Raw genomic sequence first — 72,089 nt, 5'->3', positions numbered from 1 at the left:
AAAATACACAAATATGTATGATAAATGACAAGTATTCTCAGCAATAATTATTAGTTAATCAAAGCCCAACGAAATACTACTCTTTAAATAACAAATGTGCTTTGATAAGCAGTCTTTTAACCTCCTCAAAATATAGTTGGCTGTCCAAATGTCAACACAACATTAAATTCAAGTTTAACAACTTTCTCATGAAATAAACACTGATAAAATTTTTGAATTATGATCAAAGCGCATAAATGCAACAATTAACAATCTTTTTCATTTCAGATCAACGGTACTATTTTAAGGCTGCTCTTTAAGTAAGGCAAATTATTTAAGGAAATGACTGCAGATTGATTTACAAATGCACTGGAAGTGGAGTATTTCTTAAACTATAAAACTGAACTTTAAACACTATAACACCACACATTAGAAATCAATTACAGCTATTTTTACAGCTTCCGAATAAGTCTTCCCACACTAAATTAGGAAACTCGGAATTAAATTCACTAAGACAGTATTCTTGTCCAGGTTTGGGAATTGAGGTAATCACGGGTGTAAGATAGAATTTTTAGCAACACCACGATTATTATTAAAATCAACCAAATTTCACAAATATTTGGTCAATTTACAGAGTGCCAAATATAAACAAGATGCACTCATCGGAGTACTGTTGGCTTCGCCCTGTTATAGATCTTCTATGGATCGGAATTATATTTTTATGGGGCCAAAAACCATGCCATGATAACAGTATCACCAAATGCAGCATCCGAGGCCCATAAATACTGCTCTTAAGCTTCTCTGGCCTCAAAACTCCAAGAGTATGAGCCACAATGATCCGCTACTGCTAGGGAGATGTTAACCACAGCACTGCTCAGACCGGACTCCTTACCCGTCACAGAGGACGAGTTGCCACTTGCGCGCCAACCACACCGTTTGCACCCCGCCAGGCTACTTCCGTATCTGCGGGGCTTCCCACATCTTTTACATTCAACCCCACGTCCCCTAACTATGGACGAAGTCATTTACAATAAATTACATAAAATCATTCCATTATTTATTTAGAAGCACAAGCACAGATTAAACAACATTGTTCAAGAAGTTCACATAACTGAAATGTGTATACATAGTCGAAGAATTTCCATGACAGATAGAACTCTCTACATAAGCAATACTACAAATTGACATAGAAATATGGGTACAGATACAAAATAGGTCGAAAATACACACTGTAACAACGAAACTTTGCTGTTAGACACTACCGCACTATCTGTAAGTCAGTAGAGATATTTGGTAGGCCACACTTCATTAGTTCAAGCTTCTTTGGTCACTGAACGGAATTACAGTTCATGTATCTGCAATCAACTGATAATGAATCCTCAAATGAAAGTATTGTTACTTGCTTAATCTGTGAGACTGATTTTCTTTGCAAGATGTGGCAACCCTGCAGGCTTGCGTAGGCACAATATCTTTGACCTTGGTCTATAAGTTCCTTCTAGTCCAAGCTGCACATGCTGCAACGGTATGCCATTTCTTTTTGCGTTAAATTGGGTGAAAACCCGACGACAACTTAAGGCAAGCTTCAGAATGCTTTTGAAGAGGGGTTTATGTCAAGAGCTCAAGTTCCTCGTTGGCATAAAATGTTTAGTGAAGGCAGAACGAATGTTGAAGATGGAGACCGCAGTGAACGACCATCAACCTCACGGACGGATGTCAACTTGGCCATGGTGCGTGAACTCGTACGACTATCCGTGAAAATGATTGCAGAAGAACTGAACATCAATCGAGAAACGGTTCATCTAATAACTGAAGATCTTGGTATGAGAAAGATTTGTGCAAAAATGGTCCCCAAAAATCTCACGCCACAACGGCGAGAAACACGGAAAAATGTGGCAGCTGATCTGTTAGAGCAAACGGAAATTAATCCAGAATTGTTGAGCCGTGTTATCACTGGTGATGAATGTTGGTTTTTTCAGTATGATCCAAAGACAAAATGCAAAAGTTCGCAATGGTGCTCAAAGGGATCATCCAGACGAAAAAAAGCTCGCATGTCAAAGTCAAAAGTGAGATGCATGCTTGTGTGCTTCTTTGATTCCAAGGGAATTGTTCATAAAGAGTGGGTGCCTCCTGGACAAACAATTAACCAATATTACTACAAAGAAATTTTAGAAAGACTTCGTAAAAGAGTTCTTCGTGTCCGCGCCAACATTGCTGGTAACTGGATTCTGCATCACAATAATGCGCCATCCCATACTGCTCTGTCAGTACAGCAATTTTTAACCTCAAAACAAATTTCAGTACTACCACAGCCACCTTATTCACCAGATATCGCTCCGAGCGACTTTTTTCTATTTCCAAGAGTCAAAGCGGCGATCAAGGGACACCATTTTTAAACAACACAAGATGTCCAAACAGCTGTGACGAGGGTCTTGGAGGATATCTACATCTACATATAGATATCCTCTACATCTACATCTACATGATTACTCTGCAATTCACATTTAAGTGCTTGGCAGAGGGTTCATCGAACCACAATCATATTATCTCTCTACCATTCCGCTCCCGAACAGCGCGCGGGAAAAACGAACACCTAAACCTTTCTGTTCGAGCTCTGATTTCTCTTATTTTATTTTGATGATCATTCCTACCTATGTAGGTTGGGCTCAACAAAATATTTTCGCATACGGAAGAGAAAGTTGGTGACTGAAATTTCGTAAATAGATCTCGCCGCGACGAAAAATGTCTTTGCTTTAATGACTTTCATCCCAACTCGCGTATCATATCTGCCACACTCTCTTCCCTATTACGTGATAACACAAAACGAGCTGCCCTTTTTTGCACCGTTTCGATGTCCTCCGTCAATCCCACCTAGTAAGGATCCCACACCGCGCAGCAATATTCTAACAGAGGACGAACGAGTGTAGTGTAAGCTGTCTCTTTAGTGGACTTGTTGCATCTTCTAAGTGTCCTGCCAATGAAACGCAATCTTTGGCTCGCCTTCCCCACAATATTATCTACGTTGTTCGTAATTTTAACACCCAGGTACTTAGTTGAATTGACAGCCTTTAGAATTGTACTATTTAGCGAGTAATCGAATTCCAAAGGATTTCTTTTGGAACTCATGTGGATCACCTCACACTTTTCGTTATTTAGCGTCAACTGCCACCTGCCACACCATACAGCAATCTATTCTAAATCGCTTTGCAACTGATACTGGTCTTCGGATGACCTTACTAGACGGTAAATTACAGCATCATCTGCGAACAACCTAAGAGAACTGCTCAGATTGGCACCCAGGTCATTTATATAGATCAGGAACAGTAGAGGTCCCAGGACGCTTCCCTGGGAAACACCTGATATCACTTCAGTTTTACTCGATGATTTGCCATCTATTACTACGAACTACGACCAGAAGACGAGTTCCAGAAATGTTACCATCAATGGCAGAAGTGCTGGAGAAAGTGTGTGCAATCAGAAGGGAACTACTTTGAAGGAGACAACACTAAACTTGACTAAAACGGTAAGCAAGATTTTTTTCACATCAGTCTCATTATTGTCGCACCTCGTATAAGCTTCAAAATGGTTCAAATGCCCCTTAGCACTATGGGACTAAACTTCTGAGGTCATCAGTCCTCTAGAACTGAGAACTACTTAAACCTAACTAACCTAAGGACATCACACACATCCATGCCCGAGGCAGCATTCGAACCTGCGATAGTAGCGGTCTCGCGGTTCCAGACTGTAGCGCCTAGAACCGCTCGGCCACTCCGGCCGGCGCACCTCGTATAAGCCTAGGAACTGATGACCTCAGCAGTTTGGTCCCACAGGAACTTACCACCATCACCACCAGAAAACCGCATTTAAGGACCGAAAACCAGCTCGTCATCATCGACCGTCGTCAGGCGTGGAAGTAACGCAGAGCCTGTGTCACTCAGCGCCGCCACCAGCTCGGAGTCGTCGCTGTCATCGCAGTCGTCGTAAAAGTCCCCGTCGTAATGGAATTCGTCGCCTAGGAGGTGCCACAGTGACGCCGCCGATGTAGTTATCACCATCACTACCACCGGGCACCATCAGCAGGCAGCCACCTGTAATGCGAATCATCGCCTGGGATGTGTTGTGGTAACACTGTCACCATCGTCCCGCGACACAGCCTCCAGAAACACCGTGACCGGGGCGGGAGCCGGGGACCTCGCCTTTCGACGCCAGACAGCCGCTGCCGGGGATGGTCGCTCAGAGGCAGCACTGGCCTGTCTCGCTGTCGCCCCCGCCACGCTCTCCAGCCGCGATAACAACAGAGGCCTGTTGCGCAAGGTTCCAGCCGCCGCGGTACGCTCCAGCAAGACTGTAGCGCCGCTGCCGACGCAGTGGATTTACGGCAGCGTAGATCTGAGAGTTACCGAACTATCAGTTTAATAAGCCACTGCCGCAAAATACTAACACGAATTCTTTACTGCTAGAAGCCGACCTCGGGGAAGATCAGTTTGGATTCCGTAGAAATGTTGGAACACGTGAGGCAATCATGCCCTACGACTTATCTTAGAAAATAGATTAAGGAAAGGCAAACCTACGTTTCCAGCATTTGTAAGGTTAGAGAAAGCTTTTGATAATGTTGACTGGAATACTCTCTTTCAAATTCTGAAGGTGGCAGGGGTCAAATACAGGGAGCGAAAGGCTATTTACAATTTGTACAGTAACCAGATGGCAGTTATAAAAGTCGAGGGGCATGAAACGGAAGCACTGGTTGGGAAGGGAGTGACACAGGGTTGTAGCATCTCCCCGATGTTATTCAATCTGTATATTGAGCAAGCAGTATAGGAAACAAAAGAAAAATTTGGAATAGTAATTAAAGTCCATGGAGAAGAAATAAAAACTTTGAGGTTCGCCGATGCCATCGTAATTCTGTCGGAGACAGCAAAGGACCAGGAAGAGCAGTTGAACGGAATGGACAGGGTCTTGAAGGGAGGATATAATGTGAACATCAACAAAAGCAAAAGGAGAATAATGGAATGTAGTCGAATTAAGTCGGGTGATGCTGCGGGAATTAGGTTAGGAAATGAGACGCTTAAAGTAGTAAATGAGTTTTGCTGTTTGGGGAGCAAAATAACTGATGATGCTCGAAGTAGAGAGGATGTAAAATGTAGACTAGAAATGCCAAGAAAAGCGTTTCTGAAGAAGAGAAATTTGTTAACATCGAGTATAGATTTAAGTGTCAGGAAGTCGTTTCTGAAAGTATTTGTATGGAGTGTAGCCACGTATGGAAGTGAAACATGGACAATAAGTAGTTTGGACAAGAAGAGAATAGAAGCTTTCGAAATGTGGTGCTACAGTAGAATGCTAAAGATTAGATGGGTAGATCACATAACTGATGAGGAGGTATTGAACAGAATTGAGGAGAAAAGGAGTTTGTGGCACAACTTGACTAGAAGAAGGGATCGGTTGGAAGGGCATATTCTGAGGCGTCAAGCGATCACAAATTTAGTATTGGAGGCCAGCGCGAAGAGTAAAAACCGTAGAGGGAGACCAAGAGATGAATACACTAAGCAGATTCAGAAGGATGTAGGCTGCAGTAGCTACTGGGAGATGAAGAAGCTTGCACAGGATAGAGTAGCATGGAGAGCTGCATCAAACCAGTCTCTGGACTGAAGACCACAACAACAACAACAGCTAGTCACGAGCAGCGGGCGCACGTGTGAGCGTCTGCTGGCCAACTTAGTCGCCACGGAGAATATTACGAGTGTAAGCACAAGTCGCCCAGAGGGCCAACAACCGATGTACTGCAGCTGATCAATAAATGTTATTCTGTCATGAAGAACCATGCATGGACACACCCCCACCATCCTCTTCCTCCTGCCCAGCAGAGAACCCATGTACGAATCCGGCGACGGGAATGGAGTCCCGTGCCTGCTAACATATACTTACGAGATTAAAGTTGATTGTCGAGCTACCATCAACACTATATGGGTGTGAACCATGGTAGCAAAGAAGAAGCAGAAAATTCATATCCAGAGTACTAAGATGAGATTTCACAGAAGTGTAAACTGGGGCTGAAGGACTACAGAATTAGTAACGTTGACACCAGAAATGAACTAAACGTACCAACAGACAAGAAAATAAATGTAGGTTATACTCTAACCCTATATCATTGACGTAAATTGGAATTTTGGAACATATACTGTGTTCGAAAGCAATCCTTCAAAGAGAGCGATCTACTGACACATAACCAGCGTGGGTTTGAAAAAGGGCATTCTTGTGAAACACGACTAACTCTTTATTCACACGAAGTAAAAAGTGCTGTACTCAGGGGACATCAAGTTGATTCCACATTTCTAGATCTCCAGAAGGTTTCTTAAATCATCCCACAAAATCGATTTCTAATCAAAGTGCGCATATATGGAGTACCATCTCAGTTGTGCGACTGATTCGTGATTTTGCTGCCAGAAAGGTCACAGTTCGTAGTAACTGATAAGAAGTCAACGAGTGAAACACAAGTGATATCTAGCGTTCCCCAAAAACGTGTCACAGGCCCTCCATCTGATGATGCTGTCATTAGCCATCTAGTAAAGTCACCACAAGATCAAAACGAATTGCAAAATTCGCACGAGATATCTGCGTTGCGTGAAAAGAGACAAATGACCCTAAATAATAAAAAGGGAGTACCATACCAAGAAATATCCATCAAACTTTGGTTACATAAGTTTTAAATTTAAATGTTGTCAGTTTAACTGAATACCTAGGGATAACAATATGAACAGCTTGAATTTGAACCATCACAAACAGAATGTTATGGAGAAGTCAAACCAAAGACTGCTTTTTACTAGCAAAGCACTTGGAACAGGGATGGGCAAGAATTTTGCAGGTGTGCAGTGCACATGAACGCATGCGAAGTTCTGTCACCTAGATACACACTTCCTCCACTAGCACACCATAACGAAGAGGAGAAAGATTGGGAAACTGCAGATGCATGACAATCAGATGCCAGTGCAGTAGTGCAAGGAACACTGAAGAGCTTTCAAGCGGCTTGGTAACAACATAGATCACGAACCAAAAAAAAAAATCTGTATTATTTAATTATTTTTGGTGCGCTGAAGGCATAAAAATATTTTTATCTAGTACAAACTGTGGACATACAGACAGAATTTTACCTTTCAGGTTCCCACGAAATCGTGACTTAATTAGTTTCATACTCGAAAAATGCCTTTCACGCACATATGTTGATCGGGGAATTCTATCATGTTTGCAACTTCATTATAGAGACATGGAAACTCTTCCCAAAGAAAACAACGTAGAAAACGTGGGTTGTTTTAACGTAAAAGAATTTGTCTCTTAAATGGGAATTGCACCACAGATCGATCACTTCCATCTGCACATGGACAGGAGTGCTTTCAACTGAAACGACGTGAAAAACAGCTCAGTAAGAGATTTCAGATTGGCAAATTTCTTAAAAAATTTTAGACAAATATATCTGTAATTATTTCAACACTTCACTGAATTCTTCAAAATTCGCGTTTTCTTTCATGCCAGTGTACTCAGGGAAATGGACTTCTTCTCTTTTTTTGCCAGGTCTGCAAGTCATTGCAATGTTCTAATTTCCTTCCTGGTTTCCTTTTTCCTTCATAAATACAACAATAGCCGGTCTAAAATCGAAAAATCGTTCCAGGCATAGTCCTTGCCTTAAACGTTCTTTGCAGTAATATACACACACCAAAAAAAGTTTTGCATCGCCTCGGTTCCGAGAGTTCCGGAACCTGTACAGAAAATTGGAATAGAGATCAACTTGAACATTATGTCTGCTCTTTTATTGCTCATGAAAACCACACGTTGCACGTTGTACCACCATACAGCGAGACCTTCAGAAGTGGTGGTCAAAATTGCTGTACACACTGGTACCTCTAGTACCCAGTAGCAGTCCTCTTGCATTGATGCATGCGTGTATTCATCGTGGCATACTATCCACACATTCATCAAGGCACTGTTGGTCCAGATTGTCCCACTTCTCAACGGAAATTCGGCGTAGACCGCTCACAGTGGTTGGTGGGTCACGTCGTCCATAAACAGCCCTTTTCAAACTATCTCAGGCATGCTCGATAGGGTTCATGTCTGGATAACATGCTGGTCACTCTATTCGTGCGATATCGTTATCCTGAAGGAACTCATTCACAAGATGTGCACGATGGGGGGGGGGGGCGCGAATTGTCGTCCATGAAGACGAATGCCTCGCCAATATGCTGCCGATATGGTTGCGCTATCGGTCGGCGAATGGAATTCACGTATCGTACAGCCGTTAAGGTGCCTTCCTTGACCACCAGCGGCGTACGTCGGCCCCACATAATACCACCCCAAAACAGCAGGGTACCTCCACCTTGCTGCACTCGCTGGACAGTGTGTCTAAGGTGTTCAGCCTGACCGGATTGCCACCAAGCACGTCTGGTTGAAGCCATATGCGACACTCATCGGTGATGCCAATCCTGAGAGGTCCATTCGGCACGTTGTTGGGCCCATCTGTACCGCGGTGCATGGTGTCGTGGTTGCAAAGGCGGACCTCGCCATGGACGTCGGAAGTGAAATTGCGCATAATGCAGCCTATTGCGCACAGTTTGAGTCGTAACACAACACAACTTCCTGTGGCTGCACGAAAAGCATTATTCAACATGGCGTTGCCGTCAGGGTTGCTCCGAGTCATAATCCGTAGATAGCGGTCATCCACTGCAGTAGTAGTCCTTGGGCGGCTTGAAGGGAGGCTTGCCATCGCCAGTTCCTGTCTCTCTGTGTCTCCTCCAAGTCATAACAACATCGCTTTGGTTCACTCCGTGACGCCTGGCCACTTACCTTGTTGAGAGCCCTTCCTGGCACAAAGTGACAAATTCGGACGCGATCGAACCGCGGTATTGACGGTCTAGGCACGGTTGAACTACAGAGAACACGACCCGTGTACCTCCTTCCTGGTGGAATGACAGGAACTGATCGGCTCATGCATGGTTGTTTACATCTTTGGGAGGGTTTAGTAACGTCTCTGAACAGTCAAAGGGACTGTGTCTGTGACACAATATCCACAGTCAACGTCTGTCTCCAGGAGTTCTGGGAACCGGAGTGAGGCAAAACTATATATATATATATATATATATACAGGGTGATTCAAAAAGAATACCACAACTTTAAAAATGTGTATTTAATGAAAGAAACATAATATAACCTTCTGTTATACATCATTACAAAGAGTATTTAAAAATGTTTTTTTTTACTCAAAAACAAGTTCAGAGATATTCAATATGGCCCCCTCCAGACACACGAGCAATATCAACCCAATACTCCAACTCGTTCCACACTCTCTGTAGCATATCAGGCGTAACAGTTTGGATAGCTGCTGTTATTTCTCGTTTCAAATCATCAATGGTGGCTGGGAGAGGTGGCCAAAACACCATATCCTTAACATACCCCCATAAGAAAAAATCGCAGGGGGTAAGATCAGGGCTTCTTGGAGGCCAGTGATGAAGTGCTCTGTCACAGGCTGCCTGGCGGCCGATCCATCGCCTCGGGTAGTTGACGTTCAGGTAGTTACGGACAGATAAGTGCCAATGTGGTGGCGCTCCATCCTGCTGAAATATGAATTGTTGTGCTTCTTGTTCGAGCTGAGGGAACAGCCAATTCTCTAACATCTCCGGATACTGTAGTCCAGTTACAGTAGCACCTTCGAAGAAAAAGGGACCAAAAACTTTATTGGCTGAAATGGCACAGAAAACGTTCACCTTAGGCGAGTCACGTTCATACTGAGTTGTTTCCCGCGGATTCTCAGTGCCCCATATACAGACATTGTGACGGTTGACTTTCCCGTTAGTGTGGAAAGTTGCTTCATCACTAAACACAATCTTTTAAACGAAAGATTCATCTGTTTCCATTTGAGCAAGGATAAAATCACAGAAATCGATTCTTTTAATCTTATCAGCTGCAGACAGTGCTTGAACCAATTTCAGACGATAAGGTTTCATAACTAACCTTTTTCGTAGGACTCTCCATACAGTTGATTGTGGAATTTGCAGTTCTCTGCTAGCTCTGCGAGTCGATTTTCCTGGGCTACGAACAAATGCTTGCTGGATGCGTGCTACATTTTCATCACTCGTTCTCGGCCGTCCAGAACTTTTCCCTTTGCACAAACACCCATTCTCTGTAAACTGTTTATACCAACGTTTAATACACGACCTATCAGGAGGTTTAACACCATACTTCGTTCGAAATGCATGCTGAACAACTGTCGTCGATTCACTTCTACCGTACTCAATAACACAAAAAGCTTTCGGTTGAGCGGTCGCCATCTTAGCATCAACTGACGCTGACACCTAGTCAACAGCGCCTCAAGCGAACAAATGTACAACTAAATGAAACTTTATAGCTCCCTTAATTCGCCGACAGATAGTGCTTAGCTCTGCCTTTTGTCGTTGCAGAGTTTTAAATTCCTAAAGTTGTGGTATTCTTTTTGAATCACCATATATATATATATATATATATATATATATAAGGCGAAAACGGCCAATAATTTCTTCCGTGCAGGTGCACATCAGACTCGAACTCTTACGTGAATCGGCGAAATGCCGCGAGTAATGGTGATAGTAAGGGCTTGGCCAGGCACTACATCAGTAGTGTGTGGATAAGTTGAGCCCAACGGGTGGCGTGTTAGGCTAATCCGTGCATTTGTAATACTTACTGTCTCCAGATGGCTTAATGGTCAGAGCATCTGATTACTAAGGAGGAGGCCAAGGTTCGAATCCTGGCCTGGCACAAATTTTCAAATTGCCGCATTGATTTGAACCAATGTCCACCTGCAGACAATGTCCGCATTTCCTCTGTGGCTAAATGAAATGTCGCGCTGTTCCGAGAAGGACCGAGCAAAGTCGTGACGTGCCGAGACAGGCACGTGTGCAGCACATTGTGAAGGTGTGCAGCTTTGCACCTCGTGGTCGACCCTGACTTACAAAACGCAGCAAATTTATTTAAGAGTCTGTCTACACGACGCTTGTCCATCCTCTTCTGGAGTATTGTTGCGCAGGACGGGATCCTTTATTTACTTTGAGTGCTTGTTTCTAGAAGATAACTGCATAAGACAACAGGAAGTGCAATAACACCCAAAAAAAAAAAAAAATCCTCTTCTTTAGGCCAACACAATTAGACTCTTCTAAACGCAGAGTACGTCGCATTTATCTTCCTGATTAGTTTATTTGCATGTTGACGTTACTTTTTCTTATTATTTATGTGAACACCAAAGAATTTCACATACACTGTTTCACTTAGTGTATGACCTATAATGTCTGCCTTTGATATTAACAGGGCAGTTTTGCTGGTTTCTAATTACTCACTTGATCCTTTTTTAGATTAAAACTGGTTATTGTGAACTATTTGTAGGACTGTACAGATATCAGCGTGGCTGTGTCCGGTGCTTCTGTCACCAACAAACATTACTGTTTTGACCCGTTTTTAATATCATTGGAAAATCATTCGTGTAATTTACAAACAGAGGTGAACTGAATGTAAAGCTTCGATACCTCCAACCCCCATTTCCTGTTTAATTTTTATTCATGAGGCATAAACTGTCGGTTTAGCCCTTTCCTCCCTGTTACGAAAGTGAGACTCTACCCATGTAAATTCAAAAACGTTTTAATTTGTCTTGTAGAACTTACTGGTCCACAAAATCCATTGATTAGGCAAAGTCACAGAATATTCCAACATGATAGTTTTTTTTCTTCAGGTCCACTAGGAGTACTTTTCCGAGTTCGTGTATGAATTTTCTGTGGAGAAACCTCTAACAAAGCCAAACTCATATGTGTGATAACTTGTTCTGCCCAGTTGGATGCGTCAGTATTCTGTCACAGACATTTGTTAAGCAACTTTTGAAAAGAATAGAAGAAGGGAAACAGGTCTGTAATCATGGTGCTTTGCTTATCTAGCAATGCAACTTTATACTCGACTGATTTAAAAATCTGAACACGAACTAAATAATATAGTCCTTTAAATCTTTGGAATAAAGTGTTTACATGTTTTTCGGTGATTGAGCATTTCTGAAGTAGTTGCGTTCTTCGATGAACTAGCTGGGCTGATATACAATGGGGTGACAAATGTCACGGGACCCCTCCCCTCCTAATATCGTATTCGATCTCCTTTTGCCTGGGGTAGTGCAGCAACTCGACGTGGCGTGGACTCAACAAGTCATTGGAAGTCCCGTGCGGAAATATTGAGCCATGCTGCCTCTAAAGCGGTTCATAACTGCGGAAGCTTTGTCGGTGCAGGACTTTGTGATCGAACTGACCTCTCGATAATGTCCCATAAATGTTCGAAGGGATTCAAATTGGGTGGTCTGGGTGGCCAAATCATTCGCTCGAATTGTCCAGCATGTTCCCCAAACCAAAGAACTGCTGCCCAAAGACGTAGCACACTGTCATCCATGAAAATTTCGTCGTTGTTTGGAAACATGATGCCCGTGAATGGCTGCAAATGGTCTCCAAGTAGCCGAACTTACAGTCAATGATCGGTTCAGTTGAACCAAAGACCTCGTCCATTACATGTTAACACAGCCCACACACTTATGGAGCCACCACCAGCTATCACAGTACCTTAATCACAAGTTTGGTCCATGGCTTCATGGGGTGTGCCCCACACTCGAACTCTACCATCAGCTCTTACCAACTGAAATCGGGACTCATCTGACCAGTCCATGGTTTTCAGTCGTCTCGGGTCTAACCAACATGTCGCGAGCCGAGGAGACAAGCTGCAGGCAATGTCGTGCTGTCAGCAAAGGCACTCACATTGGTCGTCAACGCTAGATTTTCCAGCAATATCTTAATTGATACATTCGTAGTATGCCCCACATTGATTTCTGTGGTTATTTCACGCAGTGTTGCTTGTCTGTTAGCACTGACATCTCTGCCTAAATGCCGCTGCTGTCGGTCGTTAAGTGAAGGCCGTCGGCCACTGTGTCGTCAGCGATGAGAGGTAATGTCTGAAATTTGGTACTGTCGGCACAGTCTTGACACTGTGGATCGCGAAATATTGAGTTCCCTAACGCATTCCGAAATGGAATGTCCCATGTGTCTAGCTCCAACAACCACTCCACATTCAAAGTGTGTTAATTCCCGTTCTGTGGCCACAATCACATCGGAAGCCTTTTCCCATGAATCACCTGAGTTCTAACGACAGCTCCTCCAACGCACTGCCTTTTTATACTTCGTGTACGCGATACTACCGCCATCTATATATGTCTATATCACTATTCTATGGATTCCGTACATTTTTACAATGACAGTGTTGGAGATAACGGTAAACTTTTTAGCACAAAAAACAATTACAAACTTTAACCTCTTTTGCTTCCATTGGATACTGGATCATATCCACGTAAAGCGCAACGAAAATGCTCACCAGTTTGCCTAAACTTGGAGCAGCTCAATAATTTCCCTTCCGCACTGTGAGTATTAGATGGTTGCCACTAAGACAAAGACAAAATTGACTGTAATGAGAACACCAATTTCAAATGAACTTAGTACTAGGCTGTCCAGCTCTGTATATCACATGACCCTCGTTTTCTTCAAGTTGACCTCAAGCGGAACGTAATTGTCATTGTGAAAGGTTAAGAGCAGTTCACATGTATGCCGGCAGAAGTAAGCACCTGCTAAGGCTAATACGTTATACTATTTGAAGTGGACGTACTGCAATTTTTACTGTAGTGTGTGTAGTACAATGCACAAAGAGAAACTGTTGTACAGAGCTTTAGAAATTATTGGTTACGCAGCACTCCTGGCAGGTTTAAGTTCGTTGAACATGTAAACCTGCAAAGGCGTTGGTAACTTCAGTAGACTTCACAGAAAAATAAATAAGTAAACATAATAATAACGTTAATTAACTCGTGTACTTTTCAGCTGTTTTATTCATCCGTTTTCCAAACTTAAGATTTAAACTTTGAATTAGGCTTCGTTAAATTTGATTACATTAGCGACGTGAGAGTTTATTAATTTTAACTTTTCAGCATGTTGTTTCAGGAACACAATACAGTTAATTAAATCTCGACATATATTCCTTTAATCTAGCTACTGCCGCGTCTCCCCACCGCGCACTTTTTGATTTTATGTGCAGGTTATGTTGCGTAACATTTTAATTAACTGTATATTGCTAATTGTTGCGAGCACAAAAGATAACATGCGATTCTCACTATTAGTTTCTGTAGTTGAAAAACTTTGTGCACCTCGACCTATTATGTGGGGATACACACAGCACTAAAAGATTTCCTGCTGTCAACGTGTGACGTTTAATTTGCAACTATTTTCATATAACCCTGATCTGGCCTATTGGAAATGGAACACGGTATAATTACTGTAACTAATTATGAAATTAAATATGTCCTTCTCTACTTTCATCTCTGAAATTCACTGAAAATTACTCTTATTTACACGTACAGAAGTTACAGTATGCTATGCTCGCTAAACATAAAAGTTGCATTGAATTTTTTAACATATGAACACTGTTGACTACCACGACTAACACGAGAGCATGAAACAAAAACTGAAATTTGATTTTAATATTATTATTAGCCAGAACAGGTTTCAGCACAGCAGTCTTTGATATCACACAAGTAAAGTTTTAGCACTCTGATTTACGTAAATTATTTACGTCACTGGGACTGTAGTAGCGGTTGTCCATGTCCACCTGAAAATGACATAATAAAATCCATAATTCTCCTCTGAGGTCTCTGGGAAGCTGAAAGAAATAATTCCCGCTTAATTGTGGGAAAACTGCTTTCATTCAATTATAATTTGAATTTGCCGCAGCAGTGGCTCCCGTGATCGCGGCGCAGCTCTGCTTCATGAAAAATTCTAAATATGCTGAAAACGGCTAAAAATGTGCAATGAAATACTGGGCAAGCCAGCAATAAATTATTACAAGTATTTTTAACAATTTCTGTATTAAAAATTAACATAAATTCTAAGTACACACCTTTTTTATACCTCAGCCTCCAATGGCATCTTTCTCGAACAAAGAACAAAAGAAAGCTAACCAATCATTCAAGCGAGCGTAACAGGCTCTTACAACTTAAACAACTACAAGAAGACAGAGAGAGTAGCATTTAAGCCTCCAATATTAATAATCAATTGACTACGCTAATAACTATCATAGTTAATTTTTTCAATTATCATTGCCTGCTTCGATTTCCACACTCGCCGACCAAAGACGTTATTTGCAAAATATAGATACATAAATATTGCACAAACACAAAAATGAAAAATGATTATTCCCTTTTTTACAGACTCTGCATAATAGACAATATAATAATAAATCCCGTGGAGGCCCAGGAAAAGAATAGGCCTCCGGTACGTTCTGCCAGTCGTAAAAGGCGACGAAAAGAACAAACCACTAATAGGGCTAACCCCTCTTTTAGTGTGATTAGTTGGTTCAGGACAGAACTAAAGAAGCCTCGGACAAGCGCCGTCATGGTCGGGGACGACGCTTGAACCCTATGCCCGCCCACAATGGTAACGACACTGCTAGCCAACTGGAAAATGATTCAAATCCAAATAGAGGTGTTTTGCAGGATATGCTTCCTGCAACCACCCTAGAAGGAAAACAAAGACAGAGAATGAGATGGTCAGATGAAGTTAATCGACACCTCATGTTCTGTTATTACCAAGCACCAAACCTAGGAACCAACACAACTGGATACAAATCACAAGTATACACAACATTTATTACCAGATACCCAGAATTAAAATTTTTAACAGAACAACGACTAGCTGATCAGATCCGTGTAATAATCAAAAATAACAGGATACCCCAGTCAGAATTAGAAAACATCAAACAACAAGTACAACTAATACTGGAACAAAATAATGTGCAATCAGAAGAAGAAGAAAGTTCAGTAATGGACTCAAACATCCCAGAGCAAACAAACAAAGAACAACACGCATCAATTAAACAATCAGAGGAAAACGAAATCTGAAGACAGCCACCAGAACAAGCACAAATAGAACACGAAGTGACACACATGTTAGATATAGAAAAAAAATTTCAGCTGACATATATAGAATACAAAAACACAAATACAGATATTAGACCATTCTTGCATAGACCGCCAAATAACCAGCAAGTCGAAACAACAATAAAAACTATCAACACAATCATACACAACAAAAGAAATGAAAACACAACTATGGAAGAGTTACAACTACTGGTTTATATAGGAGCACTCACTACACTAAATATACACACTAGGCAGAGATCAGAACCAACCAACACACAGAAGAAACCCACAAAACCAGCATGGCAACACAGGCTACAGATCAGAATAGAAAAACTGAGAAAAGACATCAGACAGCTAACACAATTTATAAGAAATGAAACGTGAGAAAAAAAACGAAAAAGGTTAGGTAAAACCTCACAACAAGAAGTGATAGAGCAATTAGATGAAAAGAAGCAGAAATTACAAGCATTGGCCAAACGACTTAGAAGATACAAAAAAAGTGAAAATAGAAGGAAACAAAACCAAACATTCAACACAAACCAAAAGAAATTTTACCAGACAATAGATAACACACACATTAAAATAGACAATCCACCAAACATAACAGACATGGAACACGTCTGGAGCAACATATGGTCAAACCCTGTACAACATAACGGGCATGCACGGTGGATACAAGCAGAAACAGATACATACAAGATGATACCACAAATGCCTGAAGTGATAATTTTGCAACATGAAGTCACCCAAGCAATCAATTCTACTCACAATTGGAAAGCCCCTGGAAAAGATAAAATAGCAAATTTCTGGCTAAAGAAATTCACCTCAACACATTCACATCTAACTAAATTATTTAACAGTTACATTGCAGACCCATACACATTCCCTGATACACGTACACATGGAATAACTTATCTGAAACCTAAAGATCAAGCAGACACAGCAAACCCAGCTAAATATCGCCCCATAACATGACTACCAACAATATACAAAATATTGACTTTAGTCATTACACAGAAATTAATGACACATACAACACAGAACAAAATTATAAATGAAGAACAAAAAGGCTGTTGCAAAGGACCACGAGGATGTAAAGAGCAACTGATAATAGATGCAGAGGTGACATATCAAGCTAAAACTAAACAAAGGTCACTACACTATGCATACATTGATTAGCAAAAAGCTTTTGATAGTGTACCCCACTCATGGTTACTACAAATATTGGAAATATACAAAGTAGATCCTAAATTGATACAGTTCCTAAACATAGTAATGAAAAATTGGAAAACCACACTTAATATCCAAACAAATTCAAATAATATCACATCACAGCCAATACAGATTAAGCGTGGAATATACCAAGGAGACTCATTAAGTCCTTTCTGGTTCTGCCTTGCTCTGAACCCACTATCCAACATGCTAAATAATACAAATTATGGATACAATATTACTGGAACATACCCACACAAAATCACACATCTGCTATACATGGATGATCTAAAACTACTGGCAGCAACAAATCAACAACTCAACCAATTACTAAAGATAACAGATTTCTCGAAAGCACAACAGCAAACAACTAACCGGCAGCGGCTAAGCTAGATTTCTATTTCTAAATAAATATTCAAACTGCTGCATACCACATGGTGCAATATACTAATGCCTAATGATAAATCGTCTTTAAACAGTGAGGTCGAGAGGGTAACTATTCCTCTGAAATGATAGTCCAAGCAACGATTTTAGAATGAAGTATGCATTCAAAAAGACAGAGTAAAGCTTTGCGTGATCTTCCACATAACATTGGTCTGAACGATACTATGCTTAACAAATTCAACAATGATTTGAAAAGGATAGAATGTTAACACACAAAAATATCGAACAGCTTAATGCATGACTCAGGGAAGTGGGGTAGTCTTTCTCTCAGCTCTGAGCATGTTAACTAGCTGACAATAATTATTCTAAAAAAATAACTTCAGTGCTGCAGACTTACCTTAAACTTCTTCTCTTCAAAAAATAATAACATGATTCAAAATTTATATTCTTTTCGCCTTCCAATATATACATCATATTTATCCTTACTGTCCTTTACAATACATCTTTATCCCAAACAGATACAATTACAAGTCGACGCAGCACTACTGAATTCGTCCCATACCTACCACAGCTCAACTAAGAATGTATCAGAGTGTCCAGAGGCAAAGGCTGTGCCACAACAAGGCCAAAAATTGTTCAACAGTAGTGTAATTTTCTCTCTGTCTGACGTGCACGTCGGTAACTTACAAAAATCAAAATGATATGTCCTCCTTACAGTTGTTGGTGTTGTTGTTGTCTTCACTTTGGAGGCTGGTTTGTCGCAGCTGTCTATACTAGTCTATCCTGAGAAAGCCTCTTCATATCTGCATAACTAGATCAACCTACAGCCACTTGAACTTGCTTACTGTGTTCAAAATTTTGTATCCCTCTAGAATTTAACCCTTCCCCCCCGCCACCCGCCCCCCCCCCCCTCCTCCCTCCCATACGCTTCCCACCGTTGCCAAATAGACATCCCTCAGGATGTGTTCTCTCAATCGATCCCTTCTTTTAGTCATGTCGATCAATAAATTACGTTTATCCCCAGTTCGATTCTGTACCTCTTTATATGTTATTTGATATAGTCATCTAATCTTCTACTCTTCAGCGTTTCAAAAGATTCTACACTTTGTCCGGGGAGAAATGGTCAGCGTTCAAGGATATTACAGGAACGGTCATTTGACGCAAAAGGTTCATATGGAAATATGCCCTATTCCGAATGATCGTTCTTTCTTCGGCTAGTTGTGCACGCGTATGTGCCTTACCCACCCAACCTCTAAGATGCTTTATTCTGGCCCAACGCACCTTCCTGTTTTCAACCTCTTTGCTCGGGATGTCTTTTTGCCGTTACAGTAGCTCGTTGAACTCTCAATTGTCCATGATGTGTTATGAGTGAAGTAGTGCGAGGGACTGAGAACATATTGGAGAGAAGTTTCGGTAACCGGTGTTGTTACACACGCTGGCTAAAATGCCACACATCTACACTAATGAAGTATATGCAGATGTGGTGTATGTTTACGGGGCTTGCGATGGTAGTGCTCCTGCTGCAGTCGAAGAATACTGTCGGTGCTTTCCGACCCGTCGAGTTCTTGCTCGTAGAGTGTTTACCAGAGTTACCAGCAAACTATGTCAAACAGAACGTATTTTTCCAAGTTCCCGTTGTTCTTCTGAACGTGTAGTTCAACAACCTGTGCGGGAAAACGTTGATGAAATTGTGCAATTTATTCCCACTACCAGCACACGGCGACTTTCTGCACGTATCAGTGTCCAGTACGAACAGTTGGATGGCGAAAATTACATGAGGGAAACTTGTACCCCTTTCAGCAACAGCGTAAAGCCACGTTTACACGGAATAGGATCGACAATACACGCAAGAATTATCGATGGTCGCAGGGAGATGTAAATACTACAGTGGAAACCAATTTCCAAATTCGTTTTTCGACAATGTTTAATGCGGTATGATCGGTGACATGTTGATGGGTCCAGTCATTTTAGAACAGTGAATTATAGGATAGAGTTACTTGCAATTTTTAGGAAATTCGTTCCCTGAACACGTTGAGGACGTAATGCGTGATAGAAGATCACATGAACATTCTCTCATCTGCACGAAAGTTTACCGACATGTCAGCTCCGGGAAAAGGCCACAGCTGTGCTATGCAAATGGGGCTTTCTTTCCGCTCTGGGAGCCATTAACAGGCAGTGTGGCTGGTGTGCGTGTTTACCTGTCAGCCTGTCCGCGGGGTCTCACAGGACAAACAGAAACGCTCCAATGGCGGACAACAAAACGTCCAGTGTCATGGGACAAGGACACAGAGTGTCTGCCGGAAACCACGTTCAATACACGCACGAAACGTAAATTGCACCCTCCTCGTCCTTTTGAATATTTCCAATAACAACACTTCTTACATAGTGTAAAGAAACAAAACGTAAGAGAGTTCTCGTAAAATATTCCGTATTTACTACGGTGTTCTGGCAAATCCCATTATTTTAGGTAAAATCTAGAACTGTGATATGTTACTACAAAGTTAATTTTTTCTAAGACTTCATCCAATCGAAGTGAGTCCTAACATGAAGGGCTTATTTCAATAGTGGTACGAGTCCATTTTTGTTCATTCTGAGATATAGTCCTAAAGTTAAATGAGAGCTGAAAAATCTGCAGTTGAATGTTTCTGGTATCTCAACTGCAGATTTTTCAGCTCTCATTTAACTTTAGGATTCTATATCTCAGAATGAACAAAAATGGACTTGTACCACTATTGAAATAAGCCCTTCATATGTAATGGAAAATTTACATCGGTTTTAGTTTAAAAGAAAAACTAATACTTCCTGGGAAGTCCTCTCATATCCTACACTTTTGGGTGGTATTCCACGAGATCCTAACGTAAGCCACAACAAGCCATGCTTCTTTCGGTCATAAAGTTCTGGGAAATCATGTAGACGATTGAAAGCTTTCTGCCATTTCTTGTGAACTGCAGTATACTGCCTAATCTCATGAAGTGAAACTGAATTTGCTCAGGAATTACGATTACTGGGATAATTGAGCCGAACCATCACTAAAGACAAGATAACTTGTGTACGTGTGCTGAAGGAACCTTGTGTCAAGAGATGTCTGCGGGGGAGGGGGGGGGGGGGGAATACACTAAAGCAGTATTAATGTGAGACGAAAGAAGACCATTAGGCGTCCCACAACTCTGACTTAACTCTGTGGAGTAAGCTATTCTAAATATTAGTTACTAAAATTAAGAGAAAGAAAAATATGTTTGCTTATGTATATAATTGACTCCAAGTGGTCAATTACGAGCGCTAAATGGACGAAGCCAAACCAGTAGAAATTCATTTGCAGGAAAATTAGTGTTTAAGAGAATGATTTTTTTATTGTTAGTATAGAGAAACTACTAGTGAAAGTTTGGGTGAGAGGAAGGTACCAGACCACGAGGAAAAAACTTCAGTTTAAAACAAATTTCACAAACCTTTATTTTAAATTTTGTTTTAAAAACTTCACAAGTAGTAGCAAAGTAAATAAACCACTAATCATTTACACAAACTGAACCAGTTTGACCAAAACCAAACTAAAGTCCGTGGTCCTCTGAAGGCTCAGTGGTACCGACCAGTCGCCGTGTCCTTTTAGCAGCCAGGCGTCACTGGATGCGGATGTGGAGGATCATGTGATCAGCACCCCTTCCTGCTGGTCGTTGTTATCTTTTGTTACCACTGCCGCTACCTTTTAGTCGAGTCGATACCTCGAAGTAGCTCCTCGACTGGCCTCATAAGAGCTGACTACTTCGCGCTTGTCAACAGCGTTCGGCAGACCTAGCTTGTCACCCGTCCAACTGCTAGCCAAGCCTAACAGCACGCAACTTCGGTGATCTGGCGGGGACCGATGTTAACACGGGGGAAAGACCGTTGTCAACCTGATCCAGTTGTCTGGAAAACCTGAAAGCACAAACCATAACAGAAAAGACGTTAATCTGAGTTCTTGCATAATATTAGTTTTAAGAATTTCATCACAGCTGTTCGGAAGCCAGTTTAGCGTTTGCCTACTTTCATTGTCACAACTGTTAGATAATAGAACTAAACAGAGAAGAGATTACACTGTAAAAGGGTCACAATATACAACTTATTAATGCAAGCGAACATGGACCAAAATGGTTCAAATGGCTCTGAGCACTATGGGTCTTAACATATGAGGTCATCAGTCCCCTAGAACTTAGAACTACTTAAACCTAACTAACCTAAGGACATCACACACATCCATGCCCGAGGCAGGATTCGAACCTGCGACCGTAGCAGTTGCGCGGATCCGGACTAAAGCGCCTAGAACCGCTTGGCCACAACGGCCGGCGAACGTGGATCAAAACCATCCTCACACTAAACTGATCAGGTAAAAACAGAGTAATTTTTCAAGCACAAAAGTGATTTCATTTATGGGAACTCATCTAATCAGGATGTGACTGACGATCAGAAGACTAGTTCAGAATATTAGATTATTCAAACCATTCTAGTTCAGTAACAGAAATTTTAAAAGCATTTAGTCAATGAAACTAATAAAGAACTAACTGCTATCTGAGCACACCGAATTCTTTTAGCCAAATACAACAGGTAGCACAAAATCTGGTGACTGTACATTAGTTCAGTAGCAGAAATGTTAAAATCCCTTACAGTAAACCAACAAAACATAGTTTTTATAAAGCGCAACAGGTAGCGTAAAAGCGGTGACTTTACGATAGTTCAGTAGAGGATATGTTAAAAACATTTACAATAAATTAGTAAAATTAACTGATAGCTGAGCAAACACAACTGTTTTATAAAGCCTAAATCAAAATTGAGAGCTTAAAACAAAAGTAAGATAACCCAGTAAAAAATCTTCAAATAAGTGCATCTAGTAGAATCTGACTCGGCTAAAGCATTAACCATTAAGTATACTGTAACACGAAAATGCATCGAATACATGAATGCTCACCTTTATGAGTACAGCCGAATGATTTCTCGAACTGGCTTCGATTAGCTCGCAAAACCTGTGGCCATATTCAACGACCAACACGCTGCAGCTTGTAAATGTCAAATCGCTGCACACAGAGCCGGGAACGCCATGTATCGCCTGCACACCACAGAACTGCAGAAACGCCTTAACAAATCTGTATTTGCAATTCGAGTGTTAGCAGACATAGGTGACATAAAAATGAAAAAGGTTGCATACTTTGCCTACTTTCATTCCATAATGTCATATGATATATTATTCTGGGGTAACTCTTCAAGTTAAACAAAAGTTTTCAGAGTCCGAAAGCGTGTAATACATATTATTTTTGGAGTAAATTCACGGACGTCCTGTAGAAACCTCTTCAAAGAACTGGGTATACTAACTACTGCCTCTCAGTATATTTACTCCTTAATGAAATTTGTCCTAAATAATATATCTCTTTTTCCAACAAACACCTCAGTTCATACATACAATACCAGGAACAAAAATGGTCTGCACAAGGACTTAAAAGCACTTACTTTAGTTCAAAACGGGATCCGCTACTCAGGAACATTCATCTTCAATAATTTGCCAGCAAACATAAAAAATTTAGTTACAAATAAAGATCAGTTTAAAAGGAGCCTGAACGACTTACTAGTGGCCAACTCCTTCTACTCCATCGACGAATTTTTTAATAGAAACAAATGATGTATTTGACATACTCATACAATTAGTATTGTTATTTCAGCTAAAAAAATTATGTATTGTATATACTGTAAGTAGGCTGTTTAGGTTATTTTATTGGTAACGCTACCTCTGTATAAAAATCACTGGCTGTGCTGTGTGCAGTCTGTGGCTAGTTTGCATTGTTGTCTGCCATTGTAGTGTTGAGCAGCGGCAGCTGGATGTTAACAGCGCGTAGCGTTGCGCAGTTGGAGGTGAGCCGCCAGCAGTGGTGGATGTGGGGAGAGAGATGGCGGAGTTTTGTAATTTGTCATGAACTGCTATATATATATATTATGACTATTAAAGTAAATACATTGTTTGTTCTCTATTAATATCTTTCATTTGCTAACTATCCCTATCAGTAGTTAGTGCCTTCCGTAGTTTGAATCTTTTATTTAGCTGGTAGTAGTGGCGCTCGCTGTATTGCAGTAGTTCGAGTAATGAAGATTTTTGTGAGGTAAGTGATTTCTGAAAGGTATAGTTTAATGTTAGTCAGGGCCATTCTTTTGTAGGGATTTTGAAAGTCAGATTGCGTTGCGCTAAAAATATTGTGTGTCAGGTTAAGGACAGTCGTGGCTATGTAAGTAGGCTGTTTAGGTTATTTTATTGGTAACGCCACCTCTGTATAAAAATCACTGGCTGTGCTGTGTGCAGTCTGTGGCTAGTTTGCATTGTTGTCTGCCATTGTAGTGTTGGGCAGCGGCAGCTGGATGTTAACAGCGCGTAGCGTTGCGCAGTTGGAGGTGAGCCGCCAGCAGTGGTGGATGTGGGGAGAGAGATGGCGGAGTTTTGTAATTTGTCATGAACTGCTATATATATATTATGACTATTTAGGTAAATACATTGTTTGTTCTCTATTAATATCTTTCATTTGCTAACTATCCCTATCAGTAGTTAGTGCCTTCCGTAGTTTGAATCTTTTATTTAGCTGGCAGTAGTGGCGCTCGCTGTATTGCAGTAGTTCGAGTAATGAAGATTTTTGTGAGGTAAGTGATTTCTGAAAGGTATAGTTTAATGTTAGTCAGGGCCATTCTTTTGTAGGGATTTTGAAAGTCAGATTGCGTTGCGCTAAAAATATTGTGTGTGAGGTTAAGGACAGTCGTGTATAATTGTTCAAAGGGGACGTTTCAATTCTCATACTATTAGCATTGTTATTTCAACTTAAAAATTTTTTTAGTAGAAACAAATGATGTATTGTATCTACTCATACTATTAGTATTGTAATTTCAGCTTAATCAAAAAAAAAATTTTGACATGTTCCACTCCACGAGGATCTCCTCATCACGAATCTATGGAACGAAAAACTAATCTAATCTAATCTGCAACTTGATTCGCTCCAATAGATCACAGTGGTATCTCTCAAGCCATCAAATAATGACGGAGACACCTATCTGTACTGTAGTTAGAAACGAGTAACCTTCTGAAGATAGTAGCGAGCAGGTTTCTGTCACCACATCTTACAGACTTGTGACAACTCTAATCAAAACCATCACCACGCAACTTGTAGGCACGCGATGTCACTACGACACCACTGAACACACTGACCCACAGAAAATACCTGTCTTAAGTCACTGGGGCGTAGGCATGCGTCTCACTGGCAGCCGAGACTGCAAGAGACTTTCTCACGCTGCTAACACGGAATCATATCATCTTTGTAGTGCCACCGCGACTTCACCTAGCGGACACTGAAACTTGGCCGGCGATAACGTGCAGAGATCATCACAATCGAGCAATCGCACTCGAGACAGTAGCAAACTGGTTCCTACTGTCATTATTTTAATCATGGCAGCGACAACAGCAACCGTTACGAAATTGTCTCGAATAAAAAATAGCCCACAGTTGCACTAAATAAACCTTGACTATGGTTTCTGCTGTAATAATATAGCCTTCTTCAGAAATCATACACACTAATAAATGAAAAAGTCTTAGCCCAGTGGCTGCATCAAGACCAATAAAATAACTTCAACAGACATAATCCTGTTTTGAACATAAGTAAAATTACATATGGCACCGTATGTCCCCCGCCACTACCTCTGTTATATCAGAGGTAGTGGCGGAGGACATACGGTGCTATACTTAATTTTACTTATGTTCGAAGCAGGCTTATGTCTGTTGAAGTTATTTTATTGGTCTTGGCGCAGCCGCTGGGCTAAGACATTTTTTATTTATTTGTGTGTATGACCTCTGAAGAAGGCTATATTATTACAGCAGAAACCATGGTCAAGGTTTAAAATAAACATAATTTAATGCAACTGTGGGCTGTTTTTTCATTCGAGACAATGGTTCCTACTGTATTAGTGATAAGATGATTATGGAAGCCTAAGAGAGGTCTGACACAGCCGAGCCACCATTCCTAGCATCTCTTCTGTAACTAAAGCTAAAAGCACTTTTGCATGGATGTTAAGCGTTATTAAACGGCCAACAGCCACAGATTTGCTCCCTACGACAATGGCTGCGTGCGTGGAAAACTGCTCTCAGGCTCCCAGGTGACAAGTAAGTTTCAGTCAACTGCGCTCGCGCACACGCCATCTCAGACGGAGACCTCAGACAAAGACGTAAGTTGTAACCTGTCGGCCAGCGTCATTCTCTAACCACTGCCCTTAACATGCACGAGCAACCAGCTGAGCGCCGGTACTGCCAGTGGTCCCTACCTACCTTAGCCGGACCAGCGCCTGATCAGGATGCCCGGCCAACGAGCCTTCCCCAGAAACAACAAAGCTGCCTGCCTACTGAGGCTGGGTTGTTCACCAACAAACGGATCCAAAGGAACGCTTCAGTAAAGTGAACGGAAAACCCGAGGAACGACTTCTAAGGAATGGTCGTCCACCATTCACTTTGATCGCATCCGGTCTCGTTATCAGAATGGTCGTCCGTTGTCCACTTCGGTCATTTTCGTTCCTACCTCGCTCTTCTTCGGTCAGTCACATTCCTCATTCCAGTTCCTCCATTCCTCGGCCAATCTCGTTCTTTTTCGGATAGTCATTCATTCCTCGTTCCTGTTCAACTTTTTTATAATTTATACTATACAAATGATGAATACACTTGGCAGATTCAGAAGGATGTAGGCTGCAGTAGGTACTGGGAGATGAAGAAGCTTGCACAGGATAGAGTAGCATGGAGAGCTGCATCAAACCAGTCTCGGGACTGAAGACCACAACAAGAACTATAAAAATTTGTTATATGTAATTTTATCAGGAATGTAAGCTTGAAGAAGTCCAAAAGCGATCTTTCGAAATGCTCAAAGACATCATTTTATTTGATGCAACTTAAAATTCTACAATCATAAATACGAAACTTAAATACACGCAGGTGCAAGCAAAGAGGGCTTTGGAGCTTAGTTGCTACGAAAATCTCCAGATGATGACAACCTACATCCAGTCTCTTACGCGTGTAAGAAAACTGTAAACTTAAATGTTCATAGACATAAATCTGTGCACTTCAAAAAATGCAGACCAGTATTATTACTAATAATAAACCCAGAACTGTATGACGTAACCTGCCTTGCGTCGCGACATACTTACCTTAGAAACTCACTCTCAGATCAGAGGTGAGGCGGGATTTTTGGTCATCCGTTGCTGGGTACTCCTGTACTGAGTGAAACAGCGATTGGGTCAAGCTGAAATTTTTCAAGTCTCTATGATTGTATATAGGTGATGATAGGGGAGATCAGACTCTGGGTTGGCTTAGTGGTCTGATTTTTTTTTCTTCACATGTTAACAAGGGACATGCCGAAGAGCACAGACACTGGTTTTTAAAAACAAAGATGAGGTTTACTAGATTCTCCAGTCAGTTACCAGAACAAAAGGACCCCACGTCCGATAACTTTATTAAAGTTCGGATGTAAACAGTAACGTATAGTACTACAGACTATGGACCATGAAGGTGTCAGATTATATTGATCTAATCGAATCCTGAAGTTCACGTACTCGTCATAGTGTGAGACGAAGATTTAGGTACATGTAGATAAATAAACGATGGAAAGCAATAATAACCTTAGCCCAGGCGTAATTACAGGAAAACTGACTTAAAGAACTTCCAGTACGCTAGAATAATTGTAGGTCAGCAACTTCTTTTTAAAAAATTAAAAAACATAAAAAAATAAAAAGGTTCAAATGGTCCTAAGCACTATGGGACTAAACATCTGAGGTTATCAGTCCCGTAGACTTAGAACTAATTAAACCTAACTAACCTAAGGACATCACACACATCCATGCCCGAGGCAGGATTCGAACCTGCGACCGTAGCAGCAACGCTGTTCTGGACTGAAGGGCCTAGAACCGCTCGGCCACAGCAGCCGGCCAACTTCTGTCAATCAGTACAACGAAAACCCAGCCAAAGTTGCAAATTTCACTTTTTTTCACTTGTTTTATTCACTTGATGACTAGTTTCCCGCTGGGACCCATTTTCAGATCATCGTAGCAGATAGTCAAATGGTGTTTCAGAAAATTCAAAAACCGTGTCAAAAATGTATGCGTATTATAAAGTGCAAACGAGCAGTTACAGAGTATATAATAGTGTTATACAGGGTGATTATAATTAAAGTTAAACGTTCAAACCACTGTAGAAGTAACACCACTGGTCAGAATTACATCAGATTGCAACGGAATATTATCGGAGAAAGGGAAAATAGTATGACAGAATAAAAATAAAAAGTTACAAAGTTTAGTAATAGATAACGCTGTAAACATCATAATTTAATAGTGGTCGACTACAAATGACAAATGAATCATAGAGCAATGACTAAGGTGTACGTTTGACGTTAAATAAACTGTACTACTCAGTGCGCACGGGTGTACAGGTGTGATACTGTTAGTTACGTAAGCCCGTCGGCCACGGCAAGGCCCATATCACATCGGATGGGAAAAATCGGTTTTTAATTGTCCTGAGGCCAAAAACCGCATAAAAAGCATCAATCACATCGGTTTTTAATTGTCTTGAGGCCAAAAACAGCAAAAAAGGATGAATCAAAATCAGATCGGATAATTAATTTCCGTATGACTGGCACAAAAAATGTTCCATATGCTGTCCACTGCTTTCTGCAAGAAGTGGAAATCGAGAAACAGCATGTTCTACAACTGATCGAAGTGTTTCCGGGGTCATGTTCAGAATGTGTTGCGCAATGCGTGCCTTCAATGCAGCTAAGTTTGCAATCGGAACAGGCTGTAGGGAATTTTCTAGCACTTCCGAAATTGCGCTTTAGCAGCTGCTTAACTGGGTTCGCAGTGTGTGGAAGTGAGCCATCGTGCATTCAATTGATCCCATCCATGCTGTTGGAGAGCTGGAATGACGTGGTTGCGCAAAAGACACTCATAGCGCTTACCAGTGATGGTACAGGTAACAGGACAGAAAGCACCTGTCTCTTCGAAAAAATGTGGCTCTCTGATAAATGATACCGTAAACCCGCACCACAGTGACCTTTTCAGGATGTAGTGGTACTGGTTGATTTGCATGTGGATTTTCCGTTGCCCATGCTCGACAACTCTGTGCACTGACATATCCTGTCAGATGAAAGTGGGCTTCGTCTGTCCACAAAATCTTTCAAGGCCAATCGTTGTCCACTTCCTTGCGATCAGGAAATTTTAAAACGAAGGTCTCTCTTGCTGGCAGGTGCAACTCATGCACATGGGTAGTTTGAATGGATAGCAAAGAATGATGTTTCGTAGGATTTTACGCACGATGCTCGCGAGTATGTCCAATGTTCGGGAAATTCTCCTTACACACCACCACTCGTCTCCTCCTGCATTGCTGTGGCCACTGGTTCCAGTGACGTCGAATCAATTCGTTTCCTCCCTCTACCAGGTTGCACACCAAGAGAACCCGTCTTTTAGAATTTCCGAATAATTTTCTCCAGACCATTGCAGTCATCGGACCTACGCCTTTTTTCAAACCCTTCAGTTTTCGGAACTTCTGCAGATCGACGTGTGCACTGCCATCAGTCTTGTAATACAGCTTTACAAGCAGAACGGGATCCCACATAGAGGCAGTCATGGCGAACGTCGCAGACGCGAAAGGAGGAAGAGCCGTGAACCTGGTGTATTTATACCAATTACAGTGGGTCGTGCGCATGACAGGTGTTTCCATTTACGTATTCTGACACGTACAGCGCCATCTATATATCAGTTTTCACACTATTTTTTTCTTCTTCCACACGTTTCTCCCCTTCTCTGATAATATTCCGTTGCAATTCGACATCATTCAGACCAGTGATGTTATTTCTACAGCGTTTTGAAAGTTTAATTATAATCACCCTGTATATACATTTCTGAAACGATTTTTGCATTTTCGGAAATACCATTTTGACTGTCTGTTTCGATGATTCGAAAATGGGTCATTCCCCGAAACTAGTGGTCGAGTGAAAAAAAATTTAAATTTGCAACTTTGGCTGTTTTTTCGTTGTACTGTACAAAATGTTCCAAGTTGTTAGTGTACAAAGTTAATTGAGGCTGACTGCTCACTTACGTGGCATCATCCGAGGTGGCTGTCGCTGGGTCTCTTCTATTCCCATCTCTAATGATCTCGATGTCGACGGGACGTAAAAATCCAATCTTCCTTCCTTCTTTCTGTTCACTGCCACCCTAGAACTTTGCCAAACTCTGCCTTGCTTAACAGTTGCGAACGTCTACATACGGCGTTTGAGGCTGTTTGCTTGAGGATGACATGTGACTGCATCGCTTTTTACCTCCACTTCGCAATCATTGACAGTGAAATCAGCGGTTTCTCAAGGCGTATGACTTCTTAATGAACTGAAAAAATTGGGTTGCACTGTGCTTCGCTACTTAAGTTATAAGGCTTACAGCTAATTCTCGTACTTATGATTTTTCTCTTTTTTTCTGGCAACTTTTCAGTATTTGGTCATTACAATTACATCATACTACGACTACACTATCAGTGAGTCACAATTTGAATCAGTCAGCATACATAAATACTTAGGTGTAACAGTTTGCATGTTTGTGAAATGATCACATACGTCCTGTAGCAGGTAAAGCACGGATTGGTTCATTGACAGTCACTAAGAAAACTTGTGAGATACATTTTCGAATGTGGCTCAACTGTGTGACATCCATACCAAGTAGAACTGACAGAGCATTTTTTAAGTGCACAACGAACGGCAGTACAAATGTTCACATATTTGTTTGAGCTCTAGGTCTTACGCACTGTTAACGTCTTAAGAAAGTTCCAGGTGGACTCACTAAGAAAGCGTTTTAAAATAATACTAGACAATGCTGCATTCCAAAAGATTCTGGATAAGTAAGACATTTCAGCAAGGACATCTAGATGGGCTTCAGTCTTAGAAGGATGCTCGCAAACAGTTAATAATAATAACAATAATGACCTGTGACCCACTAGTCTGGAGCAAGTCGTTCAACTGTTCGCAACTTCGACGACTTGCGTGTCCCTGAGCCTTTTCTTTTGGTCTTACAAGGCCTAGCAAGACTCTAACTCAGAAACTGGTTGTCAGTTTCTATTCTAAACTTATTATGCTCCAGGCAAAACGTAAACATGTATAGGGTGAAAACGATGGCCAAAGATTCCAGTTCATAAACAAAGTAATTTATGTAAGTACCTGACAAGTACCTCAACGCATAAACCAAAGACCTCGGTCTCCGCCATGTTCTTGTAGCACAATGGCAGCAACGCCAGAATTAGGTATGTCGGTCGGGATAATAAGCAGCAAATTAATGGAGCACTGCTCAGTGCACGTTTCTGGGCGTTCAGGCTGACTGTTGAAGAATCTCCTCACTGGAATGTCTCATTTTTGTTCTACAACTGGTTGAGGGGGGCAACAAATTGTGCGGAAATGGGGATAAACTTCTAACAGAATTCACCACATCTACAAATCGGGCAACATTCTTCTTTGATCTGACACTAAGCAATGGTGTAGTGGCATCAGATGGTAAGCCTCTTGACGACCTATCTCCACCAAGCTCTGTCTTGAGTTGGTGACCGGCTTGCCACAAGCCTATCCCGGTCGAGCTCGTAATGCGCCCTCTCCACCGCAACGGCGTGCATCCCCTAGGTCTTTGACCATCCACTTTTCCCTCTATCATTGTTCTTTCCATTGCCTCTTGCAATGTGACCAAAATATTTTAATTGATTTTGGTTGACAAGAGTCGAGAGTCTTGTTCTGATGCTGAGCTGCCATAGGATCGATTCATTAGTCTGATGTGCTGTCCATGGTTTTCAAAGTAATCCTCTATAGCACCAGATTTCCAGAGCATCAATTCTGAGACGATCCGCCGTCTTCATCGTCTAATTTTCTACTGCGTAGGTCGCGATGAGGAACATTAGATTTCGGACCAGGGTGAGCTTTGTCTTCACTGTGATGCAGATTTCCTTCCGGATGCGAGCAAGTTTTACAGGAAAATATCTCTCAGTCGAAATGCATGCACCTACAGATCTCAGGCTTGCAATCTCAAGTATCAGTGGCAGCGGTCCTAAATTCTCGAAGCGATATTGATTTCAAGACCATGTCTCTGCTTCGCTCAGCCAAGCTTCACATGATGGTTGCCAGTTGATGATCATGTGTCATATGGATACCTGAGACTGTTAATTTTTCTGCCACCTACAACGACGCCGTCATACCATTCTTCAAGAACATCCCTCATAATGGCCACTATGACCCGAATTCACTTCCGACGGCTTAAAGGTCCAGCCCGTCTTCCTCATACGCCCCAAAACTTGCCTAGGGTGTTCTAAATGGTCATCAAAGATTGCACTATAAATTACCACGTCGTCTAGGTAATTGTAGATGTCCCCCAGTGCAGAATTTAACAGGTGATACAAAAGCGCCACCGCTGTGGAGAGGGTAAAAGGAACTCTGTTAAATTCAAAAAGATTGTAGGTGGTACAGAACACTGTTAAAGACTTGAAATCTTCGATGACAGATATCTGGTAACAGGCTTGTTTAAGATCCAGCACTGTAAAAACGTGTGCCCCTGCAAACCACGTCAACCATTTAGGTACGAGGATAGTCTAAAAACTTCCCAACCTAAGAAAGAAATAAGAAACATTTTCTTCAAACTTATGTTTCAACACAATCTCTTTATAAGTCTATACATTTCTCCCAGCAATGCTCCCATCTCTTCAACCCTTCCAAATAATAGTTAGTGCCTTTCTCTACAAAATAGTAGTTTACAAAGGGTATGGCCTCTTCATTAGAGGAAAATTTCTCTCCTCTGAGCTCATCTTTTAGCCAAGGAAACAAAAAAGTCGCTTGGAGCCAGATCTAATGAGTAAGGATAGTAGTTAAGTAGCAGAAACCGTAGTTCGTGAATTTTCGCCATGCATCTGCTGTTGTGTGAGACAGCGCATTGTCTTGATGAAACAATTTTTTTCTTATGCAAATGTGACAGTTTTTCCTCAATTTCCGCTTTCAGCTTTTCTCTTAATGTCGCTTAATATGCTCCTATAATAGTTTTTACTTTTCCTCCAGTATCATTGCGTGAACTTGAGCAATGATATCGTCAGTAGTTGCAGTTTTTGACCGTTCATCATCACGCAAGCTGGAATGGCACATTTAAATTCAGCGACCCAAAATTTCCATTAGGTAAATGATAGTGCAGAGTCCCCATACACAGCGTCCAACTCGTGTTTAATAAGCGTAGGTGTATTGCCTTTCAAAAACTATGGCAGTTCACTACTCGATTTTGTCTATTTTCAGAAAAAAACTAGCGTCGACTCACTAAAACGACTGTCAAACAACAACTGCCCGTCAAAAAGGGCTGAAATTTTGGTGAGTGCCTTACTACACATCTACAAACAAATTCTCCAACTTTTGTTGACAAGTGCTGTTCTTCATGTTGAGGGTAGAAACGTATCAGACCATCCTCGTAAGTCCAATTCCAGCATCACCTTCTGATTTAAGGGACAGTAATCAGCGAACGGTCTATACCCTGCATTATTTGGTTTCGGTACCAAAAACATGGGAGCTGTGTAAGACGAGACGGAAGGTCTAATAAAGCCATCACATAACAGCTGATTTATGACTTTACATAACTCCAGCATCTGTGATGGCGAAAGCCGATACCGAGTCTGACGGACCGGAATCTGATCTGTTACTTAATCTTGTTGGTTACATCTAACCTGCTCATCAAGATCTCAGGAAACTAAGCTAGCAACTGCAATAACTGCACAGTCTCGGGTTCGGCTAAATAACCTACGTTGAATTTAGTACCACTAGCCATAACATTACATACGCAACAACACCGACATGACTACAGAATCAATATTTCTTTTCAAGTTGGAACTTAACGAAAAAAACCTTTCCCTCCATAATCCAACACATAGCATGTACCACGCAGCGTAACAGCCCCTTAGTAGTAAGTCCTTCGCCGACAATATATTTTAAGGGCCACGTAAAGTCTGCACTTCTTAATTTAAAATGGGCCTGCCCTACACATTTGATGTCACCTGAAACAGAAGGGCACTTTTCGCGAATAGCCTGCAAACTAAACTGAAGCGCCAAAGAAACTGGTATAGGCAAGCGTATTCAAATACAGAGATATGTAAACAGGCTGAACACAGCGCTGCGGTCGGCAACGCCTGTATAAGACGACAAATGTCTGACACAGTTGTTAGGCCGGTTACTGCTGCTACAATGGTAGATTATCAAGATTTAAGTGAGTTCGAACGTGGTTTTATAGTCGGCACGCGATCGATGGGACACAGCATCTCCGAGGTAGTGATGAAGTGGGTATTTTCCACTACGACCATTTCACGAGTGTACCACGAATATCAGGAATACGGTGAAACATCAACTCTCCGACATTCCTGCCGCCGAAAAAAGATCCGGGAACAACAACGGCTGAAGAGAAACGTTCAACATGACAGAAGTGCAATCCTTCCCCAAATGGCTGCAGATTTGAATGCTGCGCTATAACAAGTGTCAGCGTGCGAACCATTGAACGAACCATCATCGACATGGGCTTTCGGAGCAGAAGGACCACTCATGAATCCTTGAAGACTGTACGACGCAAAGCTTTCAGTCTCGCCTGGGGTCGTCAACACCGACATTGGCCTGTTAATGACTGGAAACATGTTGTCTGGTAGGACGAGTGTTGTTTCAAATTGTATCGAGCGGATTGACTTGTATGCGTATGGAGACAACCACATGAATCCATGAATCCTGAATGTCAGCAGGGAACTGTTCAAGCTGGTGGAGGCACTGAAATGATTCTGGGCGTATGCAGATGGAGAGATATGGGACCCCTGATACGTCTAGATACGCCTCTGACAGGTGACACGTACGTAAGCATCCTGTCTGACCATCTGCATCCATTCATGTCCATTGTGCATTCCGACGGACTTGCGCATTTCCAGCAGGACACCCAACACGTCCAGAATGCTATAGAATGGCTCCAGGAACACTCTTCTGAGTTTAAACATTTCCGCTGGCTACCAAACTCCCCAGACATGAACATGATTGAGCATATCTGGGATGTCTTCCAACGTACTATTCGGAAGCGATCGCCATCCCGTCGTACTCGTACAGATTTATGGAAAACACTGCAGGATTCATGGTGTCAGTTTGTAACGGAACTGAAATGATCGTAGGCTGCCAGTAATTTGAAGTCCCGCGCGTCGAAAGCGAGGGCACTGGCGTGAGACGGCCAGGGCGCGCATCCAGATGCCATCTCTTGGCGAAACCTGGAATTAGTGCGAGCTGAGGCCAGTGAGAACGAGCGAAAAGGCATCGCCACGCTATCTGTCAGCCAACGCACTAAGCTCTCAGACTAAAATGTATTCTTTTTGTTGTTCATTGTAAGTTATTACTGTATAATTTAATGTTCTTAAGCACTTGTTGGTGAATCATTACAATTGGTATTAACTGCAGGGTAATAGATATAATTTGCTTAAACACTAAATGATTTTGATAAATTTGTGGAAAGGGAACCCCCCACTCTTGGAGAGACGAGCGTCGCTCGTGGTAGTTGGAGCACAGGGACCGAACAAAGAGAGTGGTTTGGGTAGTGTTGACGTGATCGGACCAGTGTAAGTGTGATCACGCAAAAGTGGTTGTGCAACAGTGAAGAGGTGAATATCGTCGCTGTTTGTGGAATAAAACGCGACGATTGTTTATCAAAGTCGTCTCTACGCTACTGGTGCGGGTTGCAAAAGTTCCTGCGCCCAAAATTTTATGGCGAACGTGCAGTGGCTTATACATGTGTAATGGCTCATAGTTCCAGCCGCCACTGAGAGTATGAGGCGTGAAAAGTTGCGTTTTCCACATATTTCTCACCACCAGCACCTGTGTGTCTACCCAAGGCAAGACGGTTTATAATTGATTAATTCTAACTTTATAGAACTGTAAAAGAAGAATACCAGTCGCGTTTTTATGCAAGTACAGAGTACAGAATACAGTTATGAGTAAATATATGACACATATTGTTCCTGGTAAAATGTAGTAATCCCAAGCTAGTATAGTGAAATCAGACTGAGGCCACTATCGCCTCTTTCATTGACAATTTCTTTTATTGTAGAAAACTTTAGTGTATAAGAATGTAGGAAAGAACAATGGTCACACAGGAATTTGCTAGTCGCCATTTTATAGTTAACTTAAATTTTTCTGAGTAACTTTTCAAGCAAAGTTTCTTAAATAATTCTATATTAACTGTTCCAAGAGCAATATCCAAAATCATTACATAAAGTTGAAAGATAGAATTTTGCTAAGCCAAGCTGTATAAATTTCCATGGTAGTAACTATCAAGTCAACATGCTGAAATTGAAAGAGTATTTGCTTTGTTGATTCATCTTGACTGATCAGTAATAGAAGTATTCAAAATTAAGTTTAAATTTAACTCAAGCTGTTTCAGTTTGAAACAAGCACAAAATTAATTTATTCTTTTGCTCCTTCAGAGCTGGCGACCATAATTATAAGTATTTTCAGGAGGATTCGACGGTAAGTCTGCTGCTCTCGTCGTGCTGTTTCTAGCAGTGATTATCGGATACTGAAGCTCACTACAAAGTTAAGTGGGTCAGGTAGGCAGTGTTACCGTGTGAACTGTAGGGCACTGTAGGCCGTGGATCGAAACCATTCAATCACCACAGCTCTTTGGGTCATAGTCTGGTTATAAGTGTGCTTTAATCCTTACGTAAATACTGGAGAGCAATGGTCGAAAAGTACACCCAAGTGAATTCAATAGCTTAGCAAGGTCCAAGTGGCACGTAGTTAATGTTGTGCAATGCCGAGGGTAGTAGCAGAGTAAAAGTGAACTGAGTTTGTGGCAGCTGTGCTGTATTCAAATATTAACAACTTGAAGTCACTACTACCTCTTACCAATAGGACCGTGCTAATTACTGTTAATACACATAGCAGTAAGCGCTATAGCTACAAGTCCGTATTTGTGATATACATACGGAATTAGGAAGTGGGTCATTCTATCAGTGGAAGGGGCAAAACAACCGAGTTAGTTGGAAATATACCTGTTTTACTGACAGAGCAATCCGGTCGTTCAGTCGCATGTCGCGACCGTGACAGGACTTACCAAGTTTGTAAGGTAATGGCTGCAATAAAAGCGACCCTTACAAATACATTGTCGAAAGTTAAATTTATGGGCGAACTATCAGAACCCTTTGAAATAAAAACAGGAGTGCGACAGGGCGATGGGCTCTCACCGTTGCTGTTCAACTGTGCGTTTGAGAAAGTAGTCAGAGAATGGAACTCAAATATTAAGAGTGATATAAGACTGGGTTGCAAAAAGACGAACCTTAAAGTAAATTGCATTGCTTTTGCAGATGGTATGGCCCTGTTTGCTAGAACAATGGAAGAAGCACGGGAGCAAATCCTTGAACTAAAGAAACAAGCAGCTAAAATTGGTCTTCACATATCCTTTGAAAAAACTAAGATATTGACAAACATCAAGCACTCATGTAAATACCTCAAAGTTCAAGAACAGAAGATTGAAATAGTAAAAGAATTAAAATATCTCGGAGAATGGATTAGTTGGAATGCTGGGGAAAGCAAAGCAATGGAATCCAGAAAAAATAAACTTGAATTGGCCTTCCAACTAACAAAAACTACATACAACAAAAAATCCCTTTCATGGGGGTCCAAAATTGCATATTACAAGACAGTGATTAAGCCAGAAGCACTGTATGCAGCAGAAGCACTTAACATGAATTTCAAAGGCCAAATGGAGAAACATGAGCTAAAGGAAAGAAAAATTTTAAGAAAAATCATTGGGCCAAAATTTCAAGACAATAAGATTATATACATCAAAAATGAAACTCTCTACAAGAAAATTGAAAAACTTTCAGATTCTATGAGAAAAAGGAGAACAAATTTTTGTGGTCATCTTCTCAGAATGAATTCCAACAGATTAACTAAACAAATCTTTGACTTCTTCCATAACCGAAAAACGAGGCCCAACTGGTTTAAAGAAACTGAGGAAGACCTAGTCGAATTAAATATTTCAGAAAATTCACTTATTGATCGAACTGCTAAATTAATTACTAAAGATGAAAGCATAAGGTTCCAAGACAAATCCACACAAAAGTCCAAACCCTTCATCTCGTAAGAAGAGAGGAGAAGAAGATCAGAAAGAATGAAGAAATACTGGGCCTTAAGAAAAGAACAACGAACAAAGAAATGACTGATCCAGCGTACCCCAAAGAGGGTGAAACGAAAGAAGAAGAAGAAAAGTATTTTATGTAAGCTTGTAGTTTCAAGAAAATTTTATATTTAAAATTCCATTGTAGACAAATATACCACAATTGGTAAGTTCAAGATGTCAACCTGCAAAGTAGCAAAAGAAAGGCCAGTAGTAGAAATTAAACAAGTAATACTTGATTTAATCACAATTTGTATTAGGCACTAAATACAGCAGCATGAGATGGCGTCGAATGGTAACAAGCAAGATGAAAACATTGCGAGTTTAGACTCAGGATTAGGGACCATAGAAAATATTGCACAGTTGGAAAATCCTTTAGTTGAATCCACACCCATAAGACAGGAGGAACAGGATTTGAATCCGGAGATAGTGAAAAGTGGACCCAATGTATCAGAGGATGCAAGTCAAAAGGGAGAGGATCTGGAATTAACAAGTTTGTTAAATAGGATGATGGCCCAAATTCGAGAAGGGAATGCTAGTTTGAATGTGGAAATGGCTAGTCAGAAAGCAGAAATTGTTAGTCATATATCCCAACTGGATGAAAACCTATCTGGAAAAATAAAAGCCAGTTTAGATATCTTGTATACACAAAGCCAAGGTATCGTGGAGGTATGAAAATCAGTAAATTGCGTTAGGGCTGAAATAACAAATGTTCAGACAAAAGTCACAGATGAGATAAAAGATTTGATACCGAAATTCAGAGAATAGAGCAATCAGTGGAACGTTTGGTTGGTGAAAAATTACAACCGATAATTGAGAGTAAATTACAGGTAATAGTACCAGTTGTAAAGACGGAGATTGTTACAGAAAAGGCACCTGATATTGAAACACTACGCAATACCATGTCGAGTTTTGATGCACGTATACAGAAGCAGGAAACTACACTGCATAATGAAATGAAATTGTTAAGGCAGCAAGTTCAGGATCAGACGTTTCATAACAGTAGTGGTATCCCAATGGTAATGCAAAAATGAGAAACACTGAGTAGGGAGGAAAAATACGATCCTCAAAAGGAACAAGAGGGATGGCATCCAATGGATTTTATAAAAAATTGCGAACGTGTATCACCAACAGTCATGTCGGATAAAGAAAAAATTAATTTAGTAATAGACACTTTAGCAGGTCATGCTAAATATTGGGGATTGAATTTGGATACGGACAATCTGAAGTTTACAGACTTCAAAGAAAAGTTCCTAGAGGAATTCTGGGGTACACAACAGAGAGATAGGTTGTGGAGAGAATTCGTTGTCGCCAGAATGCCAGAACATGGGCGTGGGCTCATGAAAGAATACTGTGAAGGATGGTTCTAGTGTTTGAAATATCTTAAAGATTGTAGATCCGAATCAGAGATAGTGTGGGAGTTGTGGAAAAAGCTACCTGACGATTCAAAGCGTTATGTAGGAGGCACTCATCGAACATTCGATGAATTTCTAGAAAAAATCGAGAATGAAGATAGGTGGAGGGAAACTCGAGAGTTTTGAGGTTTCAGAAATCAGGGTGGAACAGATAAAGGCGATAGGAATGAACCGCAAATTAACATGATGAGAGGAAGAGCTCAAGGAGGTTACTCTCCACGAGGAAGAGGAAACTATCAGGGAAACAGGATGCAATATAAAAATCAGGAAAACTAAATGCCGCGCAGGTCAAGGGCCTAACGCGCGCGGAAAGAAGGAAATGGCCCAAAAATAGGGAAGATCGAAGAATTCAGTACTGTAATAGGAAAGTGCATTGTTCGCCTGAAGAGCAGTTTCATAAACGAAACTTTGGGAAGTGTAATGCAGGGATACAGACAGAGGAGAGAGAGCAGGGAGGAATTATTAAGGAAAATGAAGTAGGAAAAGAATATCGGTTGGATGTGAATGCTCAGATGAATGGAATAAGTAGAATTCGAGGTCACAGTGACGAATTAATAAGGGAAGAGTCGGAGAAGGGGTTGTTTGTCAGTAGGGATGGCAACCGTACAGAGGGGCAGGGGCAAAAGAGGAGTGATGTTACTTATGATAAAAGGTTCATGCAAATAGTCGGCGAATCGCTTTGAGAAGTAATTAAAGAGGAAAGGGTGAATAATAAAAAGGGGCACAGTGCAGAGACGCATGCCGATTCAGAAATTATCTCGTATGCCGAATATGTACATCATCTCAAAAGTCAGCCTGCACAATTAGAGAAATCTCCCGCTCAATAGATTAATTCGGACCCGAATAAGACAGTGTTAGAGAGCCATACCGAATGTGATGTATACCTGGTGACAGCAAGAGTACACGACTGTGATAAAAATTCTTTCGAAGAAATTAGCGAAAGTGTATCTAACCAAGAGAAAGAGTGTTGTGATCCCTGTAGTACTGTAGCAAATGGGTTATGTGAGATTGTGATTCCATTAGTAGGGGAAAGTAATGTAAGTAGGACTGGCAGATGTTCTGTCCAACAAAGGGAAAGTGAAGAAATGGATTATAATTTGCGAGAATTATTTGAGTCTGAAGAAGGTCATATTTCTAAGGAGGATGACTTATCATCAGAGTCATCAGAAAGCACCCAGGGACAAAAAGAAGTAGGGGAAGTTTCCGATTCCACAAGCGAGAGTTCAGGCATGACAGATTCGAATGGGAAAGAGACGGCATTAAAGAGCATAGACAATGGACTACAGGAATACGTGGTGAAAGACTTTGGGATGAAAAGGAGAAAGAAACCTCCTGATGGAATTGTCAGTGTAAAAACCGCACAAATAATATGGCAAGACTTGGCAGTGGAAAAGGATTTATTATGGGAAGACAATGAAAGCATGAAAGAGGACAATATGATGAAAAGATCATACCCACTAATGTATATGGGTACGATTTATATGTATTGTTGGTGCTATTTCACACTCATTTTTTGAGGTGATCAAAGAGCAATGAGGAGTAGTCATGATGCCAGTAACCAGTGTTAAAGTGATAGGAGCGATAGGGAAGTGTAGTAAGCCTGTAAAGCATCAAGTAATGATGGAATTTAAGATAAAAAACAAGCAATTTTCGAATGCATTTTTAGTAGTTCCAGAGGTCAGTGCCAAAATCATTTTAGGCATTGACTGGTTAATAAAACAGAAAGTAATTATAGATTGTGACAAAGGGATAATAGTTTGTCAAGTTGAAAGTGTGGTATTAGAAATATCATTTGATTCATCTAGAGTAATGGAAGAGAACCAGCTGAGATGGGCAGAATTTAGAGATGATCATGATTCGGGAATAAGTCAAAAATTCGATTGGTTTCCGGTGAGGCAGATAGCTGAAAATGGAGATAAGGAGACAAAATGGTTCAAATGGCTCTGAGCACTATGGGACTTAACTACTGAGGTCATCAGTCCCCTAGAACTTAGAATTACTTAAACCTAACTAACCTAAGGACATCACAAACATCCATGCCCGAGGCAGGATTCGAACCTGCGACTGTAGCGGTCATGCGGTTCCAAACTGACGCGCTTAGAACCGCACGGCCACACTGGCCAGCGATAAGGAGACAATCCTTCGAAAGGTAGTGGAAAAAACGGAAGGAATATCTGATGCCCAAAGGGAGGATCTATGGCAAATTCTGAAAGAAAATCAGGAGGTATTTTTGGACAAATCGGGTCGAGTGATAAATTATGAGTATCGCATGGAGGTAGAGGAACATGAACCTTTCTTTAAGCCACCATATAATGTACCCTTGTCTAAGAAAGAAGCAGTTCAAAAAGAAATAGATAAAATGGTGTCATGTGAGGTCACTGAACGGAGTTCTAGTCCATATAATAACCCATTGGTGATAGTAGGAAAGAAGGTCGGAAGTGTACGAATAGTGATAGATGCTCGTACTCTGAATAAAATAGTGAAGAGGGAGTTGGATCGTCCAGAAAACATAGACGATTTATTGCAGAAGTTTAATGGTGTAAAGTACCTGACTAGTTTAGACCTAACTACAGAATACTGGCATATACCATTAAGTGAGGAGTCTAGGAAGTACATGGCATTTTTGTTCAATGGCAAATGCTACCATTACACAGTGGTACCATTTGGCCTAAATACTTCTGTTTCAGTGTTCATTCGGGCTTTAGATAAAATTTTAGGGAGTGAACTTAGTTCGTTAATTACAGTTTATGTAGATGACCTGTTAATTGCTACAAGGACATGGAAAGAGCACATGGAGTTATGTGACAGGATGTTCAAAGCTTTAATCAAAGGAGAAATGACCCTGAACCTGAAGAAATGCGAGTTTGTGAAGAAACAAATAAAGTTTTTATGTCACTTAATAACACCAGAGGGAATTGAAAAGGATCCTGATAAAATCAAAGCAATAAAAAATTGTCCAGCTCTCAAGAATTAAAACAATTAAAGTCGTTTATAGGACTTTGTTCCTTTTATCATAAGTATGTGGACGATCAGGTGTTCAATAGTCCACATCTGAACAACCTACTTAAGAAGAACAGTGTGTATATATGGACTGAGGAATGTGAAACAGCATTCAACCGGCTAAAAGATAATTTGGCAAAAAACGTCAAGTTATGGCACCCTGACCTGTGTGAACCGTTTCACATGGCAACGGATAGTTCAGACTATGGATTGGGAGTATCCACATTTCAGGAGGTAATGATAGATGGGGAAAAAACTCATAGACAGATAGCGTTTGCGAGTAGAACCATGTCTAAGTACGAAAGAAATTATACAGCTTCAGAGAAGGAAGCTTTAGCTATAGTATGGGGTTTTAGGAAGTTTCAAATTTTCCTATGGGGACATAAGACTGTGGTCCATGCAGACCACAAAGCTTTAACATTTTTAAGGACTGCAGATTGTTACATAACAGGTTGACTAGATGGGTGCTATTTTTACAACAATTTTATATAGAGGTCAAGTATATTAAAGGGAAAGAACATGCAGTACCAGATGCTTTGTCGAGATTACCACAAGGATACGAGACACAAGAAAGTGTAAAAAACAGGGAAGATGTTTTTGAGGTGAATTACTTCAAAAATGTGGAAGGAAAAGAAAAAATTAGGGAAATATGTCGGAATATGCGAAGGTATCAAAGTGATGATGACACACTCAAGTCGGTAAAGGTCAAATTTGACAATCCGGATGCAACAAACATAAGGGCGTCATATAAAATAAATAAAGGGGTACTGTATCTTCAAAGGTTAAGTAATCCAGTGAAGTGGAGAGTATGTAGGCCGGAACAACACACTGAAGTGCTGATAGATTATGTTCACTTGGCATATGGTCATTGTGGTGCACAGAAGTGTACCGATAAGTTATATGAATGCATTACCTTCAACAACATGGCACGAAGGGTAACACATAGGATAAGATCTTGTGATCTATGCCAAAAGGAGAAAGTAACAAATGCCACTAATCAAGGGCCTATGCAATCAATAAGACCTGATGAAGTATTAGAAATAGAAGCAGTAGATATCTTCAGACTGTTACCAAAAACCATGGGGGGTTTTGTGTATGTATTTGTAGCAGTTGAACTTTTCTAAAACTATATAAAGCTATATCCCTTGAGAAAAGCTACTGCCAGAGCTGTGTATGATAAAATGATGTGTGATTATTTTGTGAAAGTAGGGAAGCCAAAGAGAATACTATCAGATAATGGTGTTCAATTTTGCTCAAACATGTGGAAGGTTGGGATGACTGAGAAACAGGTAGAAGTGGTACATATCTCAGCTTATCACCCATCAAGCAATCCAGTAGAAAGATATATGCGTGAGATAGGTCGGTTACTTAGGACGTACTGCCATAGAAACCACAAGAAGTGGGGCATGTACGTGAGTGAATTCGAAGAAATCATGAATTCATTAACAAACGAGAGCTCTGGATTTACTCCAGAAGAAATCCTGAAAAAGACAAGAAGTAAAAGTCTAGTAGAAGACCTACTAGAATTTCCAGATAGAGTTGAATTAGATTGTGATAGTAAAAAGAACTTAGTAAAAGACAAGATGAGAAAACAAGCAGATGCGAGAATTCGTCGTCACAACAAAAAAGTAAGGAATCCTAAATCCAAAATAGGCGATATCATTCTTGTAAAAACACATGAAAAGCCAAGTGAAATTAATAATGAGATCAGCAAATTTAAATATATATATAATGGACTATTTAAAATGGTATCCATACCCAATGTGTATGCTTATTATTCAGAGTACCCATTAACAGGCAAACGCCTGGGAGTAAGAAACATAGTGGATCTCAAAAAGTATGAACCACAGATACTACCAGATTGAAGAAAAAGTAAAAAAAAAATGTTAATGTAAAGTAATATGTTAATATTTTTCTTTGTTCTATGTGAAATGTAAATGTTCACTAAAATATGTTGCAGTATTCTAAAGAAAGTTCTAGTTTAAGTAGAGACTAAACAGATAGGGAAAGACCGAGCTTCTAAGAAAGCCTTAATAGATGTATAAATAAGTGTTGTGGAAGAGGCAGAAAAGTGAGGAGGTAAAGTGAAAAGGACAGGCTATAAAGTAATGGGTGCATAACGTGTGTTTTTCTTGCATGAGATAAAAGAAGTGTATTTAAAATTTTTGTCAAAATTGTTTAAAGTGTACTGTGTTCATATGTAAATTATATATGTAATGTCTAGCTGTAAAGAGAGAAAGAATTTGTGTTTAATTTTAAATATGCAGGGAAACTGTGGAGGTCTGGCAGTAATAAAGGGAAAAACCTTGAGTGAAAAGCTTAACGATCATTTGCAGATTCATTATAGAAGAGACTTCTTATTGAATTACCATTGTTAGATACTTCAATAAGAAGTGGGGTATGTGTAACGGAACTGAAATAATCGTAGGCTGCCAGTAATTTGGAGTCCCGCGCATCGAAAGCGAGCACGCTGGCGTGAGATGGCCATGGCATGCATCCTGATGCCATCTCTTGACGAAACCTGGAATTAGTGCGAGCTGAGGCCAGCGAGAACGAGCGAAAAGGCATCGCCACGCTATCTGTCAGCCAACACACTAAGCTCTCAGACTTAAATGTATTCTTATTGTTGTTAATTGTAAGTTATTACTGTATAATTTAATGTTGTTAAGCACTAGTTGGTGAATCATTATGACTGATATTAACTCCAGGGTAATAGATATAATTTGCTTAAACACTAAATGATTTTGATAAATTTGTGGAAAGGGAAACCCCCACTCTTGGGAAGATGAGCGTCGCTCATGGTAGCTGGAGGCACAGGGACTGAACAAAGAGAATAGCTTGGGTAGTGTTGACATGATCGGACCAGTGTAAGTGTGCTCACACAAAAGTGATTGAGCAACACTCCTTCAGAGCTGGCGACCATAGTTATAAGTATTTTCAGGAGGATTCGACGGTAAGTCTGCTGCTCTGGTCATGCTGGAAGGATTACCCACTGTTTCTAGCAGTGATGATTAGATACTTAAGCTCACTACAAAGTTAAGTGGGTCAGGTAGGCAGTGTTACCATGTGAACTGTAGGGCTCTGTAGGCCATGTATCGAACCCATTCAGTCACCACAGCTCTTTGGGTCATAGTCTGGTTAGAAGTGTGCTTTAATCCTTATGTAAATATGGTCGAAAATTACACCCAAGTGAATTTAATAGCTTAGCAAGGTCCAAGTGGCACTTGGTTAATGTTGCGCAATGCCGAGGGTAGTAGCAGAGTAAAAGTGAAATGAGAGTGTGGCAGCTGTGCTGTATTCAAATATTATCAACTTGCAGTCACTACTACCTCTTACCAATAGGACCATGCTAATTACTGTTAATACACGTAGCAGTAAGCACAAAAGCGTGATAGTTACAAGTCCGTATTCGTGATACGCATACGGAATTAAGAAGCGGGTCACTCTGTCAGTGGAAGGGGCAAAACAACCAAGTCGGTTGAAAATATACCTGTTTTACTGACAGAGCAATCAGGCAGTTTGGTCGCAAGTTCCCTCCAGCACTACTTCAGACTTTAGTCAAGTCCATGTCATGTCGTGTTGCGGTGCTCTGCGTGCCCACGTGGACCCTACACGATATTAGGTGTAACGGTTTCTTGGCTCTCCAATGGAAAGCTGCGTCCCCGACATGACTGCAGAATCTACATCTCTTTTTAACTTGGAACTTAAAGAAGGAACCTTTCCCCCCATAATCCAACATATAACATTTAACATGCAGTGTAACAGCCCCTTAGTAGTAAGTCCTTTGGCGACACTACATTTTAAATTCCACGTAAAGTCTGGAATTCTCAATTTAAAATGGGCCTGCCCTACACATTTAATGAATCACCTGAAGAGGAACGGCACTTTTTGCGAAAGCATGCAAACTAGGATATTTTCCCACCTAGTGATACCTACAGTACCAGCAGTAATCAATCAGAGAAACATTACTACTGGAATCGAGAAAAGCACAAACTAATTCTGGACCAGTGGCACCATAAACAAAAGGGAGACATATTTTATCAACAGTGTACACTGTAGGACAGCCATTCAGCAGTAAATTGCGTCGACCACCGCTGGGCACTGCCAACTCCCGAGGCGCCACTCCTGCAGCTCATCATAATCCTTAATGGAATGATGCTGCTTACCACAATGAAAACATATACCCCAAGGTAAGTACCGTGTTCTATGAGGGCCGGCAGAAGCAGCCAAAATACCTAACCTTTTTTTGCAGCTGTCCCCCCACCCATCATCCCCCTCAGGAGCCTCTTTTAGTCACTAAATCTGATTTTCTCACTGCCGACAACCATTTTATCTAAATTCGAAAACGTGTGCAGTTTAGCTGTAAATAACACTCTCAACCGACCCTCTGGCCGCAAGCCATCCAGAATGTTTAAGGACAGCCACTTCTTTAGAAACGTCCAAGAAAAGCTGTTTGTGCATTTCTGATATAATCCTCTAAGGATTCATTCCCCAATGTGTTCCATTCGTCTACTAGTCCCTATATTTTCTAAGATAATTTTCTTCGAGAGTTCACCTAGCGACCTATTACCCTGCAAAACTTTGGCAGTTAGTCTACTAAATTGGCTGACTGCTAGTGGGTAAATCATTTGACACATCATTTACTGTGCAGAATTTGCAACACTTTGACCTGCCTTTACAGTCTGATGCTTAACCATGACTCCAACATTTGGTTAGTGTTTTCAGTAGATAACATCTGGATGTTCTGAAGATTCGCAGTCAAGGGTTTCGGTAGTTTACTAAATTCTGTTCACATATCTACACTTTGATTGGACTGCTCAGTCAAATGTAAATATTGTTTGCAATCAATATTAATTGCTTCATTCTCTACCTTTCAACTGAGAAACGAAATACATTGTTTCAATAACAGAATCTCCTCCTGCGCTGTCTGATTGTCCAGTAAAAGATTAGGATCCATGTTAACCAGACTCATATCACAAGCCCTATAAGTGACAAGACCTAAGAGTGCTTGTAAACGAAACATTTGTGTGTGATTTAACAAGTAACAAAGTAATATTCTCTTGCATATCAAAAGGTAATGCACTACAAATGGAGCAGGTGGCACTTACCTCACCAATCATCAACAACGTTATGTTTACCATACGACTTAATGCTGCCCACAACCACTGACACGCCCCATTGATGCTGCCCTCCTCTGATACATTACGCATTACAGACAACTTTTCCTTAAATGAGTCAGCCTTCTTGTTATCAAGACCAATACTCTGCAAAACACACACAACAATAGATATGTAAAACAACCCCTAGCTCATTACCCACATTTACAGCTACCCAACCACCCACCCAATAACCACACAATATGCTACCATTAAAATGATTAGGGATATGGGGATCTGGAAGTGGTAAATGACTGAGCCCAGACTCAGCACAAAGACTGGAATTTTATTCCATCACAAACAATTTGAGTATGGCACACTCTGCTAAATTGTGCACATTTGATAAAGTCGTCTAATTTCTGAATTGTCAGGCATCAAGAACAGTTCACAGATGCCAATGAGCAACTTCATCCACAAGAATTTAAAGATGCCAACCAATATACTCTATATTTAAGAAAGTAGTTTAAAGGCACAGACTTAATGCTTTAACATGAACTTCAACATCAGCTGTTATTTAAAAGGGCCACTAAATAAATCCAATGTTAAAAAGATAAAAATAATTTAAAGGTTCCAGTGAGCATTATCACCAAAAAACTATTTAACACATCAATAATAAGATAGTTTAGCATCAAAACACTTTAAAAATTCCAAATACGATGTTAAAAAATGTAAAAATAAAAAATTATTACAACTTACCAACAACCAAGTTTAAGGGCTCCAGAAAGTACAAAAAAACTGTACTGTTTCATACACACAATAACATATTACAATAGCTACATGTCATGTAAGAGGAGAAATTAGTTTTGGGTCTTTCTCATCATACAGAACATAAATGAATTTAGCAAATGAATAATCAATTTCCAGACGACCTATCTGGCCAAAGTACACACATTTAACCAAGTGCCAGCTCAGGCAGTTAATCCTTTCACAGCCAAATTAATTTAAATTTCGCAGATTACTGTAAAACTTGGGTTCCTGCTTTTGGATCGGATACTGAGTCAGATCAGTTTTCCAAATTTCGACTGTTGTCTACAGTGAAAGAATTACTTTGAGTGGGACATATATGACCCATTGAATTGGAGGAGGTATGAACAGTTTCCTAAATTTATTCCTCCTCTATCCCAGTGGGACATATACGTCCCACTTAAGATAATTCTTTATACCAAGGATTAGGATCTGTAACAGGAAGGATGTAAATACCATTATGTGCCAAACAAAATTTAACATTTTTGTGAAATTTTTCAAAACCTGGCTGAATACAAAATGGTATTTTGCAGTAGCTATACAAGAAATTAGTCCCCTCTTGCTACCATGTGCTGCATTGTTTGCCTCATTACTTGTGCTCCTTACTGGAAAATGTTTTCCAACCACATATAAGCACATATTATCCATACCAAATGGTCCATATCTGCATTAGAGTGGCAAAATAATTAGCCAGTTATAGTTTTGTCAACTGCTCACCATCCAAAAGCTATAAGATTTGTCACAGGAAAAATAGGGATGGTACAAGCCTTGTATCGTTAGCAGAGTTCACAGGTGTACTGTGAGCTCTAGACTGATTCAACCAGTGGAGAAGAAAGATATGCTATTCACAGTAAGTCACTTAAATGGTGTTTTTTTTTTTTTTTTTTTTTTTTTTTTTTTTTTTTTTTTTTTTTTTTTTTTTTGAGGTTGCGATAGTAATCAGTTTTATCATTTGGAACTGTAACAACAGAGGAAAATACGACACTAACTTCTTTTCCGCTTTGCTCTTGTAAGACATCTTTCAACTGGGAGAAACATAAAGAGGGGGGAAAGGCAAGAAAAACAAACCAGGAGTTTGCAGAGTTTTCTGTTCCATATAAAATTAAAGGAAATAGCTTTGGTCACCATGTAGCCATGTTTACTAATTCATTTGTGATGTGAATGTAAAATGATTCATTCCACATCATTACGATTTTTCTATGAAATGATCCATGAACACTAACTAACTAACAAGTTAACTACAAAATAAGACTACAGCATTAAATAAAAACCGAGCAAGGTGGCGCAGTGGTTAGACACTGGACTCGCATTCGGGAGGACAACGGTTCAATCCCGCGTCCGGCCATCCTGATTTAGGTTTTCCATGATTTCCCTAAATCACTCCAGGCAAATGCCGGGATGGTTCCTCTGAAAGGGCACGGCCGACTTCCTTCCCCATCCTTCCCTAATCCGATGAGACCAATGACCACGCTGTCTGGTCTCCTTCCCCAAACCAACCAACCAACCATTAAATAAAATACATAAGTGTAAAAATTTAGACTCTAATATGAACAAAAGGCTCAAATAGAAATACTCTAACATGGTGTTCAATGTAAAAAAGGCAATAAATACCTTTACTGAGCTTATCTGTTGCTGACAAGAAAAAATTAAATAAAAATACTAAAACACGTGGTACACAATGTACAACTGAAACAGTTAAGTGATATCTTGCACCAAACAATGAGGCAGTTGGCTCCAAACATTTGATACATTCAATACTAGATCACAACAGCACACCGATGTAAGACTTTCATATTCCTGTTGGCTCAGGAAAATAAATTTATATGTGGGACACAAATCTCCTACTGGTAACGAAAGGGTTAAACGCTAAGCAGCTTATTATAAAATGCCACCCAGACTGCCTAATGATCATGAACGAAATCAAATCACCCAATGCGCCACTGGTACTCCCATCAGAATTTAGAATAAAAGGAATATACACTCATGCTCATAAATTAAGGATAATTGCAGAATGTGGTGCCACACAAGATGGCCCTACACAAATCTGGCGCTAATAGCAAAGGCACATAGGGAACACACATGACACAGATCTGTAAGTCCACCGTATTGGTGATATGTTGAGAAAACCATCCCAAAACACATGTGCTACAAAACGCCGCTGTTTCCTGCGCATGTACCCTGACATCAATATGGGATATGATAACCATGCACATGTACACAGGCCACACAACAGGTTGGCATATTCTGGATCAGGTGGTCGAGCAGCTGCTTGGGTATAGCCTCCCATTCTTGCACCAGTGCCTGTCAGAGCTCCTGAAGTGTCCTAGGGGTTGGAAGACGTACAGTGATACATCGACCGAGAGCATCCCAGATGTGCTTCATGGGGTTTAGGTCTGGAGAACAGGCAGGCCACTCCACAATGGCAGCTCGGTGAGGCCGTGTGTTATCATCCATCAGGAGGAAAGTAGGATCCACTGCATCGCTGAAAAGGCACACATACTGGCTCAAAATTATGTCCCAATACACCTGACCTGTTACAGTTCCTCTGTCAAAGACATGCAGGGGTGTACTTGCACCAATCATAATCCTACCCCACACCATCAAACCACGACCTCAGTACAGGTCCCTTTCAAGGACATTAAGGGGTTGGTATCTGGCTCCTGGTTCACGCCAGATGAAAACTCGACGAGAATCACTGTTCAGACTATACCTGGACTCATCCGTGAACATAACCTGGGACCACTGTTCCAATGACCAAGTACTGTGTTCTTGACACCAGGCTTTACAGGCTCTCCTGTGAGCAGGGGTCAGTGGAATGCACATTGCAGGTCCCCTGGTGAATAAACCACGTCTGTTCAGTCTTCTGTAGACAGTGTATCTGGAGACAACTATTCCAGTGGCTGCAGTAAGGTCCCGAGCAAGGCTACCTGTATTACATCATGACCGTCTGTGGGCACTGATGGGAGATATCAGTCTTCTTGTGGTGTTGTACATTTTGGACGTCCCGTACTGTAGCGCCAAGACACGTTTCCTGTGTGCCATAATCTTTAGATCACACTTTGTGGCATGTGGGGGGCCTGTTTTACAATCTGCTGTGTTTGACCAGCCTCCAGTCGCCACAGTATTCTACCCCTCATAACGTCATTAACATGTGTTCTTTGAGCCATTTTCAACACACAGTCACCATTAGCACGTCTGAAAACGTCTGCACACTTACTCACTGCACCGTACTCTGTCATACACCAATACATCTGCGTATATGGACTGCTGCCAGCGCCACAGTGCGATGACTGCAGGTCTAATGCACCATATGGTCATACTCCAAGGTGATTTAAACCTGCAAACTGCCCACCAGAACATTGTTTCACCATGTATCAGCATTATCCTTAATTTATGAGCATGAGTGTATGAATGATGGGCACAACCAACCTCCCACAATGGTTAGTAGGTTCACTGGCCTTTGGCACAACTCAGTCATTATGTAAGACAGCAGATGGGAGCTTACCATTAACTTCCCTTGTATGATGGTAGTAGGTGCCACACAGCTTTGCAGCAGGTGTAGCTCAGTGAAGTACATTAGTGGCAGAATAGACTCTGGTTTCACTACATTGAATGTTCCATAACAGCGATGGGAATGCCATGAAAGAATCCATGACCTTACATGTAGCACCCACCACGTAACCACCTCCCACAGCTGCCTTTCAAAAACAATACTCTCCACTGTCCTGGGTAATCTTCAGATGCGTGTTTCTGCTACTAGCAAACTGTGCAGCAAAGTCCTACCATCTCTCCTCTTTTGCATTTGCATGGTGTCTCAAGGCCTAGCATCCAGAAGTCTCTAACTGTATGCCAAGAAAACTGCAAGGCAAAGCATCACCTCTAGTTTACACGACATATATTGATGTGACAGTTAATTACAGAAATTAGAGCCATATCTAGATTTTTTATGCCTATCTGAAATTTCAAGTTCCTTGTTCTCAGTTAATACCAGAAAAGTAAAAATAAAGCAGTCATTGAGTCCTAACATAATTATATTGTCTGCTTTCCACCACTTCAACTAGGTTGTGAAATGATATGAGAATTATAACTTAAGACTTTAATACAGATCTGTAATGAGTTCCTCTTTGCAGAGGAATGTAGTGTAATGTCCTTGAATTCCTGTGGAAATAAGTTTATTATTTCCCCTCAGATCAAGACACTAACATTTCATTCATCTTTTACTTAGGTGAAAACTATAGATTCTGTCAGGTTTCTTTAATCATACCAGACCTATTGAAAATAGCTACATCACATAAACATTTTTTGATATCATCTACAATATGGAATCAATAATGGCTGAAAAGTCTGAAATGTTTAATTCTCCACATAGCTTCTTCAGTCATTACTTTTAATCTCATAACTATTATTCTAACATGAATGTTGTTGGTAAATAAAAACCAAATACTCATGACAAATGAAAATAAACTTGCAGTAAATTCTATCAGTTATGCTGCCACCTAAGTGCAATTTAGAGAGAATTCTACTTCTGGTTCCTTTGGATTAGCTGAAACAAAGGTCCAGGAAATGAGATGCCTCAATTCTGATTACTCACACCTTTCTTAAATGATAGAAGTCATATGATCAATCCAGCCCCAAAACTGAAACACTGATGTTATTTTAGTTTTCTCTTGTCTGTTGAAACAAGGGAATTCTAAACTTTTAAATAGCAAAATGTAGTGAACAGCACTCTGTACAACAAACTAAATCTCACAATCTTCCACTTAAATTATTTGTGAAAGCCTAGAAGAAAAATATCAGTGAATGTGAGAAAAACATTTATTAAACAAAGCATTACATAATTAAAAGTACTGTAGATCTAATGTAAACAGATACCCTCTAAAGATATTAGTTTAAACTTTGAATTGTATCATCTGGTATTAAGTTACTAGATTGTGAACAGCTGTTTCTTTTTATTGGCCAGTAGCATACTGGTGTGTGATTGGTTGCTTCGTTTTAATGGCTTCTAAAATGCTAGGTTCTGACTGGAAAACCGCCACCTTGGTTTGTGATGTCAGAGTGGTGTGGCTTTGAGTCATGTTGGATGGTATTGAATCATTGTGAATGCCTATAGATGCCAATTTGTTTTTATCATTTGTTAATCAAGGTGTAATTAACTGGATCCTTCTTTTGCTTTTTATTCATACTCAACCAATTGTAAAGAAGTAAACTGTTTCAAAAACTCAATTACATTTTTAGATATGACAGCTGCTATATCCCTCCATCCACAAAGTAGTGCATACTCCTGTATAAAAACGATTGCAGAGTTCAGACAACTCTCTGCACTCCAAGTGGTAACAAGATGGGATCACCATGTGACTACTTGCTGTTCGAGCAATGCAAAAACTCCAATGATTTCAAGTGCTGTTAGATGATGCATGCATAGAAAGTCAGTTTCCAAACTGTTCTGCATTATCATAGCTACTCCTTGTTTGCTTCACCGAGTGTGGTGGCGCAGTGGTTAGCACACTGGAATCGCATTTGGGAGGACAATGGTTCAAACCTGTCTCCGGACATCCTGATTCAGGTTGTCCGTGATTTCCCTAATTCGTTTCAAGCAAATGCTGGGATGGTTCCTTTGAAAGGACACAGCCGATTTCCTTCCCCATCCTACCCTAATTGGAGCTTGTGTTTCATCTCTAATGAACTCGTTGTTGATGGGATGCTAAATACGAATCTCCTCCTACTTGTTTGTTTCAAAGTATCTTACAGTTTGGTGGGGATATTTAATGAAATTGTTGGCATACTTATTGTAGAATTTTACTCATATCACTTGTCATTTGTGAGAGCAATCAATATTGCGGTTAATAACATTTTTGTAGCCACATCAAGATTGTAAAACAATAGAGCAATTCCCATACTTAATGGTCTCACCAGCCACTATGTTTAAACACTACATTTTAATATCAAAGTGCATGACTTAAATGGACTGGAAAACTGCAATGACAGTAAATGAAAAAGGAACTGAGGAATTTAAAAAGGATTCGCAAGATACTGAGTCTAAAGATGTACACTATATCTATGATTTACATGAAAAAATATAATGTACTAGCACAGAAACTCGGCGTTGCACAGATGAAAATGAAATATTTAAGGTGATAAAGAGTGTAAAACCAAAAATGTCTACAGATGTGGATGAAATGTCTGTGTTACTAATTAAAAAAGTTGACCAACAAATTACCAAGCCCCTGGTTCATATTGCCAATTTGTCATTCAGTGAAGGGATTTTTCCACAAAGGCTGAAAATCTCAAAGGTTAGACCTCTGTTTAAAAATGGAATCCATATATGGTAGAAAATTAGAGATCAGTTTTCCTTGTCTAATCGTTTTCCAAAATTTTAGAGACATTCATGAAAATCAGACTCATAAATTACTTAAATCTTTACAAACATTTAAACTGCATTCAACATGGCTTACATTCAGGCCACAGCTCAGAATCAGCAGTCTGGAATCTTGACAATAAAAAATGTGTAGCGGGAATTAACTTAGATCTATCTAAAGCCTTCGATACAGTAAATCACCAAATCTTGTTAAATAAGATGGAGGAAATAGGAGTGAGAGGAGTTGTGTGGAAATGCTTTTAAATTTTATCTTCAAGGCAAAACTCAGGTTATAGAAATCATCTCAGATCATAATAACCAGAAAATCAAGTGGGTTTCAGATACAAAAAATGGAAGTAGGTGTCCCTCAGGGTTAGTCCCTTATTATTCTTGCCTTATATAACTGACATAAAGAATCCAAAAGTTGGTACCAAAATTATGTTGTTCGCAGATGATATGAGCGTAATTATAAGTGATGGTAAAAAATCACTATCCATCACAGTTAATATAGTACTGAAATATATACCACAGTGGTGTAATGCTAACAAGTTAACACTTACATAAACAAATTATATAAAATTTGGCAAAGTAGCTGAAGGAAATGACCTCCAGTTAAGACTGAGTGATACAGAAATAGAGAATGTGCAATCCACAAAGTTTCTGGATATGCACATTGGTCAAAACTTAAACTGGAAAGACCGTATCAAATACTGGCTCAATTTGGCATGTCTTGCATTGAGGATAATACCTGGAGTATGCAGCATAGAGTGTGCTAGTTAGGGTATTTTGCTTACTTTCAGTCTGTTGTGCCTTGTAGTATAGTATTCTGGAGTAAAACTAATTCAAGTTTAATAGATAAGTTCAAACTACAGAAAAGAGCTATTGGAATTATAACACACAATTCTTCAAGAACTCACTGTAGGTCCCTCTTCAAACAATTACAAATACTAACAATATCATCACTGCATATATTTAAAAGCATTCTATGTACAAGGCACACCTGAGCAATTTATGTACCATTGAGAACTATCACAATTATAATACTTGCAGCTGTAAAAATTTACATTTAGAAACAGCAAGGATAACACAAACCCAAATGCATGGAAGTTACTTCGAAATGAAACTTTACAATGCTTTGCCAGTGTACATGAAGGAAATAACAGATGAAGTAATATTTAAGACTGAGCTTAAAAATTACGTTTTAAGCAAAAGTTCCTATGACGTAGATGAGTACTTTGAATGTGTGTAAAATTATTGTCTTAACATTTATGTACATGTTCATGACAAATGTTGTACTCTCAAAAAAGCATTGAAATTAGCTATTTAAGTGATATTCTGTTATTACATTTGTATTACATGTACTTTGCATGTTAATTATACTTGTGACAACTCCTACATCATATAAATGATTTACAGAAATGTAATAAAGTACTAAAAATAAATAAATAAATTTATTTATAGCTGTGAATCTACATCCATACCGTGCAATGTCTGGTCTTGTTCTTAATGTGTTCTTTATGTGTCGTACAGTGCTATAATTTTGTAGGTACATTCACTGGATTATAGGGAAACTGTCTGCAAGATGTGTTGTGAATGGAGTTGGTAGCAAAGAAGTTGTGGCGCCGATGAGTCTACACCAGCATCGATATACGTTTGTCTCTATACTCCGAGCATCGTCTTCGGATGCTAAGCTAAGATTGTCTTTGCTCTCTTCCGCCACAGCTAGTTCTTTGTAAGCCTTGCTTGTGTAAAGAGGTGGATAAATGAACTACTGTTAATAAGGTGTTGTTTGGTGCAACTGACCTGAACATTCACCTCAAAGTAATTAATTTAAACGTTGTGCAAGATGTGGCAGTTTTACATATATCACACTCTTCATGATGTCGTATCTTCTGAACTATTTGTTGTGCACTGATGTAATATTGTAGGTACATTCAGGCAATTTTGTGAATACTGTCTGCGCACTGATGTAATATTGTATGTACAATCAGGGACATTTGTGGATACTGTCTGCGAAATTTATTGTGAATGCAGTAAGGAGGAAAGAATTAACACATTTAAACATCATACATGATGAGGCAGTTTTTCACACATCAAACCTCATGAACTATGTGTTGCACACTCATATAATTTTGCACTTACATTCAGTGTTATATGTGCACACTGTCTGTAAAATGTATTGTGCATACAGTTAGTAGTAAAGGAGTATCAAATTATAACATCATGCCTCATGTGGTATCTTTACTGTATTAACAGTAGATAAGTATTATGCAACAAACTTTTTCGTTTCATCATGTTGCAGGGATTGTCAGGTAGAAAGAATTTCGTAAAGGCTTGATGTAAGTCACTAGATACTCTCGTTCTACAATACTGGATGAATGAAATCTGGGAATTCACATAACACAGACTATGCTACTTTTTCACCCTTATCCTGATGCATTTACAAAAAGACAAAGTTATTATCTGTGGTGAGTTCAATGTTAATATTCTAAGCAATTCTGGTAGGAAAAGTGAACTAGAAGTGTTGTTAACAACATATAACTTAGAATCAGTGATCAATTTCCCTACACGTATAGCTCAGGACAGTAGTACTCTAATAGATAATGTATTTGTACAGCAAGAGGATGTAGAACAAACACATGCTTTCCCTGTGGTAAATGGATTATCTGACCATGATGCATTACTGATTAACTTACAAAACCTAACAGGGTGTCTACTTCAGAAACCATTAAGTAAAAGTGTGGGGTGCTCGACCCGGTATCTATAGATCACTTCAGAGAAAGATTAGGAAATACAAACTGGGAAGATGTATACAATGAGACAAATGCTAATTTGATAAATTTATATCCCTTTTTGAACATTGTTTTACTAAGAAAATTACTAAATGTAACACTAGAAACTTTTCAAAGAAACCTTGGATTACTACAGGTATTAAAGTGTCTTCAGAAAGAAAAAGAAAACTCTATAAGACAGCAATAACTAGTAAAGATCCAGAAGTAGTTTTACACCATAAAAATTATTGTAAGGAGAAAAGTTGTAAGGAAATCAAGAAATATGTATGTCAGAGAAGAAATTAACAACTTCAGCAATAAAATCAAATCTATATGGAATGTTGTTAGAAGGGAAACAGAAAAAGTAACCACTGGGGTAGGTAGTATTACTGTTAAAGAGAATGACTTCATCTTAACCAACAGTACACAGGTACCCAATGTATTTAACAATCACTTCTTAAGTGTAGTAGAAAAAATTGGTGAGAATGGTTCAAAAGAAAAAGCCAGGCAGTACATGGAAGAGTCAGTTTTGAAAAGTTTTAATCAGATTATGTTTCATCTAACAAACTCTTGTGAAATAAGGAAAATTATTAAATCCTTCAAAAATAAATGTTCTGCTGGAGTAGATGACATCTATAACAAGTTATTAAAACAATGTGGAACAATTACAGCTGATTTTTAGTCAGATATGTAATGCATCACCGACTCAGGGTATTTTTCCAGACAGGTTAAAATATGCCATTGTCAGGTCTCTCTACAAAAAGGGGAACCACAGATGTCAATAATTACCATCCAGTATCCTTGCTTATAGCATTTTCAAAAATCTTTGAGAAAGTAATGTACTCAAGAGTGGTTAGCCCTCTCGACAGTAATGGGATACTTAGTAAATTACAGTTCAGATTTCAGAAATGCTGTTCCACTGAGACAGCAATGTACAGTTTCACTGTCCACATAATAGAGTCTTTAAATAGTAAAAAATGTCACCAGTAGGAATATTCTGTGGCTTATCAAAAGCATTTGATTATGTGAACCATGACATTATGTTAGAGAAATTACAATTCTATGGTATAAATAGAACAGCATATGAGTGGTTTAAGTCATATCTACAGAATGGGAAGCAAAAAGTCTCTTTATATGCTTCAAGTGACTCAAAGGAGTTTGCCACTTCATTTAACTGGGGTGAAATTACGTGAGGTGTTCCACAAGGTTCGATCATTGGTCCCCTCCTGTTCTTGCTATATGTGAATGACCTCCCTTCTTATGTGAAACAAGAAGCTGAACTGACACTGTTTGCTAATGATACAAGCATAATTATTAATCAAGTAAAATAAAGTTCGACAGAAAATGATACAAATAAGGACTTTGGAAAAGTTATTAATTGGTTTTCTGTGAATGGGCTTGCTCTGAACTTTGAAAAAACACAGTACATCCAATTTTATGCTGCAAAAAGTATAATTCCTTCAATAAACATAACACATCAAAAGAAGTCAGTAGCCAAGGTAGCGCACACTAAGTTTTTGGGTGTACATATAGATGAGAATCTTAATTGGAAAATTCATATTTCGGATCTCCTAAAGCAACTAGGTTCAGCAACTTTTGCAATCAGGATAATTGCCAATTCTGAGGATGTAGAAATTAGTAAGCTAACATACTTTGTATACTTCCACTCTCTCATGTCATACAGAATAATATTCTGGGGCAACTCAACACTTAGGCAAAAGGTGTTCACTGCTCAAAAGAAAGTAGTTAGAATAATGTGTGGGGTTCATAGTCGCACATCTTTTAGGCATCTGTTTAAAAGGTCAGGAATTCATTCAACTGCTTCACAGTACATTTACTCAGTACTGAAATTTTTTCTCAGCAACATGGACCAATTTAAAATCAACAGCGACATTCATGATTACAATACCAGAAAAAAGAAAGACCTACACTATCCTTTACTTAACCTATCTTTGGCACAGAAGGGGGTAAAATATGCTGCTATAAAACTTTTTGATAAATTACGAGATAAAATAACATGTCTGACAGACAGCAGTAATAGTTTCAAAAACAAATTGAAATTATACCTTCTCGACCACTCCATCTATACCATAGATGAATTCTTGAATATAAGTAAATAAATCTGGAAGGGGAAAAAACCTTGTTTCCTGTGTGCATTTCTTGTGATTTGACACATTCCACATCATAACGGTTTTCCATGCTATTGGTCAATAGAATACATAACTAACTAACTAACTTACCCCCACAGCAATTGTTGCCTGACAGTAAAGGTATATTTGTACCAAGTTTGGTTGAAACTAGTCCACTGGGTATGGAGAAAATGTGGAACACACACACCTCCATTTTTATAATATGTATGGATTTTGTGGTCAATAGAAACTTTTGTTTTTGATATGAAGTCATCTGGTGAAAACAGTTTACTGCACATAAACCCTGGATTACAAATGTGATTAGAATATCATGCAAAAGTTAAATAAGGCTCTATTGGCAACAAGGACATGGATGATGAGGGTTGAATTGTATTATATACTGCAATGAAAATTCTAAGCAGAGTTATTGGAGTAGTAAAATATAAATAGTTTCAAGTAAAATATAAACTACTCCAGCAACAAGCTAAAAAGTAGCTGAAACGTGGTAAATAAACTGAAAGAGGAAAAACGAATCTAGAAACTGAAGAAATTACTTTAAATGTAGATAATGAAATGATCAAAGACAGCTCCAGAATTCCTGTCTTTTAACAACTTTTTCTGTCAGTAGTGGATTACATAAATCTGAACAGTTCCTTAACACATAGCCAACAGTTTCAAAGAAAAAACCTTCAAAAATAAGGTTGGTGATATTCAGCTTCACCTTACATCTTCAAAAGTAGTTTTCAGTGATATCATCTGTCTCAAACATAAACATTAAAGTAGTTGTCAAGCAATCGGCACTAAAATGATGAAATGTTCAGCTTAACTTAATAACATTATGAATTACTTACACTGATGAACCTATACATTATGACCACTGCCCACCACGATGTTGGGTGCTGCCTGGTGGCGTTGTGGTCACGTGACATTGTAACAGAAGTATATAAGCAGAGCAGACATGGACCAGGTCATCCTAGCGCAGATATGGGCTGAAAATGTGCAAATCAGATGAGCTAAACGAATTTGACAAAGGGCAGATTATTATTATTAGGTGCTAAACGGTTGGGTTTCCACGACTCTGTACAGAAAGTGAGGTTCAGAGACTTGTCCACTGTTTAAAGTGGAACAGAACGCGATCTGTGACATCTCTACCAAAAGATCACAATGCTGGTGCACACACAAATGTTTCAGAGCACACCATTCATTGTACATTGTCGAACATCGAGCACTGGAGGAGACCACCCCTGTGTGTTCACATTTTTACCCATCGAGATAGTCAGTTACGATTGCAGTGGGCATGGGATAATCGGGATCCGACTGTCGATCAATGGAAACGTGTTGGCTCTTCAGGTAAATCATTTCTTGCTACACTAGGTCGCTAGTCATCTACACAGACGCCATCATCGAGGTGAATGGCTGCTCGTATCGTGCAGCACACTACGGACATAGCCTGGTGGGAGCAGTATTTTGCTGTGGGAGGCATTCTCCTGCGCTTGCATGGGACCTGGGGTGGTAATCGAAGACATGCTGATGACTGCAAACCACCTTCATCCCTTCATGCTTGATGTCTTCCCTGATGTTGATGTCATCTTTCAGCTTTATAATTGTCCATGTCATGGAGACAGAACCAAGCTACTCTGGTTTGAGCAGTATTATGGTGAACTCACGTTGATGTCTCGCTGACTAAATTCGCATGATGTAAATCCAATGGAATCCATCTGGGTCGCCATCAGGTGTCATTACCACATACGCAGATCAGTGGCCCATTATTTACAGGAATTACACGACCTGTGTGTAGACATCTAGTGCCACATACCTCCACAAGGCTGCCAACAAATTGTTGGATCCGTGATACGTAGAATCGTATTTTGTTCCAAAGACGAACAAACGAGCTATTAAACAGGTGGTCATTATGTTTTGGCTAATCAGTGTGTGTAATGGATCTTTTCACACTGGTGCTTTCCCGGGGAGGCTTAAGAATGCTGATGTAGCAACAATGAGCTAAAGTACTAGTAAATAATGAGAAAAGTACTGACACATCTCATTACTGTCAGTATATTTCTAAAAATTTCAGAAGTGATATGTATAGTAGATTTTATAAACACAGTGTGAAAAATATACTGAGTAGCAAACAGTTTGAGACCTATCAACTGCACATGCTACATTAACTGGACATATTATATAACAGAATTAGTGTATCAGAAATTGCTATTATTACAAATATTTTATGAGTAGATGAAGACTTTTGATTGTCTCAATCATAATACAATCAAAAATTGAAATGTTATAGAACATGATACATGGTAAATCGATAGTTTTTATCTTGTGTGAATGACAGAGAGCAAAGTGAATCAATTTTGTATCAATTACATAACAATAGGCACTCACCATTTGAAGCAATCAGATATCATACACCACAATGATCTATTCTGCATCCTCATTTATTTCTGATACAAATCAATTACATTGTAGTGACATGAGTTGCAAATTTTGTCCTTTTAGCAGTTGATACAAATAAAACATTTTAAAAATTGGCACCAATCCCTTTACTAAGAAGTTAGCTAATGAAAAATGGGTGAACATCAACAGACAGTTAAAGGAAAATGGATTATCATTGAGTCTGGACATGACTCAGTAAATTTGGATCAATACTTTCCCTAGAGCTCCACAAACTATAGGTTTATGAAACAACTAAATACAAGAACTCCCCCAATCAGAACCTAGTATTTTACCTGTCATTACAATGACACAACTAACCATATCCCAGCATACTACCAGCCAATGAAATTAAGAAGCCAATCACAGCCCAGTTACATTATCAAGTGTCAAAATGAAGAATTCAGTCAGAGTGTAGCCACATCTAGATTGATCCATGGTACTTTTCAAGTGTCACAGTGTTGTTTCCATTTCTAAAATGGAAGCAAAAGTATGTCAGCAATACAAAACGTGAGAAGTTTATGTCAAGTCTCACAACGTTGTTTCCACACTCACACACATATCTGTCAAAGTTGGTGCCTAAAACATGACTGTGGACTGTCAAATTAAGTGACTGCGTGCTATTTTCATTTCTAAATCGTTGAAAAACCCATTTGGCTAAAACAGAACACTATAAATGGGTAGCTGACATTCCATTTTTAGTCCTAAACGGGGCAATGTACCAAAACGAACTTGACCATGTCTATAACTGTACAGAATACATGTTGACGAAAATATAATGCTAAGCTGACAAGCTCACAAACAAATAGGCAGCCTGAATTACTTTCAATTATCAGAATAATGTGACCCCTATAAAATGGCTGTGTACTCTCAAGGTTATTGCTACAATACCAGTTTCACATCTACAATGTTCTATAATTGTGTAAACCACATGTAGTATTCTAAGAAGGCAGTGAGATGTCATCCCTGACGTAAATGACACTGTGCACAAAAACATGTCCAAACAAATGCCATTTTAGAGGTAAAGAAGGTAGAAACACACACAATGTTTATGTAAAGTCTCACAATGCTTCTTTTACACTTCGTATGCCTATCAAAATACATAAAGAAGTAACTTTCAATACTCCTATGCCTTATATGCATTGTAAAGGTTTTTAAGTAGAGCTTCACCTCACCAAACTTCCCTTTCTGGGGGAGGGAGAGGGGGAAAAGATAATACATTATGTTCCACATTAGAAAGATGTAACTGATTATAACGAGTCAACCTCCTCTAATATTACCTTTTTATATAGACATAGCTGATAACATGTATACTATCGATTCTTGCATATGTTAAAATTATCTCACCTGTTTCACGAAAGAAATTCATATGATTTTTGTGTACAATGTATATATTTAACGCTAAAATATATAAAAAAGAAATTAATGTGTTACACTCGATATATGCTAACAGTTAAAATTACTCTTCTTTAAAGAATAATTGAAATTACAAAATTTGTTGCATGTTTAAAATTCATATTATCAATAGCACAATCTAATGCTAATTATTAAATTTGTTTCTGGATTTATTTATGAAATAATGATATAATTTAGTAAAGATTCTTCTCTTGTCAAGAAAGTTTGTAAACTCTTTTGTTTTCTAAACTCTTTGGAAATTGTGAGTACTACAGAATGTAAGTAGTGGTGCACATGCCTCAGATGGGAGTAGATGGTTTTATAAGTTTGTCACCAACAAAGTAGTTATTGGGTTTTTTGAATGAGGAAACTATAAAGTTGGTGTTATTTAGAAGAATGTGATAAGATAAAAAGATATTCACAGCAGCAAGCAACTCTTCATCAGTTATTTCGTCTTCAAGAACCCACAATGTTAAATCAAAATTTTCATCAGCAAGAATGTACTCCTACCTACAACAAGATTTTGAGCCAGTGTCAACAACATCGACAGCGAGATAATCAAGATAAGTAAAAAAGTTCTTTTGTAATCTTACTCCTCTCGATGTTTTAAAAATTTGTGCAAGGAATGAGAACTTTAATGGTGATGTGTAGAGGCATCAGCTGTGATTTGTTAACTGATAACCAAGTTTTGTCTGTTACAGAAGAAGAAAGGACAATTATACAACATTTACAGTTTTTCTATACTAGGCGCATCAATAAAGTAATGAGACTGATGTGAAAAAAAATGTTGCTTACCGTTTTAGTCAAGTTTAGTGTTATCTCCTTTAAAGCAGTTCCCTTCTGACAGCACATACTTTTTCCAGTACTTCTGCCATTGGTGGTAACATTTCTGGAACTCATCATCTGTAATATCCTCCGAGACCCTCGTCATAGCTTTTTGGACATCTTGTATTGTTTGAAAATGCTGTCCCTTGACCGCCGTTTTGACTCTCTGAAATAGAAAAAAGTCGCATGGAGCGATATCTGGTGAATAAGGTGGCTGTGGTAGTACTGAAATTTGTTTTGAGGTTAAGAATTGCGCTACTGACAGAGCAGAATGGGATGGCACATTATTGTGATGCAGAATCCAGTTATCAGCAATGCTGGCACGGACACGAAGAACTCTTTTACGAAGTCTCTCTTATCCAGGAGGCACCCACTCTTTATGAATAATTCCCTTGGAATCAAAGAAGCACATAGGCATGCATTTCAGTTTTGACTTTGACATTCTTTCTGCCTTCACTAAACATTTTATGCCAATGAAAAACTTGAGCTTTTGACATAACCTCCTCTCCAAAAGCCTTCTGAAGCTTACCGTAAGTTGTCGTCGCGTTTTCACCCAATTTAATGCAAAAAGAAATGGCATACCGTTGCGCAATATTATGCGGTTCGATTTCTGTGATGAGAGACACAAACACCTGTTAACTTACTACAGCACAACTCATGACTGAGCAGTTACATCGATGTGCTGCTTGGACTAGAAGCAGCTTATAGACCAAGGTTAAAGATATTGTGCCAAATCAAGCCTGCAGGGTTGCCACATCTTGCAAACAAAATCAGTCTCATTACTTTAGTGTCGCACGTCGTACATATGAAAAGTCCAGTCACCTTGAGAAAGAAGACCAGAGAGCTGCCCAACAAAGTCATATCAAGAGTGATGAGAATTTCATATGACATCAACGATGATGGACTGGATGGATTTAAAGGAGACTTGACGACTATGACAAAAGACATCAAAAAAGATAAGTACAAATCATTTGTGAAATTAAGTTTTCTTGATGGACACATCTGATTGCTAGCAAATTGAATGGAGATGGTGGTAGTGGTGATGAAGTGAAAGCTGTAGGCCCCAGCCAAGACATGTTTAAATTAAATGAAAACAATAGTAAAATGGACAGGGTACAATACCAAATAGACCAACTTAGTAATCAGGTTTCAGAACTAAAAAATGGGTTACCAGATGGATTAAAAAGTGTGAATAAGAAATTCGATGTCTCAGAAAATAAATTTATTGTTTTGGAAAATGAGTTCATGGCACAATCTTCAAAAGAGGAGAAGAATGTTTATGACATCGGGGTTGAACAGAAAGCTGCAGCAGAAAAAATTGAACGGAACTTTAGTAGTTAAGACCAAAAAAGTTGAAAACCTTATGCTAACTAATATAAATGTTTTAAATCAAAAAATTTCAGTGGTTCAGGAAAATTGCATTCACAATAATCTGTATTTAAACAATGGTATTGCGTGGTTCAACATTCCAATCAAAAGTTTTCTGTCAGATAATTTACACCCAGTGTATCTTCTACACCTTCAGACATCAGTGACGATCAAAACATTTAATTTGTTAAAACATGTCTAGCAGGCGAAGCTCTGTCTTGGGTAAATCTAAATTTAAGTCAGTGGGAGACATACCAAAGTTTCGAAAAAAGTTTTTTAAATAAATTTTGCTCAGGCGCTGAACAAGAGAGAATTAAAAGTGAATTTCTGAATGGTCCAGACTATAGGTATAGAGACACTACACTGAAAGAATTTTGTAAGAATCAACATAAGAAATTAGTACAACTTGACAGGCTATTTGATGAAATGACTTTAATTGATGCACTCAAAAGGAGATTACCAGAAAGGTTGCAGTGGGATTTAGTACACGGACCTGAAGATTGTCTAGAACAATTTTTACGACATGCAGACTGTCTGGATAGGGCATTTGGAAGAAACATGTAGCATAACAATCGAAATGATACAGATCACATTGGTAATAACTACAGAAACAGAGATAATGGTAATTTCAATCAGGATCAAAATGGTAATAGAGACAGAAATTTTGAACCTCAGCAGAAAAGAAATAATGACGATAACCACGGGCACTATAATAGGAGAAACAATCATTGAAGAACAATTCGTGAAATGGTCCGCCACAAAGAAGATCCACAGTTTTGGGGCGAGGATACACAACAAGTACAGGACCCCCAATTTACAAGTACATTTAGACAATAATAATAGTATTAATGTTGTGGCACAGGTATCTGAAGTTGGAAAGAAGGAACATCACGTTTCTGATTTATGTTCTGATCAGAAATTTTGGAATACTATGTTTAATTACAATGATGTAAATACTAATCACAAACTGCATTGTGAGAGTAATGAGAATTTTGATGTAGTAGGTACTAATGATTTCTTGGTCAGAAAATAGTGTTATTGATGCATGTGAAACAGGTAATAACTGTATTGGATCTAAATTAGGTGCTATTTTTTATGTAAATGTGAATGAGAGCTGTGAAATGACTGAGTTTGGTAAGTCTGAGACTGTTAGCTTACTGCAAATGAATGTAGGAGAGGAGTGTGACTTTGTTAGTGATGAGAATTGTGTAGTTAATGATGTAATTGATGAAGTAATTTTGGAGGAATATGACAATGACAATGATGATGATGAGTATGAGGTTTTCATGGAGTTTAAAAGTAATGAATTTCAGAGTTATTTGTAAATACAGGTAAGGTAAGTGATGTTTGTGATGATGTAAATGAGTCATAGAATACTTGTCCAGTCAAAACAGTTTTTCATTGATGTCATGCAGAGTAATGATCCAGACAGTAAAGATGGGTTATCTGTAAGCTTAGAGGATAAAGGTGAATTTTTTTTAAATTTGCTTGGGACCATTTTCATGATAACGTAGATAAATTTGCATTTTGGAATAAGTTAGCTGCGGTTAGTCAAAATCCGTATCCAAATTGGTGGAATGAAGTGAAAGAAGATCTAAGTAGAAAGTGTAATTTTGACAGTAATGTTTTTCGTGTTCCTTCTGTAATAAGTTATGTTAGTTGTGCTATGGAGCCATTCCAGTGTGTTCAAACTTTACCTGACAACATGTGCAACCAAAGTAATGCTATGATACTAGTGAAGTCGCTAAAATCCTGCAAAAACAGTGTAGATGTAGAATTTTATGAAACTGAAGGTGATCTCTTACATGGAGTGTCTGATAACAGAGATTGATCATTGGGAAGGGAACTGTTTGATTGATACAGGTAGCCCAATTTGTGGTATATCTGAACAATTTAGAGACAAAATCCAGTATAGTAAGAATTTTGTGGAAATGCCCATTTCAGGTGTAAAGATAAGAGGAGACATTGGTAAGCAACTACTGTTAACATTTAGTATAGAGGACAATATATATGAAAATTAATACATAATGATACCTAGTGTAGAAAAAAATATTCATTATGTCTGTAGATTTTTAAGATTATGTAACTGTGTTTTGTTGGTAGTATGTAAGATCATGTAGTATGAATATAGTATGTAAGATCATGTAGTTTTAAAGTTCTGTTTTACCTACTGAATGACAGAGAGGATGAAAAACCAGGGGAATGGGAAAAAGCAGAGACATGAGGGTAAAGGTAGATCTTCTAAGTTTGAAGTAGGAGACCTTGTGTTGGTGAAAGCCGAAGAGGAATCTAAAGTGTGGACATCTGAGTCAAAGAAATTTTTCGGTATTTATATTGGACCATTCGAAGAACTTGGAAATCTATGTCCTAATGTATACAGACTTGTGTATCCAAAATCTAAGAAGTTGTTTGGATTACTCAACATCACTGAATTGAAAGCATATAGACATGATCCATAAATATCTAATTTGCATTTGTTTGTTCTTTTTTCCATTGTCATGAATGTAAGACGATGCGATTTCTAGAGTTACATTTTATCCATTGACTGAGTTTAAAGCTATCTGTAGATTCATAAGACTATGTAACTGTATTTTGTTTGTCTGGGATTTAGTATGTAAGATGTGATTTTTATAGTTTTATCTTGTCTATTAGATTTGTGCTTTAGAATTAAATATATACATAGATGCCATGAGCCTAAATGAGTAGACCTTTTTACATTTTTGACATGGGACAATATTCATAATTTGTACTGCAAAGATGAGGAATAGTATTTGGGCATATCTGTGAGTATTACATTATAAGTCCATTTTATTGCATTTAACTCTGATTATTAATGTTTCATATCTGAACACTTTTTAATTGCACCTGACTCAAATCCCATATAATCGACTATTTAAAATGAAGATGGACGGTATATCTCATGTGATGTGAAGGGGGTATCAAACAGCATATTTAGTACACAAAACAATGTTTCAGGATTTGATGTGAATGCTATACAGGAAGTTACCTATCTGTTGAAGCATGTGATGATAACTCTAAGGAGGAAGCTGAAAGATGTGGGTACATCCACTCCCCACACTGCTCTATGGCTGTACCCTGCTGGACTAGTCACCTTGCAAGATATTGTGGGTGCTGGGTAACATCCCTGAGCATCTGTCAACTGGAATGTGTGTTCTGACTAATATTTATAAATTGTTAGCTAAGACTGCGTGAAACAATGTTATTCAGCATAAATGTATTTTTTTTAAAAAATTCGGGATTGGCTTTCCTATCATTATGTAACTTGAAATCAGTATGTATTTTTATTAATTGTAAATGAATCTTCTAAGTCTTTGTATACATAGGTTAGTGTGGAAGACATTTACTAGTATGGACAATATAATAATATGTATATGTGTCTGCTTTCATACTCTGATTTTGGTTCTCAAACTACTGGATTGTGTCATCATTCAAAGCTAACTGTTATGGTTTATCTGTATTTATCCTGAATAATGCAATATTGTATATGATTGAATCTTGAGATCTAGACAGACTCATCCTTAGCTCTGTTTTGGGTACCCCTGGTCATCATGACTGTGTGTTTGTACTCAAGGAGAACATACAACCACTGATTGAAGCTAGATGCTTCTCACAATTGCTCTTTGTGTATGATTGAACTTATTGATATGATTATGAACTCCATTTTTTTGCATCAAAACATTTTTTGGTGGTTTGTACCCGGTGTGGTTTGGATTTGTGGGTCGGTCCCCATATCGTAAAATCAGATCCTAACATTTTTCCATTATTTAGTCCTCTCATGAGTCAACATATCCTTGATTCCTCTGGTTTATGTGGCTGATTTATTTCTGCTCATGACTGAGTATATTCTTCTGGTCTGTACCTGTTGTTGTGAGTTTGTCGAGTCGGCTCACTAGTCATACACTTAGGCTCTGAAATTTTTCTCTTCTCTTTTGAGGACTTTGAAGGTTTTAGTGTATAGATCTTAACTAAAAATTCATAAATTCAAATAATTTACTCTGTCTCTATAACTATTTTTATAGTTTAGTGATGTAATGTTGTAGTTTTGACCTTGTATTATATGTCTTGTGACAGATCTGAAAATCTGAATGCCATATCCTGATATATGTATGGATTATGATTTTTGTAGTAAATATTTTTCTTATATTCTCTGTTATATGTTATGTATCATATACTTTTATACATCTATCTGCTATCCTGGGCCTCATTTTGTACACCGTTTGGCACATCTTATAGTCTGACACAAAATATTGTAAGCACTCTCTTTCCAAATTTTGTAAGGCGGATATTATAATGAGTCACCCTCCTCTAACATTACCTTTTTTAAAAAAATCATCGTTACTACTTAAAATCTCGATTCTCGCGTAGGTTAAAATTATCTCAGCTGTTTTGCTAAGAGAATTCATATGACTTTGTACATGATGTATTGTATTTCAGGCTAAAATGTATAAAAAAGGAATACATGTGTTACAATTGATATGTACTAATAGTCAAAATTACTCTTCTTTTAAGAATAACTGAAATTACAGAATTTGGGACATAATTAAAATTCATAATATTAATTGCACAATCTAATGCTAACTATTAAATTTGTTTCTGGATATATTTATGAAATAATGATATAATTTGGTAAAGATTCTTCTCCTGTCAACAAAGTTTTTTAAACTCTTTTGCTTTGTAAACTCTTCGGAAATTGTGAGTACCAAGGAATGTAAGTAGTGGGGGACATGCCTCAGATGGGAGTAGACAGTTTTATAAGTTTGGGGTCACCAGCAATGTAATTATTGGTTTTTTGAATGTGAAAATTGTAGTGTCAGTGTTATTTAGAAGAATGGGATAAAATAAAGAGATATTCATAGCAACAGGCAACTCTTCATCAGTTACTTCATTGTCAAGAACCCACAACGTTAAATCAAAATTTTCTGCAGCAAAAATGTATGCACCAAGATTTTGAGTCAGCATCAGCAACAACAATGAGATAATCAAGATCAGCAAAAAAGTTCTTCTTTTGTAATCTTACTCCTCTTGAAGTTTACAGAATTTGTGCAAAGGACACAAACTTTAGTGGTGATGTGTGGGAGGGTAAGATTACATTATGATGATAACAAGTTAATATTACTTTTTAATACATTCTAGATCTACTCGACATTATGTACAAAAAAAACACTGTCCCATTTTGTTATAATTTCATGTAATAATGGTGGTGCAGGAGAGGGGCTAATTTGTGACTATTTTACTGTTTTGGGGACAACGTGTTATAATTTTGCAACATAATTGCCCCACACTATATACCAACCGTCTTTGCTGCTCCCTCCCTCATAGTGAATTCATGGTTCTGGTAGTCACCACATGTGAAGTGACCACCATTGCATCCCAGTTCCAGCTGGGACGATAGTAGTCACTGTCTGCCAAATGCCCATCATTGATCTGTATTGCCCTCAGGGTAATGACAGTTATCTTGTAAAATGGCTCTTGTTGCTCCAGAAGGAAACAGTGGTCAAACTGTAATTTGAACATCAGCTGTCCCTCCCTGTAAACTGACCATCATTCCCCCTTTCAACTGTCCATCATTTTCAGTTGTTATATTTGGGATAATGGTAGTCATCCTTCACACACATGATTGCCCCTACAGGAAACTGTAGTCACCCTGCAAATTGAGCAACATTACCCATTTTAAGGAACCAAGAGGAAACAATAATACTGAAAGACTAAGAACAAAGCTCATGGACTAAAAAGGTATAAGACAGGTATACTGTCTATCATTCCTGCTGTTCAGTCTGTGGAAGCAATGATGGAAATAAAATACACGTACAAGAGTGTGATTAAAATTCACAGTTAAATAATATCAATGATAAGATTTGTTGATAACATTGCTGTCCTCAGTGAAGGTGAAGGAGAATTTGATGTAAATAACAGCCTAATGAGCTCAGAATATGGACTGAAAATAAACAACAGGTAGACAAATGTAATGAGAACAGTGAGAAACTTTACATCAAAATTGTTGATCATGAAGTAGATGAAGATAAGGAATCTGTTACCTCGCAAGCAGAATAGCTCATAATGGTCGAAACAAGGAGGACATATAAAGCAGACTAGCACAAACAAAAAGTGCATTCCTGGCGAAAAGTTTATTAACCTTAATCATAGGTCTTAATTTCAGGAAGAAATCTCTGAGAATGTACATTTGGAGCACAGTATTGTGTGTTAGTGAATCATGGACTGTAGAAAAACTGGAACATAAGAGAACCAAAGCATTTGAGATGTAGTGCTACAGAAGAATGTTGAAAATACAGTGGACCAATAAGGCAAGGAATGAAGAGGTTACCCACAGAATCGGCAAAGAAAGGAACACGCTGACAAGAAGAAGGGACAGGATGACAAGACATGCGTTAAGAAATCAGTACATGGTTCCAGATGGAGCTAGAGAGGCTAAAAACTGTAGAGGAAGACAGAGACATGAACACATGTAACAAATACTGAGAATGTCGGTTCCTATTGCTACTCTGAGATGAAGAGGTTGGCACAGTAGAGGAGTTCTTTGTGGGCAGCATCAAACTGGTCAGAAGACCAATGACTCAAAAAAAATCTTTCTCTGTGAACCAACCATCATTGTCTACTTTTCAACTAACCATCATTGTCCCAGTTGTGTTCAGCGTAATGGCAAACACCCAATAAACTGACCAACATTGTCCCCAGGAGTAATGAC

The 72,089-nt window shown here is 39.2% G+C and overlaps 1 protein-coding gene across 1 annotated transcript; it reads right to left on the bottom strand.

Annotated features, from left to right (window-relative positions):
- Nucleotides 1-21,069: 21,069 nt before the first annotated feature.
- LOC124805127 lies at nucleotides 21,070-62,929 on the bottom strand. The gene is made up of 5 exons (XM_047265583.1): nucleotides 61,730-62,929; nucleotides 60,193-60,330; nucleotides 47,295-47,450; nucleotides 22,500-22,637; nucleotides 21,070-21,472 (listed from the first exon to the last, which is right to left on the bottom strand). Exons 2-5 carry the CDS (start codon nucleotides 60,268-60,270, stop codon nucleotides 21,446-21,448), a joined length of 399 nt encoding a protein of 132 aa, XP_047121539.1. The 5' UTR covers nucleotides 60,271-60,330; nucleotides 61,730-62,929; the 3' UTR covers nucleotides 21,070-21,445.
- Nucleotides 62,930-72,089: the final 9,160 nt, after the last annotated feature.

This window comes from Schistocerca piceifrons, chromosome 7 (genome assembly GCF_021461385.2).
Source record: "Schistocerca piceifrons isolate TAMUIC-IGC-003096 chromosome 7, iqSchPice1.1, whole genome shotgun sequence".
NCBI lineage: Eukaryota > Metazoa > Arthropoda > Insecta > Orthoptera > Acrididae > Schistocerca > Schistocerca piceifrons.
The sequence above is the reverse complement of the archived record's forward strand: the minus strand, read 5'-3'. Positions and strand labels throughout refer to the sequence as shown.

What these genes read in the sequence shown, in the direction of transcription:
- LOC124805127 (XM_047265583.1), bottom strand. Translation starts at nt 60,270, where the DNA reads ATGTCACGTGACCACAACGCCACCAGGCAGCACCCAACATCGTGGTGG. An exon ending in TAATGTATAGGTTCATCAGT is followed by an intron (nt 47,451 to 60,192) that starts GTAAGTAATTCA and finishes TGTGTTTTGCAG; the next exon opens with AGTATTGGTCTTGATAACAA. An exon ending in CGTTGTTGATGATTGGTGAG is followed by an intron (nt 22,638 to 47,294) that starts GTAAGTGCCACC and finishes TGTGGTGTGCAG; the next exon opens with GCGATACATGGCGTTCCCGG.